Raw genomic sequence first — 72,089 nt, forward strand, 5'->3', positions numbered from 1 at the left:
CAGGAGATCATCGAACCCAAGCCCCCGCTCAAGGCCAGGCGTCTTCGGGCTCCCGGTGCTGCGGACAAGGTGAATCCCACACGTAACGTCATGTCAAGTCTCAAATACCGTGACAAGCCCGTGTGCCTCTTGCTGTCGTTTTGCTTTCCCATGTGTTAGGGATAGGCTTCTGGTACGTTGTTTCTGGCTCCTTGCACTCCTGCCTACCCCACCATCTCTCTCGCCTTCTTTGTTCAACAACATCTGCCCTCCCTCATGCCTCGGCCTCTCTACGTCCCCCATTCCCCTTCCCCTCCATGCTAAGCGTGTCCGTCCCCTTCTGATTTCTCCCATATCAGCTCCCGCACTTCCCTCCCAGGTAGGTGCAGTCCCCCTTGCCAAGTTTCTGCAGACCCTCCCCACCATGCCAGGGGTTGCATGCACGCTTCTTTTCTTCATACCTGCTATCTTCTGTTGGCCACTCGGTCTTGGAGAGAAGTGATTTGTATTCACTCCTATTGAGGCAGGGAGAGCAGAGATTAAATAGCTGCATTGATTATGGTAGAAAGTGTGGAGAGTTGCCATTATTTAGCTCTGTGTGCTGTAGAGCGCTGCAAAAGTACTTGACGTTGTGCGTTCATTGACCATATGGTAGGTGCTCTACATATCCCACGTTGTCGCACTTCCAGTTTTCTGGTTTTCTTCCAAATCCATCTTTTTTGTTTTCCCCTTGGGGATGCTAAGACATTCCCCAAAACTGCAGATTAAAGACACCGGGACACAGACAGGCAAATGCTGTCAGGTTGAGCGCAGGGTCTTGCAAACACAGTCAAGTCTTTATGATTGTGGTTCTTGTTGCTACAGTGCCCAGACCTAATTAGGGATCAAGGCCCATTGGATGGTCTCTGACCCAAAGAATTTACCAAGAGCAAAATTAACGGTTTAGCTTAACACTAGCAATGAGTTTCACTTAAATGAGGCTGTGCCTCATTGCTGAAGCTTTCACTTCAGTGAACTTCCCTGCACATGGACCCAACATCACTGCGTTTCAACCATGTTTAATGGTTTAAATCAAAACACTTAATCATGCAGCGGGCCTGGTGAATAGAATCGTAGATTAGGAAAATACAAACACTATGTTCTTTCAGGCTTCCTGGAATACTGCTTTTCCCATGCTCTTTAGTTTGCATAATTATGCCATATTTCCCTTCAGGATGATGCTAGATTTAAATACAGTTTTAGGGATTTTTTTTGTATTGTTTAATCATTAACTGAGTTCTTCCTTGAATGCTGGACTGCATCATTGCTTCAATCTGGCAAACTTCAGGTGCTCCTCAGTAAGCAGTACCTAGCTTTGGGAGAAGGGGTCTGGATTATGCAGCATGCATAAGTGTATTAGAGAACTAGACATCGTAACTGAATAGAAACATTAATAATAAAAGAAGCACAGCTGCCTGGGCAGTTTTTGCATTGGCACTGCTATATTAAACTTGTTTTATGTTAGATGCACATTTTCGTTTTTGATCTGATGCAGATTTGTCTATTTGTGAACAAGCACTACCATATAAGAGGTCAGTGATTGGTAGCAGCGTTTGCATGAATTATAATTTTAGCAACTGGTATTTTTAGAAAATGCACAGTGACAAAAAGAGCTGATTTAGGGGGTAGACTAAGCTAATTTACTTGATATTTCCATTATAGTGAAATACATAACAATGTTGACATTTGGAGTGTCAGCTCCTGCTTTTAGAGGTTAACCTGGGGTGATGATTTAGTTCACAAATCTCAGAGTCATTATTTGCACCTGCTACAGATGCAAGGGCCTTGTCTGTGCTTGGAAAATGCATTACATTAAGCTTCAGCTTGACCAGATCAGCACGTTAATGACAGTCTTACTCCACTGCACTGGACTTTCAAACCAGGTTAGCTTCTGCTGACATTACTCCTTCAAATCCTTATTCTAGGCAAGGGCACAATGTTAAACACGGTATTGCTTTATGGACCTGGATTATTGTGTTTAATAAAAAGATATTCATTAGCCCTGTCCTGGTTAGTCCTTTCCCCTGCTTGAGGCTGGAGGAAGTACAACCAGTGCAGCTTTCATCTGTCTTCATTCACCTTACAGTTTACCTCAGAAAAACTAGTCAGCAGTAGCTAAAATCAGGCCTAATCTCTGTCATCATCAGTAAGACCTTGGTTGATGTCTTCAAGGCAATATTTTGTGGCTCTGAGAGTGAACAGATCTTTTTATTTCTTAATAAAAACACAGATTGTGGAACACAGTTTTGTTGAAGGGGAGGCTCCTGTATCCGTAAAACACACAGCGTTGCTCCACCATGTCATACTTAATATTTAAGTGGTAGAAACGTCCTTATAATGGGACATTTTAATTAATGTTTGTGCACAGCTCTTAGATTAAGAACTTGAGGGGCTCTGCAGGTTATCCCAGTGAAAGGGATAGGGGTAACTGGGATAATTGTCTATGCTCAGCACCTTCCCAGTAGAAAGAAAAGCACCGCTGTTGTGATAGGACCAGTGGTAGGGTCACTCGCAAACATCCTGTCCAGTTCCAAGCAGAAGGTGCAGCAAAAGGGTCATGCATCAGATGTCACGTTGTTATTCTGAGCAGGTTGGTGGCCCTGGCCCTGCTCCTTTCCCTTTGAGAAGGAGTCAGTCAGGGCTGCAGTCAGGTGTGAATTGTAAGTGACAGAGCTGTGGTGGTGGCAAGAGCCCCTGGCGTACACAGTTATATCAGCAGAACTGCTTTTGCAAGCATGGCTCATTTCATTCCCCCAAGTGTTATACGCTAAATCAAAAAGCATGCTTCTTCTAGACTAACAGCCTCCATTGGGGAAGCTATATTGCTGGCACTATATTGGTGCCATTATACAGGTAATGTCCCATGTCCCCGTACAGACAAAACCTTACAGCCATAAAGCCGTTTTGTCTGATTGTTGTGTTGACAATGGTGTGAGCTAGCCCAAGTTTTCCAGAAGGGGCAGGTTGGGGTGGGTAATGGTTTTGCATTTAACCCATTTACGTGAATCGTGCACTGGGCAGTTCTCACTGTTCACAACCATTGTATCCAACCCCTTTCATCTCACAGAAGATAAGGTTGCTCTTTACCTTACGTGACCTCTGTGCTGAGAGCGGTCCACTGTTACAGCCAGAGTCTGCCTGCATGAAGAGCTGCAACCCCTTGGGCCAACAGAAGTGCTATTTTTTAAATTAAGTGCCCCTGTCTAGACACACAGGGCAGTGCTTCACGCAGAGGCAGGGAAGAGCAGCTGTACCATCCTTGGAAAGGGTGCAACATTGCCTCTCTTCCTCTTCTGTAAGGGGCAGCTATAACAAATCGTGAGGGAGCAGGGCAGGAGTATGGCCCTTGGGAGGTTAGCAGTAGCACAGAGCAGGGTTTGCATCTAGAACTGAGACTGTGCCCGGCTCTGCATTTATATTCTTCCTTCCTTACACATACTTATGAGCCTGGGCACAACCTCACCCTCAATTCCTCTAGTTCACGCTCAGCAGAAAGACCAGATCGATATGGAAGAGGGGAAAGAGAAGCTCTGACCGGCTCCTCAAATGCCTGACTGCGCTGGACAGTGGGTAGGGGATTCAGGTGCTGCTTGCTATGTGTACTGATGAAGCTTTCTTATTAATAGCTGATATTAGCAATGCTTATTAACAAATAACGTCAAATCCAGCCTTTGTCACCGCATGTGGCACTTGCTGCCAGTTCATGTGACATTTCTCCCGAGTGAATAGAAGCACTAAAGTTTTAGTCCACTGTTGCCCTTCTGGGTGAGTAATTTCTTTGTTCTTCCTGCCAAACAGCAGATTTCCAGATCCCAAGAGTTTCTGGTCCTGCTGGCACACGAATAGGGAGGAGAAGGCAGATTTACAACAGCAGACAGATTTGCTGACATTACAGGAAGTTGCTGAGCTGAGGATTTTTAGAGCTTTAGTGTGGAAATCACTGAGCATTTCAGATTGGGAGATGCACACAGATTCAGAGATACCTGGAAGCCAGTACACTGTCCTGCTGAAGCTTGCTTGTAAGTCTGAGAGACCCATAGCTCTGAGAAACATTGAATTTTAACATTGAATATGTTTAAAAAATATCTAAAAAACACATTTTGTGGCTGGGGACTTGTCTAATATCATATGTATTCCATCCACTGTTGCTGACCAGGGTGTAATCACCCTCTACACAGGCAACCAGACCCACCCAAATCTGAGACCAGGGCATCTTATTTTTTAACACACACCTCCGAAGGGGGACTGTAGAGAGGCCACATCTAATGTGTAGGGAGGGTGAAACTGTTTGAAGTCACTTGCAATACAGATGATTTATGATAGTTGATTTTTGATCACAGCCCATCCACTATCATTCAGGCCTCACCCAAATTTCCATTTCTATTTCTATTGTTGCTGACTGATGTGATAAAGATTAGCAATCCTAGAAATCTCTATTTTTTCCTGCATGTTTGCACATCTGAAAGAGGAGGAGAAAAGATGAGTGTTGCAACACAGCAATGGTGGAGGGGAGTGCAGCTCACTTTGGTCAGAAGTCTGGCAGCATATTCCTTATTAAGGAGAGAGTGGTAGTGGTGAGCAGTGGAGGATATAGGTCCTGAGATGGATACCAACCTTTGTACTCAAGAGGAAAACCAGTAGCTAAGGAACAACTCACAAAGCAGTGAATATGCTGCTGACCAAAACATGAAGTTATTAAGGGGGGGGCGCACACACGCACACACCCTAATATACATGCCCTCATGAGCCTAGACTTAGCCAAGGACTGTGGGAAGGCCTTGCCATGGAGGTGCAGCTCCTGGACCTGGGAGAGCCAAGTGCAATGCCTAGCAGTGCAGCTCTGACCTTTTGTGAGGTGTAAGCTTTTGCCTCAACCCTGATCCTAGGAAACTCTCTGAACTAGGAAACATCCCTGCCTCACAGGTGCACTGAGAAGCAAAATGGCTTTATGTCTAGGGGATGGTTAGATACAATGGTGAGAAAGCTGCATATATAGCTAGACACGTTCTTTGTGGACTTACTGGAGTGTACTCTAATGCACTTGCACCAAGAAGTCACTTTCTGGGCCTCATTCTGAATTCAGGATGAAAGAGCATGGGATCAGGCTCACTACTGTGCAGTACGGAAAGGATGGTGCTAGGTGCTGTGTGCATCCACTAAAGCAGACGCAGCCAGTGCCTGGAAGGGATTTATTTAATGCTGTGGCTCAACTAGGCAGCAGAGGTGAAAACAGGAATTAAAGGGAAGAAAACAGGTTCCTGACACAGCTGAGGGACATCCTCATGACACGCGTGTAGCATCAACATGAGCCGACAGACACTGGTGTAACCGTATGCTGCCAAGCCTGGAGCACACACCCAGCTAGGCTACCTACGTCACAGGGCCCCACACACCTGACGGGGAGGATGGTTACAACTCTGGGCCTGCTGTTGGCGGGTGGATCTACACTGGGTAGAGCTCTTCCCCAGGGGCCTCACAGTCTGGGCCTGTTCCAGGCTCACTTCCCAGCTGAAGGAACCGGCATCGGCGGGCAAGGCAGAGCTATGTGCAGATAGAGGTGTGCCCTGAATCGGAAGGGCTTGCCTGCAGGGCACCACGTTTGTCTGAACAAGCCCTGAGACTTAAGTGGAAACCTGATTCACTTGCGGGAAATGTGCTGTTCTCTTGGGCAACAGTAAGCCTGGACTTCCCACTGGACTCCACTCCAGCAGCCGGCAGGGCCATGCAGTGCCTCGGCCAAGGGCCAGGCCTGTTTGGGTCACTCCTTGCTTATCCCTGTTGTGCAGCTGAAAGAGGTGGCGGCAGGAGCTGGGTTAATGAGAAACAACTCTGGGCTGAGGCTGCTGCAGCACGAGCTCGTGGCTGCAAATCTGTATGGAAGCCTTGCCGAGATGGGAGTGGGAGGGCCAGCGAGCCCCACGTGGATGTGCAAACTGACACTTGAGAATAGAAAGCAAAGCCTGAGCTGGCTCCCTCCAGGGCCATGTGAGATGTCTCACTTCCTGCATTCAGCATTCCCCACCCAGGCAGCCCATGTGCTGCTGGGCCACCTTTAGCTGCTGACAACAAACACATGTAGGTGACAGAGGCATGGAGAGCTTGCCTGTGATCAGCCGTGAGGCTCTGAATATTTAGTCCTGTGTGTGCAGCAAAAATGAACCAGTACAAGATGCATCTCTTGGCAAAAAACAGAGAGGCTCCAAATTCCATGTCCTCCATCCTGGTGCCCGTCTGCTCCTCAGTAGCATCCGGGGAGCAGCAGAAGAGCTTCCACAGGCCTGCAGACATGGGGGCTCTTTCATGTGCCCTGTTTCATTGCAAAATATGCTGCAATGAAAAGGATGTAACAGAGCAGCTCTTCTCTGGGAATAACACGGGAGAGACAAACATTGCTGGAGCACTGTGTTGGGCTCTAAATATCTGGCTGAAGTAGTTTGGAGGCAAGAGAAAAACATAGCCAACATCTCTCCTCTGGGCTGCGCCAGCAGATATTAAAAATAGCCAAGTTATCGACTCCTCCCACCTCAGACAGGTCCAGCACCAGCTTACAAAGGCTAGTAGCACCTGCCCTGCCTGCCCAACACCTCACAGCTGTTCAAAACAGCCTGTGAAATGAACTGGTAAATTTGCTGCAAGTCCTCGGTAGATGAAGTATCAGCATCACCACATGCAAGTGCAGGAAGAGCAACCAGGGTTAAAGGCCCAGCCTGCACCTCCTGGAGAGTGACCATCCAAGGGGTGGGGAGCACGTAGTCATCATTTTGCAGTGCAGCCCCCTCCTAGCTTCTTCCTCATGCAGAAATGAAGGCAGAAGAGATGTGCACTGCATTGGAGAGGCCCAGGGGCTTGGGGTACAGCCAAAAGGGGGCTGCAGAGGAAACCCCCTTCCATACCCCCATGTTCCTGCTGGCCTTCCCCATCCACTCACTGTCTCTCCATACTGGCAAGGTCGTTAAGGGCTGGAAGGGATCTCAGGAGGTCACATCTAATTCAACCCCCTGCTCCAAGCAGGACCAGCCCCAGCTACATCATCCCAGCCAGGGCTTTGTCTAGTCAGGTCTTCAAAACCTCCAAGGATGGAGATCCCACCTGCTCTCTGATAGATATGATATAATTTCTGTGCATAGAAAGTTAAGTTACTCATTAAAGAACTGAAAAAACCCCAAACTCCAGCACTGACTGAAAATATTAGATCTATCATGAAACGTTTACTATGTTCCGAGGATGATAAAGTCTTGGGATCACTTAGGTGTTGTTGGAAATACTGAGCAAATATTTTTACTAGAATCAATAACACAGATAAGGTGAAGCTCGGCAGGTCTAAACTATGAACAAATGCTATCAAAGAGAACAAGATAAACATGCCCAATAAATTTAAATGTGAACATTAATTTTTACAGTTAAAATATACAGAGGGAGCGATGCGATTTCTAGTTGAAGAATTTCCTCCTAAACAAGGCAGTCACATTCTTTAAGCAAAAAATCAAACAAAACCTTAGAGAAGGTCAGGACAGGACAAGCCATCACAACAGACTACCCTACCCCCTGATGAAATCCTCAGCATCTGGGCCTGTTCTATTTAGGAGGATCTCCTGTGAGGAGCTGTTCATATTGTGCATTAGCACTTGACTGTATTTAGCTACTAGGAAGGTTGAAAGTTTGAAATCTCTGCCTGAGCAGGCTGCCAACCATCTTTGTTTATTCAACGTGATCCATCTGTAGTAGTTAATCTACGGGACAAGTCTCCGAGGGATTTCTGCTTTAAACATAGGGGCTGCTCCTTGCATAGGATGCCACAGATTTCTGAGCTCACGACACATTCCAGTTGTTGCTATGTTTCTAGTCCAAGCGCCAGCTTAAATCCTGAATGAGCTATTTGCACTCTGGCAACGGCCGACGCTGGTAGGGCACAGCAGCAGGCAGAAAGCACAAAAGCATCACTGCCTCCATTCAGTCCAAGCAGCTTGTTACTTGGAGCTACCTTAGCCTGAAGTTATAGCTCAGCTCCAGGGCTGCACTCCAAAAGGAAGCGAAGAGTAAAGTTATTTGGACAGTATCAGCCTATTTTTAGCTGCTGGCTCCAGAAACAGTTTACTTTGTGAGGTATGAGAGGGGTATGGTCCACAATATGCCTCTGTGGTTGGGTCAGCAGCCAGTGCATTTGAATTCAGATCCCTTAGCTGGTGGTATCCTCTAGGGCTGCATCTATGCCCCAAATAGTTTCTTCCAGTTGAGAGCATGAAGGGCAATGTGACCCTCAACACCCTTCAGTTCTTTCACCAGCACAAAACAGCAGGGTTATGCAATTCCCTGGCAATGGGGAAAGGAGGGTGAGTCATGAACTAGCCAAGGACCATCCATCACAAAAGAGCCAGAGTTACTGGAAATAGATGTTTCTCTCTCTCTGAAGGCCCCATATATATTCCACTGTTGGCAACTTGCAAGCAGTGATGCAGGCCACAGGAAAGGGGTGCTAGAGTCTGCTTAAAAATGGGTTGCAAGGCAGCCCTTCTAAAATACATCCAGGTCTTGATGCTCGTGTTATGGAGTAGCGTTGGGGTCCTGTATGAAGCCAAACCCCAAGAAGCTGCCCTACATCCTCTCTAATACTGAAACAGGTCTTAAAGAAGCTACAGAAGCCACTTGCACGAAATGAGCCGTTGCTCTCATGGGAGCATCCAAGTCAACTGTTTCACAATACAGCTTAAGTGGAAATCCTCCTAGAGAAGCCCAGTGTCAACATGGCCTGATCTTTCACCATATCCCTTTAAGTTAGGCAGAAAGGGCATGCTCCAGGGACTCTGAGCTGGAGGGTGCAAAGCAAACTTTACCTATATTCAAATGTGGGTTTAGGTGAAAACACTAGTAGGCAGAGGTCAGACTGTCATTGGCAAAGATTTCAGATGAGGCCTTAGGTTCATGCCGTCTTTGTGAACAAAGCATTTGACAGGGCTATGCAGAAAGCTTCCATCTCTCCTAATCTGGGGCAGATGCTACTGCTATAGCACAGAAAGGCTGAACAGAGAGGAACACTGAGCTGCTGATTCAAAGGGTGGGTACATTAGCCTTGTCCATACAATATTTACAGGCAGGGGGAAGGGGGTACCTTTTCGACTGGTGGTGATACCAGTGTATGGCCCAGGGAATGGAGATATCTTCTGCCACCTGGATCCTCACAGGGTCCATAAAATGTTGAGTTTTTAAATGAAGAAAATGGTTCTCCCATGGGGCTACATAGGGAAGCATCTGCACAGTACATGCAGGGGAGGGGGGGAAAATCACCATTCACTAGCTACTCTACGTGGTTGCACCGGGAATTTGTGCAAAGGCGCTCTTTGTGCAAGGCACTTCCTGAATTGAGTCAGCTACCTCAAACTACCATTACTCACTGTTCGTGCGGTGAGACACCACGAGCCTGCCCCTGAGATCGCATCTGGTTAGAAGGATGACTGGACTGGAGGACTGAATGAAGAGATGGCTTTAGGTGGAGCCATCCAAACTATCCTGGTTGAATCCTGCCTAAATAGTCTTGGGATTAATGGAATTAGAGGGCAAGCGTTATTAGACCTGAAGGCCAGAGGTTGAGAAATGCATCTGAAAGAAGCTGCTCACACTGTCCTCCCCTGGAGCAAGACTCCCAAAAGGTCACCCAGGAAAAGAGGAAGCATCAGAACTGAGAGGAGAGTTACACCTGCTTGGCATATGGCCTTTAACTCCGAGAGCTTTTACATGAAGAGTCTCTTCAGTTTGTCTCCAGGTGCGTATCAGTGGACCCCCTTGCTCAGTCTGATCCCATCTGGTGTCACCCTTTTTGACGGTGGTGGAGACAAGGGTCCTTCTCTGAGTTTGATGGCTGCTGGAACTGTAGGGCACACCAGTGTACCCCTGCAAGGCCTGCTTCACTGATACACAGACTTCATCCAGCATTTTGCACTGCAAAGGTAAAACCTGCATAGTGTATGGACAGCAGGAAATGCATCTGAGAAGTCAAAGAGACCATGGCTTGAAAACTTGCTTGGAACTGAAAGGCTACTGCCATCCTGGAGTCCAAACCCAGGACAGCAATAATCCAATCCAATCAACTCACCCTTTGAGGTGTAGCCAGCACTGGCTTTTCTTAGTTTACTTTTGGGCACAGGATGGTGAAAAGTTGAAGTCTGTTGTACCAAGTCAGTTGATTACTGCTTGTTGAGACTGCCTAGGAACAAGCCTATCAGCTCAGTACAGGTATACTGACTGGTCTCGTTTCCTGAGCTAAGATGCATCTCCCTGGAGACACTGTGGGAAGACCACTGGTGCTGCTGACAAGCTGAATGGCAGTATCCTATGGTCAGGAAGAACTGCCTGTCTAAAGCCTCAGGTATCTTCTGTGAAACAAGGGTCTTGGACGCTGAACTGCATACCAGTACTGTGGACCACAAGAGCTCAAGTGCCTGGGATGCACATGCCCCATGGACACATACACAAGCAGTAGGTTGTTTCACAAGCATCAAAGCCAGCTGCAGTATCAATCAAACTGAATTACGGTGCAGGGATTTTTGGGGGCCAACCTTCAAGTCTGTGGGAGCTATAGGTTCGACTTTCATTGATGTCCACGGGAGTTATCCCAGTTAGTTCTTTACAGTTCAGACTTTTTTCTTTTCATTTGGATTTTTTTCACTGCATATTTATTTAGGAGTTAGGACAAAATAAATTAAGTTTATTTTAGGAAAAAACTTACACCAATGCAACTAGCAAAGCACATTCCTGTGGGGCTTGCCTGAAGTATGACCTAGAAGAACATTAAAAGGTGTAGTCCTCTTACCTCCAGGGAAGTATACAGCTTAACAAACCCAGACATTTCAGAAATGTCCCCCACCCTCCTCCCATGACTACTTTATTTTGCACTTCTTCCTACAGCTCAAATGTGCACTTCCTCCTACACTTGATTAGCTGATAGTTTCTTCAGTGCAACTAAATTATGGTTAACAGCTGTCTAATCCCCTCACTATGAAACAATCAATTGTCAACAAGATACGCTGTAGTTATGCATTCACATGACATGCAATGGCATCCAGCTTTAACATGATGCTTTCATAAGAAGGACAGATAGGCAAACATGAAATTCGTAACTCATTTATTGAATATAGATGCAAGGATACCAACAAAAAGAAACTAATACTGCAAACTACAACTTTGGAAGTAAAGCCAATATAACAGGAACAAAATATACATAACAGAGTCGATAGGAATGTGTTTACCCTCTTGATACATTCCTTGTCTTTACATCTAGTGTAAATGTATGCCGAGAGCAAAAGCCAAACATGTGGGCCTGATCTGAGCGCTTTTCAACAAGCAACAGTCGTCCAGGATCCTTTAGGGTTGAGATGTCACCGCTGGCTAACGAGTGTGCGTACATATGCATACACAGAAACTGCTTCAACAAGTATATATATATATATGATCAAGAGCTGTGCTCTGGTTTTTAACCTCCATCATTAATACAGTGGGATCTGCTGATAGCGACATGGAAGGACTGGCTGTGACATACTTCCAGCCTTCTTATGAGTTAAACCTCACGGTGATGATAAGGAGGGTTAATTCAACCAGAATACTGGTTTGCCATGCAAATCTCCTTGGCAATTATTAAGTACCAAGGGTGGCATTTCAAGGGGATCATCATCCCCCTCTTCCCCAGCTCACCAGGAAGGTACTCCTTTCCACACAGAGCAGCAATAAGCAGCAAGCCCCAGCCTGTAGTCTCACCATGTCTTCTGTCAACAAATAAGTGAACCCAGGGGATAAATTCTGTATAATGCATGGAGTTGCGCTTGGACCCCCCCTCCCCCGACATAGCAACATGGCTCTTTGTACCTCGAGGGGGGGGTGGGGGGGCAGGATTTTTATCTTGTGGAGTGTGCGTGGTGCATCCGTGGCTGCCTTCTGAAGCTTGGCAAGTGGAGTTTCTAGCAGGGCCATGAGCACAGCATCTCCGGTTGGCATGTACCTGCTGAATAAGCAGACCCTTTAACCACCCTGCCACAGCCCCCTTCCAGCCAGTACCACATACACTGATACTGGGCTGGACCATTTCAGTCTCCTCGAACCAGAGTTGAGCCTCCTGCGGTGACTGGTCACCAAGTGGAACCTGTGCCAGTATGTTAGCATGAACCAGAGTCTTGGGTAATTTGTCCAAGAGCTTTCTAGGGCTCTTCCCACCCGCATTACTTTATGAATTCTGTGGGAAAGAGGAGCCCTGCCAGCAGTGGGATAGATCTTTTGAAAGGGCAGTTTCCTGTGAAACTACTCTGCGGCTTTTGTCAGGGGAGGTTGGGGGTGGGGGGGGGTAGTTTTCACAATTGGAGGAGTCTCTAACAGCACGTACTGCTCTTGTAAAGAAGAAATGGTCCCAAAAGCCGTAAAACTCAGTTCACGTCAATCATTTTCAGAAGACAAGTTTCTTAACTTTAGGACTGTTTTCCAATTGTGAGATGAAAGCAAAAAGGTCCCTATTAAAAAAACAGAACAAAAATCAACCCCCCCCCCACAAAAAAAGTAGGAACAAATTGATATTAATTTAACTAGTTAATTTAAACAGATCTATTTCACCTATAAAGCACTTTCATTTCACCTATAAAGCACTCCTAACATTTCCGGGAAGGCAGTAAATGCTCCAGAAGAATCTTCAATATATGCTCGCGAAGATTACATTGCTTTACAAAAAAAGACAGACCGTCCAAAATTCCAAGCTAAAATACGCATAAAAAGACAGCAATGGCAGTATTTTGTCTTTAAAAAATGATGCAAATGTTGTATACCTATCATACATTTTCATGCTTATTAAAACTACAGTTAAGGACATAGGAGATGTACAGTAAATACACTGCTGAGGTACATTTCTTCTAAATATTAACACCATCACAGATTTACTCCCCAGCAGGTGATGCTACTTGGGAACATATAAATACAATTTTTACATCGTAAGGCACTTTTACCCAGCATACATGACAAGATGAAGTAAATGACTACATGATTTTGAGGCTTGTAACAAAAAGAAGAAAAATTACTTCTGACTTTCAGTTACCATGAATTTGAATGAATGAGGGGTTAGCCAGCCCATCTCAACACAGTGAGATAACAGGTCACCAGCCACTTGCTCTTCTGCTACTCAAAGGTAAAGTGCTGTTATGGTTACTAGTGGCATGGAAGGGAATGATTTCACATCAAATGGATTATTAGATTATAAAATCCAACAGCTGATACAATATGAAATAGAACTGAGGCAAAAAAATGGAAAGATTATATTGGCATATCTACCCCAGGTACCTGTCATCCTTCATTAATCAAAAATACAGTAGTTGCAAACAATGAAAAGTGCCTTTATTCATGGAAGGGCCATGTCTGAGGCACACAATGTAGAACCGATCTAGAGACACGTTATTTTGCATTCTGAAACTGTTCTGTGTGGTTGAAAAATGTTCATCGTCTAGCAAAACAAACATCTTGGGAAACAATTTCATCAACCGATCTGTCATTGCAATTCAAGTCACACTTTTAATTCTGAAAGTTACAAATACAAAATAAAAATGGTCAATGGCATCATTAGAGCAGTAACTGAATCTTTCCTGTACACTGCAATTTTCCTACTAAAACTGCATTATTCCCCAAGAAAACAAACAAAATGGAGGGAGTCCCAACACAGTAACATGTTAGAAACTCTCATATACAACAATTGAGTCCCTTGAGACATTAAGGAAATGTGAAGAGACAACGACACGCTAAATCTTAAAAACACAAGTAAAAATGCTACGGAAATTTATGTTACAAATGAACTGCTTTTGTAATGTCAACTGCAGATGAACCTTTGCAGTTTCTAGCCAAATTCTCAGTGTATTTTGCTTGCAGCTTTACTTCAAATCTTGAGGTTTTACTGGGTTTCTAGAAACAGTCAGAACCCTATCTAAACAATGAGGTGGCATGGTAGTGTTAAAAAGACTTGCACGTTAGATTAAATTTTTGGTTTTATTTCAAATAAATCTGCTAATGTGCTTTAACAGACCAATGGAAGAAATTACTAGCAATTAAAAAATGCCAGTTTAATGACAAAAGTTAAGGAACTGAGCTGCTAGGTCTGATCGAACCTAATCTGGATTATTCTCAAATGGAACATCAAGCTCTAGCATGTGTCACTCCATGACAAAATTAACCAAATTCTACAAATCTTAAGAATCTTAAGCAGAGTTTCCTCATATAGTGGTCACAAGATTCAAAATAAATATTGATCTATGGGAAAGATCATATTCTCATTCTTCTTACAGCACGGGGGCAGCCTGTATATGTATTTTGGACAAAACATGAAATGTTCCACACAACACAGAACATCTGAGGTATGGATGTCAGATATGGTGGCTAAATTCCATAACGAGTTAAAAAGAGTAACTCTTCGAAATGTAAAGAGGTTGGGTTGCAGTGTCCAAAAACGAGTATAATAAAGGCTTCACTCACACTCAGTGAAAGGTTCTTGGTATACTAGGGAAGCAGAAGAGGTGGATCGTTGGGGAACAAGCTACAGCGCTTTGGCATGAGTGCTGCAGCTCACAGCTCATAACCAACACCTGCTCAAGAAAATTGCCAGCGAGGAATGCCAGGCCATATGAGCAATCACAGCAGGAACAAACTGCAAGGTTCAAGCGTGCTTCTGTGTACACCGACTTCTTTTTCTACTATGTGCTTTGCAAGCAAAACAGAGAGCAGCTTTTCCCCACAGACAGCCTCCATACTTGGTTTACGAAGAAAACGTGAAATGCACAAGTTACCAGCTTCTGGCCAACACGGACGTGTCCATGTTGTGAACTGAACTTGCTAAGACCTTCTCTGGTGCATGAATCCACTAAACAACTTACACATTCCAAATCTTAGATTTTTATTCAGTCCAGAAATATAGATCTTACTTCATTTCAATGTCTGCCTTAACTTTTGACACTGTACATATTACATCTCATTTATATAGTGTTTCAATTTTTTCCAGACACTGCAGACTACAAACTACATAATATTGACATGTAAAACTCTGCCACTTATTGAAGGCTCACAAACATGAACGTTTCAGGCAGTTCAATGAAATTTCTAGCAGATTTGGGCAGTAAAAAGTTACTAACCCTTTTCTGATCTTAGAAAAACAATTTAAAAGAATTAGTAGTTATGGATGTCTTATTCATTCCCAGTTCTCTAACTCTGTCCCTTGAACCTGTTTAAAAAATGATGAAAACAACAGTAAATTTAAAATCACACAGAACAAAGAGAAGAGCAACTAACAGAACTGATATTACATCTACAGTTAGTGACAAAAGTCAGGGCTTCCGTTCCTATATTTTTACAAAGCTGGCTGGATAAAAAAATAAAATAAAAAGAAAATCAAAAACAAAACCCTCTCCCCCAAATAAAAATGTTCCCCCACTCTTCTACGGCATACAAATAAAAAGCACTTATTTATATATGCTAGATTTAAATGTTTTACTGCAATAAAGTATGCCAAATGTACGTTGAGTGTCTCAGTCTCAGTAACAGATCTGTCAGGACCAACTTCCATACCTAGTTTCCATTGAGCTGTTGTTGAGGAATGTCACTATGGCCAGTGCCTGCTTTCCCACGGCTTTTGCTCTCTCTTTCTTCATCTTCTTCATCTCTTTCATCATTTCCACTGTGGTTTTTACAATAGAGTCTAACATAATAAAAGAAACAGTGGGGGAGTTACTAGTAAACAGGACAAGTTACTTTATGGGAGTACTTTTAGAACACGCTGGGGTTCCACCACTGCTGAAGATGCACATTTTAGAACTTTACTGGATAATTAATTATACAAGGCATCAGACAACATCTGCAACAGACATAATTATCAGCTACCTTGCTTGAATCATTAGCCAGAGACCAAAAGACCTGGTGTAAGGACAAGTACAAGATAATTCAGAAAGAAGAGAGGCAACAGCTCCCAACTGGCAGAAGATAATAAAGAGACGTTGAACATCTCTTGGGTAGAAGCCTGCCAAACTGTCATAGCTCCATGTGCCTGAACAGGCACTGCATTATGTGCTAAAGACCAGAGAAAAAATGCAGATCTCCTTCAGAAGCAATTTCCAAACCCAGTCACTCTGGACTGAGAAGGATCTACGTATACTAGACCGACATGACTAGCCCCACCCAACTGAAATGGCTGCGCAGACGCTCACAACTTGAACACGAAGGGTTCGATGTAGCAGTATGATTAGTATTCATGGATTCTACTTACAAAAAAAAATTGTAAGAGCAAGCATTATCTATTACAGAAATGAGCCTGCACCACTACAGATAAGGCAGCATTTTCATTACTCGGTATCCTATAACTGTACCGTGCAAACTGGTCTAATCCCCAAATAATTAGAAACTGCCAAAATGAACTGATTTTTACTTTTGATTAAAAAATGCTGCAAGAACTGTTGAGCTGATTAAAATAAGTGCATTACGTACAGCACTGCTCTTCTAAGAGAGTGAATACGGCTAGTACTTTCTAAATTCAAGTTACATGGTGTATTTCCTCCATGATATGATGGAGCTTAATGACAGAATGGAGCAGCAATTCTGTTTATATAAAAATAAATTGGAAACAACTGCAATCCCAGCGGGAACATGGGTTCTCAAGAGTTTTGCAATGTGTATGCTACAGGGGAACTATTTTCATGATTTTTAGCTGATTAATCAGTTTAAAACCATTAAATAGCACTGAAATAAGCAAAGAAAAGTAAGGCTTGAGTGCAGCTTGCACAAGCTAGTGCAGTTAGTAAAATACTGAAACTGATCCATCCCAGTGCTTGGGGATCACTGCTACATGCTCGGAGAGCACCCCCTTGCGGCTAGACCAAGGTGCAACACTAGCATCGGCTTCAACAGCAGCAGGGTCGTATTAATAAAAGGCGGAAGCAGCTGGAAAAGGAGATAGGGAGCAGTTTAGAAGGGTAAAGAAATAACAAAGTAGATAGGTCAGTTATCCCCCAAAAAACATAACACAGTAAAAATTTACTTCAGTCATCTGAATTTCAGCTCAATCAGGAGGAAATACATCTTTGTATACTTTCCTATAAAAACCCCACATTTGTTTGCAGCGATGCAGACATTCTGAGTGAAGTTAAAGGAGTCACTAAAATATTTTGTCTACGTATAGAAGTTATTTTGGAGTATGTTCACTGAAACAGTATTTTCCTATTTAGTAACACAGTGAACAGTTTTTCACAGAAAAAAGGAACTATTTTCACTTTTGCATATACATTTATCCTCATCTTGATTTGGTAAAACAAATCAGAAGAAAAGCATGAGTCTGGTGGGCTGAACATCAATCCTCTCCAATGCCATAAGCTGTGGGGTCAGCTGATCCTGGCTGATGAAGGGGCAGTGCTTCTTCAAAGGGGCCCAGAGTCCTCTCAGGTGGCTGGCTGGTGTGCTCTGCTCACATGCTCAAGGCCATACTTACCTGATACGGGCTGGAGAAGGATAGCCTTCCTCTATAGGCTAGGGACTGCTAATCAGCTCTCTGCCACTGACTTTGGGCAATCAAGACACCTTGGTCAGTTCTGCTCGCTCTCTGGCACACAGTTTAGTTTCTATGGACTGGAACAGTTGGACCTCTAGTTTTGGGGTTTAATGTAAAGGACTTGGGTGAATCCTGGTAGCCTGTAACATGCAGAAAGTCAGACCAGATGACTTTAACAGTCCCTCTGACCTTAATTTCTATGACACCACAGGATCCCTGGTGCGGTTCGGCTGCTTCCTAAGTGCTAGAAACTCTCTGAAAACAGTCTGACCACAAGCCCTTCATCTAATTTGGGGAGTGTTGCCTGCAGCACCCATCCAGTTCTTCTCATTTATTTGGCTAGGATGATGCAAGCGGAAGTGGAAGCTGAAGTGCAGAGAGTAAAGAAACATTTTTTGCGCTGCTCCATGCAGGGAAATTTATTTTTGACATTTTATGATTCAGGATTATTTACAAAAGAACTTGGGTTAGTTAATTTTGCTAAGGCACTTAAAACTGGCCTTTTACAAGCTTTTAGTAAACTAGACTACTGAATTGTACTAGTCACCTCATCCACATTTCTGAGCAATCGTTCAACAACCAAAGATGTGGGAAGACATGCACACCCTTGGTTTTGTCTTTAGAATATAAAAACTTGGTCTTTGTTTGAATACTGGCAAAGACAGGACAAGTACATTTCTTTGTTGCTTAATGCTTCCAGTGCAGCTGAATGACACAGAAATCACCCTTACTGCATACTTGGTATTCTGTTTCAAAAGAAAAGTGACTTTTAAAATTAAATACACCGAAGAGGAAAAAAATTACTTTATACAGGCTTAACAACTGCATAAATTCTTACTTGTAAATTCCTCGTGACATATTCTCAATATACTTTGCTTTGTCTTCTACTCCACAGTGGTAATGGTAAGTCTTGATACAGGCTTTAATTTCACACCCAATGGTGGCACCAGGTTGGCTGCAAAGCGTGCATTTCTGTTGAAATGAAGAAGGCAACACTCAAAGTTATGCTCTTAATCCCTTCCATATCTAGTCATTTAGCATTCAACTTATCCCTTACCATTCAACTAACATGTCATCATGAAGTGCCAAATTTTAACCCTAGCCCAATGAGAGCAGCAATTTACTTGGTATATTACCCTTGGGGTACAAACTTAATTAAATTTGTAATACACCAGAAACATAATATGGAAGTAATTAAAATAGGAATAAGAGTATAGTTTATCCATCTGCTAGATTAACAAGTTACTACAGGACTGAATACATCAATGTGGTTCTAGACTATATTTTGTTGCTCCTGAAGCTGAAGCTCAGGCTTTTTGCAATACTAGAAATGATATAATAATTTTAGGTAACGATCTAGCAAGAAATTGTTTTTTGGTGTAATCATAAAACGTCCCTGAGAACCTGTCTCCCGCTCTGGGGTTTTAACAATTTCAGTCATACTAACATGCCACCATGAAGTGCTGAACCCCTCCAAAAACAAGCATGTGCCAACACAGGCCACAGTATTTTCTCCAACCAGACACATCAACACAGTCTCTCCACACTTCAGATTATTGTGGCCCAAAGGCCTGGGAGAAGACAGGCCCTGCAGGTGCCCAGGTGATTAGCAACCCTGGATGTAGGAAGCCCTGCAGACAGCTCTTCCTCAAAGCTGAAGACTGGGGGCCCAAAAAAACAAGCAGTTTTTAAAGAGGAATTCATGAAAGATAAGCAAAGGATTCATTCATGCTGTCCCTTTACAGTATATGGGAGCAAACTATTAACGGTCATTTGCTAAAGGAGTTTATTTCCTTGGCCTTTTTGACGTTTTCAAAAAACATGCATTTTTGGTTCGGAAAACAAGCCATCAATCCCTTCTTTTCCAAGGGTCAACAAGCTTCCTTCGTCAGGTATACTGTAGTGAAACGTTACAGTAAATGTTACAAATAACCATAGGAATAAAGTGGTCAAAAGGGATAAGCAGGATCTCACACATACTCAATAGAACCAATAAAGTATTGATTACAAATCCAAAAGACACATACCATTCTTTTCCCTCTCTTGATCTCTTGAAGTACAGTTTTAATATCAAAATCTCCAAACTCTGCCCTTGATGTTGTTGTTAGCTGGACAGTGCCAGAAGAGAACAACTATAAAACAAATACATTTGAACAATGTCGGGTTAAACCACAAAAAGATTTAGGGACAGAGGTAAGAGAAGGGGACGTTCTGTACTCAGCTGCCTACAGGAAAGAGGTGCCTTGCCAGTAAACTTAGGAGAAAACTGTACACCAAGGATATTGGCAATCTGCATATACCTTCCAACACCCAGTCTATGCTTTAGTTTCATTTGGTGCATTTAGAAATTTATTATAGTAAAGCAACAGGTAAAGCAGCGGGGACCAACCTTTTTGACAGGCAAGCCATGACTTAGTCTTGCACCCTCCCCAAGTGTCACTCTAATCCTCTTCCCCTACCTGATCTGTTCTTTTTGCTCCCTGCCCGACCTGCCACTGTGCTGCCTGTCCCCTCCCCGATCTGCCACATGCCACCCCCGAGTAAAAGGAAGATTAAGATGGAAGAGACACAGCAATAAAAAAAGCACTGCAGTAGATGAAAATGCTGATCAGATCATGCATTTCATCTCCCTTGCTGAGCCATCTAACCCATTCCACTGACTCGTCTTGTCACTCAACCTCCTGGGAAAGGCGTAGAAGGGGAAAAGAGGACAATCCCAAGTCAGAAAAACATGTGTCCATTATAACTAACATTTATGGGCTGAGTGCATTTTGGGTTATAGGAACAGCAACACCATTCATATGTTACTTTGACTATACTGTATATACTATAAACAGCCGTTGGAAGATTTCAGCAAAGAATCTGAACTACTCTGGACTTTCCAATAGTATGGGGCCAAGTGAAAAATTCAGGTCAAATTCCAGGCTGGGTAATAATGCTCTACTGACATACATCTATTCTCTTGGTTGGACGTGTCACCTAGTGGCAGGAGAGAAACCAGCCCTGTGTCCAAGACAGCAGGCTAAGATGCAGTTAAGACTTCCATTCTAGCCTCTATCACATACTACTGTGCGCTGTTACTGCGCAGTCATTTAGTACTTGCATACCCAAGTACTAAAATGACTGCCCAGTAACAGGCGCTACTGCACAGTAGCTTCCCCGCATGGCTTCCTGGCGATGCTGACTGCACAGTAGCTTGTTAGCAGCGTGCAGTAGCGTCGCATCACGGTTCGTGTCCCACAGCGCTACTGCACTGTATGCATTTCATGTAGATGTGGCCGGAGAGTAACAAAGGCCATCTCTCAGGCTTTTACCTAAAGGCATGAGATTGGAAGGCAGTGGTGTGTTCCTTTAGGATGGAGTCTTTTAGTTCACACTTTTTTTTTTTTTGGTTAAACACAGCCTATGTATCTACAGAAAAGGGGAATATTTATAAGGAAGCTGTGCATCTCTAAGCATAGCCAACTTCTACTGTTGCCTGTGGTGAAAAATAAATGAGTTGTTCATTTGACAACACATTAGTATAGTACTAGCAGATTACTGGAAGCACAGGCTTTATTAACGCATAATTACATGCTAGGGCACAAATTTAAAATAAAGTAAGACATTTCAGAAAGAATGAGAATGCTGTGCTAATTAATAACAATAGCTTGACTTACCATGCACTTATAGTGTGCTGCTGCCTTTTTAGCATTAAATATATGAAGCTTTCCTCTAGCTTCATTTTCTTCTTCACCTGCATGACAGAATCCACATTTAGGTTTTGTATCACTGGGGCTGCTTCTGTGGGGAGACCTGTCTCTCTGAAAGAAAAACAATCGACTAAAATATACCGCTGGGTTAACAAGTGTGGTCATAATTTAAAAGACTACAGCCACCATCTGGAGGCTCAAACAAATGCAAATGTTAATCAAAATATTTAATTAAAAAAAAATGATATATGCAGCTTTTTTCTAAGTTTAGCATATTTACTGCTTACATAGGAACTGCTTTCTATTTCATCTGTGCCATGTGAGGATGTAGATCTAGTGTCTTCTGACTGCCCTTTTAAATTTGTTTTCCTTGGTTTTCCCTTCCGACCCCTCCTCTTTCCTTTTGGTGGTGAAGGCTCCAATTCGTGTTCGTTGATACCTTCTTCTAAATCTGCTTAGAAGCCAGAAAACAACATCAAGAAACTATCCTCACAAATGAGCACCGTTTAACAAAACTTTAGGTAAGACCATGATAAATGGCTTCCCGTTTCCTATAAATTATGATCAGATACAGAAATGGTAGCCCTGATTTCCAGTTCATTACAGAAACATAACCTTTAGTCTTCTACTATTATATAATATGACTGTATACCCCTATGAAAACAACCAAGTCAAGTGCAGTCACCTTACAACATGTAGTACATTTAAATCCCTTGTAGCAACATTCAGTTCAAGGCTAAAATCTGTCTTCAGATATACAAGTTCATCTCCCATTGAAAGTAATGGGAACTGAGCAAGCATCTGAGGTCAGAATGGACCACAAGCATGTGTAAACTGATTTATTCTATGTAACCCGTTGCCTTCTATTAAACAATTCAAGTACTATACTGAAATCAACAACGGCTGTTTTCCAGAATGATGACTCACAAGGGAGAGGGACAGAGAGACCTGGAAAGCCAGTGTCAATCATGTATTATCTTAAACCAGTGGTTTTCAACCTTTTTTCATTTGCAGACCCATAAAACATTTTGAATGGAGGTGCAGACCCCTTTCAAGCTAAGTGTGGGTATTCACATAGTTTTTGTTGATCAGTCATCTTTCATGGACCCTTTAGACATAGTCTGCGGACCCCCAGGGGTCTGTGGACAACAGGTTGAAAGCCAGTGTCTTAAACCAATCACTCTATAAAGATGCATTACTTTAAAGCTTGATATATTCATAACTTTAATATAAAAACTGCTCTCTTTTGGCCGCTGCAGTGAAACTAACTCTTAGGATGGTCAATATCAGTTATCTTTACAAATAAACTTGGAAACAAATCTACCTAATTACTTTCAGTGACTGTCCATTTTCAAGTCTACCGCTGGTGGTTGCAACTACGTTGCTGGGCAGCAGCCTCCACTCAGTACTGGAAATATCCCAGCCCAAAGACATACGTAGATGATGTTAACGCTAAGAATATTAACAGATCTTTTCAACACTAATATATTAAAGAAAATGGCAGCTGGTTAATGTCGCTGCATTTTCAATCTGTGTCGACTATTTAATCTATTCTCTTGATATACCAGTATTGCCTGTTCTCAGCACTTCAACAATCCTGTAAGTTTTAAGTGTACACCAACCTACAATAATAAAGTATTAAACTTTTAAGAACTTCATCTTATCACTATACTAAAACCTGATTTTGTTTTGATTTTTTAAGAGCTTATGACTCAGCCTTCTTAGATTCTTCTAAAAATGCCAGCAATTAAGAAATCATGATACAAAGAACTGTAATCAAACATTTTACTGAATCCCTTTGATCATTTAAACTATTTTACTGAATCCCTTTGATCATTTAAACTATGTAGTTAACACACACCTACTGCAAGTCGTGTTTATTTTTGCCGCATGAGTGGCTTATGTCTAATACCGAAATACTAGCTTTGCTGTACTTGGTTGCTAATCATTTTCCTTATAATCAGCCCTACTGATGACGTCTTTTTATAAGACCAGCATGCAAAGCTCCTGTAGCTGGATCTGTCATATGTGGACACTGCCTATTCCTCACTATTCATGAAACAAAGATGGAGATGCAGCCCCATACAGAACAGAATCACAAATCAGAAAGACTGGATCTCCTGATTTTTATATTAATGAGAATTTTAGTATTTTTTTCAAATTATTTAGGCATTACTAAGATGTATATCTCTATAGTATCATGGCCTCAGTATGGAAGCAGGATTAATAGTTTCAGGACTAAATACTGTAGCACAAATCAAAGGACACCAATTTACATTCCTCTGCTTCTTCCTTGATCTATTATGTCAAATAAAATCTAATTGCATATGATGCATTTCAGTCCCATGGCAAACACTGCACTTACAAAGGTCAATTTTGTAGCACTTCAGTATGCCCCACCAATACTAAATTTAGTACAGTAACTGAGCTGCTGGCCTGAGCCCAAGAATAAGATTGGTAAGAACAATTCTTAGTCTACCACAGCTGTTGTCAAACTGCAGGAGAGCTAGATACTCTTACATATTTTTAATGAAAGAGAAAAAAAATCCACCTTCAGCTAACAAATTATGCTCAGATATAATGCATAAAAACTAAGAAGCACTAACAAATTTCGGTACAGTCTGGAATAAACATGCCAGATTCATCAAATATACACATTTCCCCAGACTAAAACATGAGCATCAACCTACCTAACATTACCTTTAAGCAAGTCTAAATGTCACATTCCCCAGATTAAGATACAGAGCATCACAGCTTCCTTTTAAAAATAAAATATGGAAGGACTGATGGTGTAGTCAGGCGATACAATTCACAACTTCCTAGTTAAAAACAGTCTGTGTACTACAAAGAGATAACTGTTTTACTAGTCTAGTTTATTTTTTAATTTCACATGGCCTGTTCAGTTCCCACAATCAATACGGATGTCATCTCCAATATCCAAAGGAAACCTCTTTCTTCAGACTGGTTGCGACAAATTAAGTCTTAGAACTTTGTGCTCTTCTAGCAAGAAGAATCCTATTTTGTCTCCTCACATGCATGGGCCCTCCAATAGTAAAGAAATATTTCCAAACCTTGTCCTGTATCTTTCACTGATAAGAATCCTAGGTGTTTCTTGTAACCACAAGTAAAAACATTCAGTCAAAAGTATGGATGTTAAGTTAATGTCCCTTTAAACCTCAGTTAATGAGAAATTCATACTAGACTGAATTTCATCAATCACGTTGTCCATTTGCTAATATTTGTAAGGTTTTTCTAGAGTTCCTCATCAATAAATTGATCATCAACTAGTTTTTCCCTCCACTCAGTCCACCCTCTTTTCCCGGTAATCAATATTTTAAACACCCATCCTTAAGACACCACACTGCTAAACATTTACAATGCTAACAGGCCATTGGTGACTACAAAACAAGCAAACACACATGATGAAAATCAACTTTTTTTTTTAATATAAAGAACTGTCACAGCCTCCAGAAAGAATCTTTTCTCCAATACTCATTTTGTGTTTTTTTTTGACAGTTAGAAAACAAAAGATTTCAACAGTAAATAGACCATGCATTTTTTTTAGATAGCTTCATTATTCGGTAATATAATTCCATAAGAAAGAATTCATGGTTTTCCTCAAAGGATTTCTGTCCCCAAACAGTTGGGAATTCACTGAATTTTATGAAATTCATGAAAGCAGTCTAAATAAATGAACCCCCCCAAAACCCCAGATTAAGGCCCCAGTACTACAAACAGTGTGGATTTAAGAACTCATTTCAGTGGTATTCTACAGAGACACGGGGTTTTGTGCTGGCACATCTGTATCCTGGACTTATGCCTAGAAGATTACACTCTCTTTTATTAACAGCACTGTGAACTAGTGTAACAGTACAGAAAATAAAGAGGTTAAAACCAGACTTAACAACACTGCCTTGGACAGTCTTTACTATTCAACAGACAATATGGTTTTTGCCCTACCCCTCCCCTCAAGCCCACTGCCAAGCTTACCCTGTTTCCCTGGCATCTGATGGTTGGGTGTTTCCAACTTCTCATGTCAGCTTGAACTAAGGGAAACACAAAAAGTTGTTCAACACCTCCCTGACCATATGAAGTGTTATCATGGGTACAACCCATAGTGTGAACCCACTAGTCTCCCTAAATGTTCTTTGACTGCCCCCCAAGCCCCATTACCTTCATTGATTTTTGAAATGGCCACAATAGTCTCAATTTATCATTAGACAAAAGTTTTTAATGGGAAATTCTTATGTCTTATAAACTGCCCTCAAAATTACCTAATATACCATAACTGAAGAAGTGGGCCTTATATGCCTGATTCAACAATGTTTTCTCCACCAAAAAATGCCCAAGGAGCCAGTCTATATTTCAGTAGCCCTAAAAGTATGTTAAATCAAGAGATGCAATAACTTTAGAACAGAAAGGAGTGATAAAGAATCCTGTCATACTTATACTTCAGAATGCCACTAACAGAACCAAACAGTACAAAAAACTGATTTATGGAATTATCCATTCGTTGGGCTATCAACATGGAAATCAATCACCCTCATTATGATGGCTAGAAGTGAAGGTCCTGAATGTTTTTCCTGCTTCAGCATGGAAATATAGTATACATTGAGAACTATTCATCTATACTTTACCATAACAATTTTATTTATATAAGGAATCCTCCCTCATTAAAAGCTAGCATTAAAGCAAAATATAGTGATAGCAAAGTAATTAAGATTGCAACACAAACCAGTAAGAGAAGGACATGCAAAGCAGAGGCTAACAGTAAGCTACCTATTTCAATACCTCACACAAAACATCTAGTGCAAAAAAACCCCTAAGTCTGATAAATGCAGATGATACTGAGCAAAATTAACTAGCAACATTTATTATCAAGAGGTGCTGTAGCTATAAGGTGCCAAAAGACACTGTGAAGGTAGTAGTATGTAAATCTAAAAGCACCCATCTGCTTTAGTTTGTACAATCCAGTAGGTCACAACAAGTAATAGAGAAGCTCTAAAAATTATCCAGAGCAAAATTGGCAATGTTCGAATTTTAAGAAAGAGGTCAGATTTAAGGAGTAGCCTCAAAAAAGAAAAAAACCACAGAAGCAGAGAGGTAGCTAAGGATATTTAGGTCAGATAACCTTTAAGATAGTAGAGGAGGGAAAAATAAATTAACAACATGGCAATATAATTATTTTTACAGAAAATGAAATGCCAGAAAAGGTAAACAGTTTCTTTTCACATGCATTTGACAATGAGAATGTGAATGCATCCATAACGGCAAATGAGGATACATTAGTCATTGGCATATAAGAGTGGAAAACAAACACCTGAATGAGGCAAATGCACAACTCATGAGGCAGCAGTAGTGATATATAATTACATATCAAACTACCCAAGTTACTTTTAAGAAATGTTTGATAATGGAGAAAGTCTGAGTTACAGGAATACTACAGATATTTCCCACGTATAAAGAGAGATTTAAGGGCAAAGGGTTACATTGACATACTACTGAGTTGAGCTACTATCTTTTTAAATGTAGAGCACCTACAGTAGGAAGCATCTGGACTTTTTCTATGGCTGCAGTAATGATACATTTAGAAAGCAAACGGACACACAGGAACACAGGACTGGAAGGGGCCTCCTGAGCCATCAAGTCCATGTCCCTGAGCTCGCAAGCAACCGTTTGTTAAGGATTCCAGAAAATCACTTCAAACCCTCGTGCACAACTATGAAGCACAATACCTGAAATGTCAAGGAAACCATATAACATGCCACAAACAAAAACAGGCACACAAGTCATACAGAAAAACTAAATGCTGCTGGATAAATCTGAGTACTTTTTCAAATGAATTATTGGTCTAGATTAAGAAGACAAACAGATCTAGGCTATCTGATATTCAAAATATAATGGAAGAACTTATATAATAACTAGTTGTATAAATCCTCTACACACAAGTAAGACAATGGGGTCATTGTCTTACTTGTGTGTAGAGGATTTATACAACTAGTTATTATATATTTCTATAGATAAGATATTGTTTAGGTAGGAAGCAGATTAGAATTTAAGCATTGTGGAACACACTCAACTACCATAAACTATCATAGGTTCAAATGGGGAGAACTGGACAACATCCTCTAGGAACACAATAAAAGATTCGAACTTCAAACTAAGACATGCCTTTCCCCACCCCTCGGTTACCTAAAAGACCTTTTCCATAAGGAATTTTTTTTTTTTTTTTAAATAAAACTTCTAGCCCATTAACGGGTTAAATCAAAGGGTCCCAACCCCCAGGCTGTGGCCTGGAACTGGGCTGCAAAGGGCTGGCTGCCGGTCCAGAAGTGACCGGCATACTGCGGACCAGCAGCCCACCCTTTTTCATACTGAGTACTTTTTTATACTGAGTATAAAAAAAGGGCAGGCTGCTGGTCCGCAGGATGCCGGTCACCTCCAATCTGCAGTATGCCGGTCCGCAGTTTGCCGGTCCACGGTCACTTCCGGTCCATGGTTTGCCGGTCCACAGTCTAAAAAGGTTGGAAACCACTGGGTTAAACAACTATTTTGAAGATGTTTGTTTCTATTTCTAGATTGGGGTGACTCTACAGTCACAAAACTAAGACATATGGAGGAATGTTTACAGCAGTGGTTTCCAAGCAGGGTGCCATAGGCCCCTGAGGTCCTCTGACATCCCCTCAAGGATGCTGAAGGGTGCCATGCAGTGTTAGCATTGCCAGGTGTGCGCAAACATGATTCACAAGATAAACCAAGAGATTTTAAATAGGAATCCACAAGATCCAAAACATTCTGACCTGTTGTGGTCTTTCTGAATTTTCTGAAACAGAAGTATTGCTCTATTCTTTTTTCTGTTGTCAAAAAAACAGATGAAAACTAAGAACCGGCACTGAGGGGGACCTCAAGTCTAAAAAGGTTGAGGACGCTGGTTTATAGTTATATTATCCTGAATATTAAAAAAATCAAGAACACTCTAAGACATCTCATAGGAATTTGCAACTTTTCTCCAATAAAACCTGAAAGGCACGAGACTTGACTTAGAGTTAGGTTGATACGCTGGCTTCTAATTGCAGCAGCATAGAAGACACAGTGATGGTGTGAAAGGTGTACTCCGTGCCTAATGTAACAGAAAAAATGGCTGTAGCAAGAAATTCCTCTAAGGCAAAAATTCCACCCCAAGACTAACCAGAACATCATCTGAATCAGATGCCAATATGTTTTGGATGTTGTTCCTGCTAGCATCTGGTTTGTGCAGAGCTTGGAATGAAGTAATTGCTTTGGTACATAGTGTGCTGCCTCTGAATGGTTTTCTGGAGAAATATTACCCTTGCTCAACCCACTGAATAACACAAGATTATGGATTTCATGTTTGATTTGAAGAAGATAAAAACCACAATGAATAAGGGAATACTCTGATTTCCATTTGTGGAAAGATCACTTCCACAAAATTCCCTGCGAGCTTTAAATACAACTACAGTGGTATTGTCATACACTTCATTTTCTGACCCCATAACTTCCAGGCATCTGTTCCAAATGTTAACAATGTATATAGTCTGCCTCCACCTTCATTACTGTCCATTTTATTACTATGTAGCAGATGTAACAGAAGACTAAAATGCAAAAGTACCACATTCCTGACCTAGATTACCTTGAACTCTCTCTTATCAGCTATATGAAAGGTCTACAGAAGCTCTGACAACCCTTTATGCAGAACTTAATGATAAAAGTCATCTTTTGGCCATCAATTATTTTCAATAAATGAACATGTAAAAAATCATAGCTTACCACCCTTTCAAAGGCAGAACATCAGATTTTTGAAAGAGCTCAATTCCATTTAGGCACAGTAACAAAGATTTTCTGTAGTGCTTAGCATGCAGAGGCTATGGTTTTGACTTGGGTCCTAAAAACTCTTAAAATCTGAACTATGCTAGGGAATGTCTGGGTGCAAAATTACCATGTACACAATGAGTCTACCAATCCAACAGGGTGGCAAGAAATTCTAGTCCGAAAGCCCTGGTGTTGGTATAGAAAGGAAAATGAAATCACTAGCTCTTATTCTGGAGGATACTCACAACCAGGCACTTAAATCCTGACTTTCACTGAGCTTTGGGCTGGAAGGGTTTATAATACAGAACCTGTGTGCGCTGGAGCAGTCTTGTTAAAATTTCTTGCAAGACCAGGTATTTTTTTGGAAGAGTGGGTGGCAACAATGCCTGTGAATCTACTGCATCAGTAAACACAATGAGAGTCAAATACAAAGAGCTGATGCTCTGAATACCACTGAAGCTAACTGCTCTGAAACTTTTAATTGGCTCTAGAAGCAGGCTGCCACAATGGCGGAGGACATCAGGCAAGGGGCACCCTTGTCAGTCTCCATTGGCGCAAAGGTCAGACTGCTGGTTCACACTGAACTGTGGAGAAGCATAATATTGGTAACAACTCATCTGTTAGGACAATAAAGGTCCGAGGCTTGAAGACCCCCAAACTGCCCAATGGGAAAAGCGCATATTGGTAACTGCAATTTTGTTTCTGTTCCTGGCCTGGATACCGAATTACTGAGTGACCTCAACAAGTCACCAACTCTGGTTCCTTAGTTTCTCCAATTGTAGAATGTGCGTGTTACCCAGCTGGCATGAATGTTGAGAGTTCTGATTTGCCAATATTTGTAAAACACTTTGGGAGCCTCAAACAGAAGACACTAAAATGGTAAATAACTCTTTTAACAATACCATACAAAAAACTGCACCTAAGAGGTACATGATGAAAACATGGCCACACACTTCCCAGAATGTAAATGAGAGTCTGTCAGGAAAATAGCCATTCAAGTAATGAAATGCCCTGATCAAACAAAGTCGCACACACAGTGAAAGTAACAGCAACTTCTAGATTATGGTGGGTGATGACAACTCAAAGAGTTCACAGATTTCCAGGGGGAAAGGCTGTTTTGAGGACCTTTCAATTCACTTCTCTGAACAGTCATCTACCAAATTAATTGAAAACTGCAACATAGACCAAATCATAAGTGCCTCATCTTTCACTATTTCTAGGCTCTCCAAGAAAGAGAACATGACTCCAGCTTAGTCTGTATGCCTATGCTTTAACTAATTAACCCTCCGGTTTGTTATATTACCAGAGGCACATGTTATGTACACCACTTAGGTTTGATTAGGATTACTCAATGAAACCAAAAGACTATCGACTACTCTAAGACTCCCATGTTTATGAAAGCTAGACTACAAAGAAATATGAAAGGCAGCCAATGATCAATTGAAACAGAGAATTAACAAGTGTGGTTTCTTGTGCTCCAACTGAAACATATTACATTCAACAATAAACAGACAAAACTTCAGCAACTTCTTCCAGCCATTAAAGAAATGAGAAAATGAATTACTCAGGTATTTGTCTTAGTGAATAAGGAAGCATGAAGTCTAACGAATTCTTGCCTGTCTTGGCCTTCCAGAGAGCTTTGGTTAAGAGAGAAGATTGTAAAAGTCCTCTTGGGTAGAAATGAAAGTTCATATTTCATAGGATTTCACAAGAGGAGTCAAAAGATGGAAAACTCACTCCTCTGGGCAGACAGTTCTTAGCTGATAGGTGTGTCTCAGATCTCTCGTGAGGCTTTGTGGTGATGCAAATTACCTTGAACGAAGGCAGGTTACAGGTGGTCAAAACTGCTTCCTGCTTGGGAAATGATGAAGTTTTCATTTTAAAAAAATCAGCTAAAATTTTTTTGTGAAAATCTTGTTGGTCTAATAAAATATAATCATCTTTACTACAAGCCCCAATTGCTTTTCCCTCTAGACCAATACAGCTACAACCTGGATATCTGACACACAGAAGATATTGAATTTTAGCTGCTTTTTAAATGAAATCTTCATCATGTCTCCCAGAGGAGTAAGTTTTCCATCTTTTGACTCCTCTGTGAGATCCTATGAAATATGAACTTTCATTTCTACCCAAGAGGACTTTTACAATTTTTTCTCCAGTGCCTGATGAGGGGTGTTTGTGCCCAAAAGCTTGCAATTAAAGAATTCTTTTTGCAAAAATCTTGTTGGTCTAATAAAAGATATCACCCTCTACTATGAGCCCCGATTGGTTAAGGGATGCATTTTCACTAGGTTAAACAGAATTTTAGCTCTGCAATTTTATCATTAATTTAAGTCCTTGAGCAGCATCCTTCTCTTAATAAAAAGTAGAATTAACCTTTCCTTTAGGCCTGTACCAGAATTCCTAGATCAGAATTACAGACACATATTTTAACAAGAAATTCAGAAACTACCCATTTTCTAGAGAATGAAGGAAGAATAAATAAATACGGGTCTTGGACATTGTGACAGCTTTGTTCAGAAACTTTAGATCCCTACGATTATGGCTATGACATGATCAAAACAAATGAGAAACTATTAATTCTGAAAAAAATAATTTTCAGCCAGACACAATCAAAGCACTAAAACAAAAATATGTGAGCTATTGCACTTAGAGTAGGGTAGAGAGAATTGTGTACAAGACCATACTGCTCCAAACTGGTCAGAGATAAACAGCAATCCAGAGCAGGTTGGTCTACTTTCTTCACACAGGACTGACAGCTTAAGTACCACTGTGCATAATGGCTGAGGCATGTGACCACAGATTAGCCTTCACTATTCTAGTATGCAAACAACAGAGAGTGGGGATTCATGAAAATAAAATAATAAAGAAAAAGCAATTGAAGTAGCATCTGGTAGTTCAGTCTAATTTGTTTATTCTTCTCCACATGTCTTGTCTAGTGTGCCAAACCACCACCCTTCTCCACACTCATGTCCCTCTTGGATACTCATTTTTTCCACCAGAAACAAGCCAATAAAATATACAAAAACACCCTCTTCCAAGCTCCTCATTGTGCTTTGCTTTTTGGTAACAGGCTCAAGCTTACGCCTGTTTTAGTCCTGAGCACATTTCCCATATTTAAATAGTAATTAACAACAGGAGATGTTCTAAGCCTCCTCTTAGAGCCCCTGATGTCTACCTGACATTTTTCTGCTTTAAAGATACGGCACATTTCCCAAGATGTAAGGATCTTGTAGCATTTTCAAATGTTGCCGCTTCAACATAGGCATTTCTCCAGAGACTAAGTGCATGTGGTTATAGCTGTTGAAGTCCTACCGCAATGGGACCCTCACTACCACACAAATGTTAAACAGTAATACTACTCTGTCAATATAGCACAAGGTCCCCAGAGGCCTGAGTCTTCTGGTATCTAAGCTTGTGCCCCTGGTAGAAAGAGAACATGTTATGGCAAGAGTATTGGCGCAAGCCCTCAGCAAAAGGCTATTACAAACAAAACTAATATTTTAAACTGAATGGAGTGGAAAATTAAACTGCCAACTAGGTACTGTAGGGCTTTTTGCCCTATACAACTCAGGTAGCTGTGCCATTTAGATGCATTTTTTCAGTCTATTAGTCTCGCCAGCTGACACAACTTCAGTGTTTTAAAATGTAGTCATTATTAATACTTAAAAGAAGCGCTGCTGCACATTTGCAGTAATTTCTCCATGGCCGCTCCAACAGATACAGCCCTACTAAAACTAACAGCCCCTCATGCTAGAGGTTAGGCCATGACATAATAGGCAGTAACAGCTCTTTCACGCTCTCAAATAAAAAAAAAAAAGGCCCTGATCCTGCAATGAACTCCAGGAAGGAGCAAAGGTCCAGATGCATTAAGCCTCTTACAGAATCAGAAACATTATTTTCCAGTGGATGTCAATGACTAAGCCCATGGTGAATACAAGTAATGTATTGTCTAATATAACTATTTACTTAGGAGACTCTCTTAGACCTCACTATCCTTCTATGAGACACTGCAGCCACGTTTCATTACTGTTATATATATATATAAGGTCAAACTACATTAAAGGATCTGGGCCCAGTCTATATTAAATACGGGCAGCATAAATGCAAACTCTGTGCTGTTTTCTAGTGCCCTTTTACAAGGACTTACTAACTGCAGGAGTCAGAGAGGTACATGCAGTATGCAGAATGATATACAGGTATAACTGGACAAGCTAAGAATCCAGTTTTAGCATGGAGTTTGATTTAAACATAAAAAGATTTAGAAGATTTAAAATATAATCTGTATCATTAATGTAATTTTTATTAGACGTAGCACAAATAATATGGATTGGTTAGATGAACAAAATGCATTTGGCAGAAACTGCATTATGAATTATTATAATCAATCTCAGTCTTCACTAAAAGACATCATCCATTTCTTCACTGTTTCACTTAAACAGATTCAAAGTTAAACTCATTTCTTCTTACTTACCAAATTCAAATACAACCAAAAAATGGAAACAAATCCTGAAGTGCCGCATAACTGATTTTTCAGTATTACGAGACCAAATAACATGCTATTATTAACACGCTGCCCAACAACTCACGTTTCAATACTCTTCCCCCACTTATGGAAGCTTGTCTGAGTGAATGCCCATGACTACTTTTTTTTTTTTTTTTAAATCAACTTGGTCAGAAAAAAACACACAAAGTAAATCTGAGGTTAATCTACCATAACCGTTTACAGGTAATACTAAATTTCTCTTCTAACGTATGACAAGACTATTTGGAGTATTTATCATAACAAGAAAATTACCTTTGTGTACAACATGTCAAAAGAGACATTCTTTCTACAGGATTTCATTACAAATGAAAGATTATGGAGCTACTGCTTGATGGAATTAACAAATTTAAGATGTTGAACACTTAACTGCACACACAAATTAGCTTCCTCCTAGAAATAAATGTCTTTTGCTAAAGCAGGAACATTACTTCCACATACCCTTTGTTTTCATGGAAAATCAGAACTCAAAAATATCCCAGAAAATTTTTTTTCCTGTTGGCTCTCTTTCAGGGACTTTATGCAATACCCAAATATTCTATGTATTTAGCTTCTAAATTCCCTGTTTCAGAAAACACCTCTAAACCTAGTTCTAATTTAGTGAAAACATTTATACTTTCCAGAAAAAGTTACAGTTTAACCAAAATGCCTATCTAGAGTGGGAACAGTTTATAGTGAATAGCTTTACCTTCAGAGTTGTGTGTAGCTTTCTTGTGTTTTCGGCATAGTATCCTATAAACAAAACAGTTGAAAATTGTCAAATAAGCCATGATTCATAACTCATTTGCTCATCTTTAAATTAAATAGTGGCACATTTCATTGTATTTGAAGATACCACCCCCACCCCCAATAATTCTGCAGTTAAAAGGTTCACTCAGCTAACGCTGTGATAAATTAAACACCCTAGGCACCCTTAAAATATTTTTTGTAATACTCATAATGTTTAGATTCTAATGGCATTTTTACAAAGAGGGTGAAATGTAACTATAGAAGACACATGATAAATAAGTGGTAGTTACATGTAAATGCCTTGTGAGGGTTTCTCTCTTATCTGAGCTCTATCATGCAATGCACAGTAGTAGTGATATGTCTTCTGACATGTTTTCACATCACAACCAATGGTTGCTCCTGGACAATGGCATAAAGAACACATCTATGGTAGAGAGAGAGAGGGGGGAAAAGAATTCATGTTAGCATTTGCTTAAAACTTTTGGCTCTGAAAACAGTCAGCTGGCATACAACAACTCCCCTTCCTATAAAACAGATGGAGTTACTGAATGCAAAGCATTTAGTCATACCCAATTCTTGCCATGAAGTGTCATTTTGATTAATTTTAAGAGGAACAAAAATGTGACACGATTATAAAATACAACAGCATGATAATCATTTGATACCATCACATTTATTAATCAAGTTGAGAAAATAATTCAATAACCTTTAGCTGAATAAGAAGTGGCATAGTGGGAAAGACTTAATTGTTCACTTAAATGTCGGGCCTCCAAAATGGTCAAAAAGCAGCAAAATCTCAGACTGCACCTGGTCAGGTGTGGGCTACACCATGGAAACAAGAGGGAAAAGAAACTACTTCCTTCCTGACTTTGGCTGGCAATCAGCTTATTGCCTGAAGCAGAATGACTGAGTGCTTGCAATTATACCTTAGTTAAACGCAGCTGCTTTTCTTTTCTCCCCACCCTCCTTCCCCCTATAACTAATTCTTTTTATAGTAAGTTACCTCTATCGGATTTCATTAATTTAATGAACTGCATGCTACATAAAGGGAACACATCTCGTTATTTGTATCGATACCTCTTCTTGTTTGTTTTTATATTACAGAAAGGGCTAAACAGAAAACTACTGATTTATTTTTCCTCTTCCAAAAACAGGCATGCTAGACTTCATAAGCATTTCTCGTTTGGAAGATATTACCTATCATCTTTTTAAACTTTTAATTGTCCTTTTCCACGCTGTATGTTAGAGAGAGGAAATAATTTGATAAAATGGCATTAATATTTTCCATATTATTTTCCAGCCTCTTCATACTGTCCAAAAGCTTAACTAGCTTTCTGACAATTTCTAATGAGTCTCTTTTTTGAGTTGAGTGTTTGTATCTATTTTTTCTCTGCAAGGTTATAATTAATTCAAAACCCATCAGTATGTAGGAGAGGCTGCAATTATTCCCCACATATGTCTATACTGAATAAAGTTACCAATCTATCCTGCTACATAACTCTTGAGAGCTTAGTAAGATTCTCAGAATTCATTTTAGTCTCAACTAACTTAAATCAATTCCAAACAGATTTTTGTAAACCGTTTTCCCTGAAATTTACTTTGCTCTTCACAACTTAGCAGAATTAACTGAATAACAAAAGGACTGAGCCTCCTTTCATCCATTAGCCACTTCTCTAAAAACTGAGAACTCGTGTTGTTTCCTTACTCCTAATTAGTTTTTAAATCTACTGTAGGTGTTTACCCAACCCTGTGTAGATCAAGTTTCCAAAACATCTTGAAAGTGATTTTGCCAAGTTTATTTTAAGGTTAAATGATATCCATCAGTTTCCTTTTATCCTCTATTTTAATTCTTTAAATATTTTGGTAGGTTAGAAGCACAATTTACTTCTGTATAAACTGTGAAGTCTCTAGTGAAATAGCTGACTGGAAAAATCTTTATATGGACTTAATTATATAGTGTGTTCTATTTTAACATCAAATCTGAGATTCAGTGGAGTGACTTCTACTATTCAATAGGCCCATGTCATCTGATTGATTTTCTAGACCAGAAATGCTCAGCCCCCCAACCCTGCAGATCAGATCTGACCCACAGGGCTCCTGAAGAACACAGAAATTTGGTGGGCGACAATGAAGGAGAGCAGTACCAATTAAATGTTGCCACCACTTTATTCATGACTTATAAAAGCACCAATACTCTCACTACAATTCATTTCCTGGGACTGTAGAACAAGCTGGCATTACTGGACTGTTGTCATGGTTCAACTCATCAACTCTTCTCAGCTAGACATCTGTCACCAAAAACACTCTGCATTTTGACCATTGTTGCTTTAATTTGCAGATCTAGTTCTCAATACATATTCACTAAATAATATCCACCAACAGAAAATGACTATATACAACACGACTGTCAACAGACAGGCTATAACCACTATCAATACAACTACTAGATTTGAAACACCATACCGATCTTAAAAAAGCTTTAAAAAGATACAAGCTAGACTGGAAAGCATATACTAAGTGCAAAATATATGAAAACAGTAGCCATCCAAACCTATCAGGAAAAAATATTTAAAATGTTCGTATAAAACCTGTGCCTAGTTGAAAAGCCTGATATCTATAGCTAGTGAACTTTAATAATCTACCCTCTAACACAAAAAGATTCAAAAGCACATATTCTCCCAAATCCCACACACACAAATCTCCTAAGAGCATTTAAAGACATGTGACTATCAAAAAAGTTTCTTGCTGGTCTATCTGTATGTTAGTGTTTCGTTTACAAGTAGCTAATCTCCAAGCACACACAGTCTCCAGTTGTTGCATCTCAGTAGATTCATCGTATCAGATAAAACAAAAGCCCCCCATACAGGATAAGATGTCCAGGTGAAATAGTAGAGTGCTTAGTAATGATGCAAGTGCAAAAAGATGTCAGGATGTGCCAGTTTGGCCTCCAAATGAGGCTACTGTGTAGATAACCTTTTCCACCAAGCTAAATTGAAAGAATTCAATGCATGAACTGTATTATTTATGCTGTATCATTTGTTAGTAATTATTTGCAAATTCAATCTCCCAAATAGGAAAGAAAAAAATTATAACCAGCACTTAAACTAAAACTACGGAAAGCCTCAAACTAATTATTACCTTGCAAAATAAACCAAAAAACCAAAACCAAAACAGCCCAACAATTCTTATTGTGCAATCCCATGGAGTTTGGCAAATATGACACTAGTTCTGTATATGTGCATCTCATAATGAATCTGCATCCACAAAGCTCTATTAAATCATTAAAAATGGAAGCACTAGAGCGTTTTGGCAGTTAAGTCAGATTTTGGCAGTGAAACCAAATGCTGGTAAAGGAGCAGCGTTACACTTGCACAGCTCCCTGGAATGTGGCTTTCATTGTGAAATCTGTCAGAAAATGTTAAGTAGAAACTACTGGATTAGAAAATATAATTTTGAAAAATGCTGATTTTTCATTGCTTGCTGCCCGTTAAAAGGAACAAGAAGCTTAGTTTGTCTAGGAGATTTTAACTTGCTTAGAAAAACTATGCTAAATACTCATGATAAAAGAAAAGTGATAGTAAAAACAGTAACATCTGCATTTGACTAATTCCAAAATTAACCTAGCATCCCCCAAATAATCTGTTTAGTGTGGGAATAGATAAATTGAAAGTAAAATCAACTGACTGATTACTATGTTTATATAGACTTTAAACAGTTTCCCCACTATTAGTTATTTGACATTTTGGATTTGATTTCATTTCAACAGAAGCACGATCATGCTTCCATTGAGCATAATTAATATTTAAAAAAAACAAAACAAAAAACTATGTGACCAGTTTTATCTAATACAGTAATTCCTTCCATATGGTAGATAATTACCTACTCACTATCTTTGTGCTAACAGAAAAAGGGAAAAGTTTATTTATTTAATTTTTTTAAAAGCTGATGGTATCGTTACTTCCTGATGAGCATCGTTGATATTTAAAAAACCCCACTTTCCCACTTCGAAGATGCAAAGGTATAGACTTACCAGCTTCATGCCTCTTTTTATTTCCTTTTGAACATCTTCAATAGAAAAGCCACCAAGACTCTCATTATCAGAGTGTGAAGATACCAATGCAGATGAAAACAGCTACAAGTTATATAAAAACAAAACTTAATTGTTAAGGTTTACAATAATATAAAATACCATTACATGGGTAAAAGGCACGATATTACAATAAAAGTCAACAGTGATACTGATTTACACTGACACTAAAGTAAGCTGACATAAGTTAGCTATTGGGTTAAATCTATACGACTTACACTAACCGAAGACTGCCAAGTTGCTTTTTTCCTATGGGGTACTTACCATACATTTATGATGTGCTGCCACCTTCTGGTTTTCTGACATCAATAATTGTCCACATTCATTATCTTTATTAGACTTACAAAAACCACACTTGCGTTGTCTTGAAGACACTTTTTTCTGTCCCACTGAGCTTGTCATGATTTTAAAATGGCCTATGCCAATTCAATCCTCACAAATGCTACGGAAAAGAAAAGGTGCAACAGTGATATAAATTTCAAGTGTAAAACAATTGAAGCTGTACTTGTTTAAGTTACTTTGCATAAAACACCAGAAAAACTTAACCGCATACACAGAACTAGAATATCTAAGCAAGCATGCATTCTGCAGATGCAGTAGTGCTCTAAGTGTTTATGAGAAACATGACAGCAAGCCATGTAATAGTCCTGAAAGCAAGAAGTTAGAAAAATCAAACTAATTTAAAGGCTTGGAGAGGAAAGGGAAGAGAATAAATGAAAAATATACATAGTACAACAGTCATTAGAGCTCTGGGGGAAATACTCATGCAATATTGTCTCACTGCATCTCCCAGCCCATTTTTTCTTTTTATTTATTCCAGAAGCATAGTGTTGAGCGCCCTAACTTGCCATACAATAAAATCCAATCTACAAACTCCTCTGGAGGTAACAAAAAGAGAAAGGGGAAGAAACACCCACATATACCCCACAGGGCTAGCATCTGTAATAGCTAACAGGTTTTGAATTTAAAATGTTCATATTTGTAATGCTGAAGATGAGTAAATGTCCTTCTGAGATGAGAAGATAAAATATTACCACATTAGGCATTACACAGATAAACTGGCTAGTCGAACAGTTATGAATAAAATTTTAGAACTGAATCTTTATGACTAATATACTATAAAGGAAACTTTTGAAACCCATGGTCGTTCTCGGCAATCTTATACTAGTTCTTAATATCTGCATGAAAGCAGCTTTTCTTATCCCAAGGAAAGCAACTTAATTCATACCATAATTCATGCACTTTTTATGCTTTACAGATAACATTTTAAATATAATACCACAAAGGTTCTAATCTAGGAATTAGATTCACATGAATGGATCAAATTCAGTAAGGTTTTGCAAAGGAATCGTCCCATTTGCATCGCTTTGCAAGGTCAAGGTTGAAAATACCAAACACGCATGGGTGCATGCTTTTTGGGCCCCATGTTAAGTTTAGCGGGGCCATTTATGTTTACGCCTCCTACAAACGCAACGTAATACAAACATGGTGCTCAGTCTCTAAATAGCATACTTGTTTATTGCCTTTCAACTCCTAAAATCTGGATCTCAGAATTATTTTGGTCACAAGTGCAACAAATACGGCCTTCTCAGCCTCCTTCTCTCCCAGACTGTTTTTATATTAGGAAGACTACCATACTGTACAGAACTTCTGCTCACTGCAGTCCACAGCTAGAAGGACAAGAGATGCAAAACAGCTGGACTGAGCTGCAATGGCTGCAACTTCTTGGTGAAATCTGCATAGCCCAACTCATGCTTATGAGCGTCCTAAGCCTTCTGCTTCCCAACACCCCTCCATATTTTAACACCAAATTGAAGAATAGTGCCGACTTTGTACACATCTGCCTGAAAAAACAATATTGCCAACAAAGATGCATTGTAGTTCTCATTTTAGTATTATCAACACAAATTTTCTTTGTTGCAACTTAAAAAGCCTGCATGTATTTGGCATGTCATATTTCACATAAGATCAATGGAAAGGAGAACACAAATCCTGTACCTATTACTTGTTCTTTTCAACAGTTTCATTTAATTCTGTTTCCAACTATATAGTTCACTAAGTTAGTGACGCATACTCACAATAAGAGTAACAGGATTCTAGATCTTGCCGATTTGCACAAAAAAAATGTACCAATCTGGATAAATGAGTCACACCCTTTTGCAGTGGCAATAAAGAGTCCTTAATGCATTAAATTAAAAAAAACCAACTTGTCATATTCTTCTAAAGAGAAACCAAAATAAGATAACTTCATTCCAAAAGAGCAAAAAGGGCTGGCTTGTGAGGGAGGAAAAGACAAATGTTAGAAAATGTTAGAATTCTTTAATTCTTTAAATACCTTCCTACTTGCCAGATCTCATTTAGAAGGACAGCAGAAGAATGGTGGGAAATTATATCACAAAAAGATTTTTTTTTTGGGCCACTTTCAAAAACATGTGATAATGAGTTGGCAATAGTGTAGCAAAATGAAAAATGAAAAAAAAACAAACCCTTTTGTTTTGACAGAAAAAATATTACATCAAATATATACCTACGTATAAAGCTACATGTTTTTATTTTGGATTCGCTCACATTTCACATTTGTGCTTTTCTTTTCTTTTTCTCATTCAGTAATTAATTCCTTTGTAGCAAAAATGACCCCCTTCAACTCAGAAATTCAAAATCAAATTCTGCCCATTAATGTGCCTGTACAAAACCTGCTGGTTTAAATAAGATTCTTACACCCATAACTACAGAGAAAAAAATTTTTTAAGTGTGCCAAACAGGCTTAGCTTTTCTAGCAAAAGAATTTCCTTTAAGATTAGTCTGACTGACAAACTAAAATTTTGAAAAAAATTGAATAATTCATAACAACCATGGGAGTTTAAAATGGCTGCTTATTTTATTTTAAAATTATTAAATGATATGTGCAATAACTTCCAGGAAACAAGATTACAAAAGATTTACCTTTTTCCTAGGTGACTGGAGGCAGTTGGCCTTCAGCTGGACAGGGCATTTGTTGTATCAGGATGAGTACGTAACATATATAACAGAGGGCATAGTTGTATCAGGATGAGTACCACTGTGTATATGGTCTCATACCCTGAAGTAACTGTATACCACTAGTTTAAAAATAAAAAAACCCCTAAAGCTAAAATGAAAAATTGTGGATAACATTCTTATTTATCCAGGCCTCTGTTGACATAACAATAAAGAGATTCAAGTCACTGGCAAAAAATGCATTTTGCCATGATTATTCAATTAAGAACAATTTGACACTTTTGAATATTTTTAACTTGCAAGCACAGCAAAAAAGCAAAAGTATACATCAGAAAAGTAACATGCATTTTTATCAGTGTGAGACTTATTCCTGCAGCCTTTTTAAAGGAAACCCAAAAGTGCTATTTATAGATCTGAGCTCTTTGTTTTTGTGTCTTCAGTTTACCTACGTGTTAACGTTATTTCATTTCTTTTGCAAGCTGTAAAGTATTTGTTTCAGAAACCACTACACAACCATTTTATCTGTAATACTGGTATTAACTTAAACCTGCTCATCCCTTATGTGTAATAGTACATTTTTCATAGTATAAACTCTTTTGGGCTATAAATTCACAGCACAACCCATCCTGGGTTTCAAATTTCTAATAAAAACTTACACAAAAGAGGTATTTCTAATTGCTTTGCCAGAAACCTGTTTCTGTGTTAATTTACATTTTTTTAAACAATCACTTTTCTATCCATATTTCAGATACAGAATCCTGAAGGCAAAATGTTGCCATTTATATTTTTTGTTGAAAATAGTTTAAGAGCAGCTAATCAAATTACTACCTCAGCATCAACCCAGTCTTCATGTGAACACACAAAACAGGCTCAATTCAAAACCAGTTAAATATTCTTTCCACCCCTTTTAGAGCTATTAAACAGATTTTTAAAAGGGCGGGGGGGCGTTACACATTCTTGAATTGCTACCTTACTTTCCAAATTTTAAAGAAACAAGTCTTATTGCTAGGTAATAAACTCTAAAAACAAAGGTATATCACAGAAACCTTGATGGCAGCAGACATTATGCATTATCTTTACTTGTGCAAGCAACCTAGATTATAAGACACAGATGCATTTTACCCAGATGTACTGATAATGCTCCATCAAGATATAAGGTCCTATCTAAAGGAGTGCCTAACTCCACACTAAAAATCTCACAAAGTGAAACAGGTCATAAAAGATTCTCAATTACAGAAGAAAATTCCTTTTATAATTATCACCATTGTGTTGTTCATATGAAGAGTTTCCTTAATGCATGTTAAGATATTCAAGATGATGCTTGCCTTCTCAACGTCTTGATTTTAACAAGAGTTGCATGCAGCACAGTGCTCGAGGGCAGATTCGAACTGCAAGGGGAATGTGCGAGCTCAATCTCTCACAGGCAAAGGGGAAGGAAGGCTCTTCACAGACATTATTCAGCACTAAAGAAGGGAAAGTAACCAGGATGCCACTTATACCACTGCTAAGAGAAGCTCAAGAGCTTCCCCTTATACCTCATTTGCTTACCAGCCTCAGGCCTCGGCTCGCCATTTCTTATACAGAATACGGGCTTACCATTTATTTGCTAAACTTTCCAAAATCAAGTTTACTGTAAACCCACTTTGCATGTGTAGCAGCACCCTTGTAAATAAAGGATTATTCGGAACGTTTATTTTTTAACACTTATGTTAATGTCAAAGGAAAGGTCCCAGGCAACGTAACACGCATGTTATGTTGAGATGTCTGGGAAAAGCCAAAGGAAACATGGGCGCAGAAGTTTTTATTATAGGAGACTTGTTAGCAAAGTGCTTTTTGGATACTCTGACACAAAAAGCAGTATGAAATATTTAGGCAAATACACATGCATGCATACATATGCATGTGTAGGCACACACACATACATATGCACCTTTATGTAAGTGTGTGTGTGTGTCCATTTGCATGCGTATTTGTATCTCTATCTATCCATATGCATGTGTATATGTGCTTATACAGGCTTCCCTCACCTTATGCAGGTTCTGTATGTGCAAATTCGCTCATATCTGATGACTCTTTTTATACCAAAAATACATTATACGCGAGGTAAATTCACTCTGATGCGATCGGTGTGCTGGGAGCCGCAGTCACCTGCTTTCTGCGGTGCATTGTGGGAGTGATATACACCAAAACAGAGTCTCCGGTGTGGATCTGTGCTCCTCGCTCGTTGTCTGCGACGCGTGTTTCTGCAGTTGCCATCCCCATTATGGCTTCTAAACATCCCACTCCCTCATCTCCTACCCCGCTCCCTGGTCCATCACCACCCTCTCTTCACACCAACTAAACACTCACCCCCACCCCGTGCGTGAGCGTACCGTCTACTGCCGGCAAGTACCAAAACCGTCTTGTAAAAGTGGTAGAAATGAGTCTGGGGGTCCGGACAGTCGAGGTCTTGGAACGTATCCCTGTTTGTTACACTGTAAAGTGGGTTCCCTTTATGCGCATTCAAGCTATGTGCCGTTTTCTAGGAATCTGTGTACAGCATAAAGCAAGGGGGTGTGGGTGTGTGTACACGTACAGGACAAGGCGCAATGGGCTCCAGCTGCAGCGAAGGAAGTTGAGGTTGGATATTAGACAAAGCTGTCTCATGAAGAGGCTAGTAAAGCACTGGAACAAGTAACCCAGGGAAGTGGTGGGATCTCCATCCTCGGAGGTATTGAAAACCCAGACAGACAAAGCCTTGGATGTCGTTGAGGCTGGTCCTGCTTTGAGCAGGGGGGGCGGGTCGCACTAGACGGGACCTCCTGGGGGCCCTTCCCACCCGAATGTGACTTCTTGAACGTGTGTGTATCCATACGCGTGTCTCTCTACGTATATAGCTATAGATGTATTTATTTACCTATATAGATACATAGGTATAGGTAGATAGATATAGCATCTATACCTCTATGCACGTACCCGCGTCTACATCTGTCATTAACCTGCGCACACTTACAGACCGGTTCCCAGAACGACGACCCGTCTGGGGTACTCGCGTGCGGGCATGCAGACACGTCCCTGTATTTTCGGCACCGGCTGACCCCACGTTTGACCCGAGACTCTCGGTGGGTGCCCAGGCGCGGGGGCGGGTTACGACCCCGCACCCCACCGAGGAACACCCCATCGCACAGGGGGGTGTATGCACCCCGCCCCCTCGGCCGAAAGGCCCCCACCACCCGCGACCAGACGAGGCGGGGGGGTCGCTGCGAGGGGCCCGGCCGGGCAGGGCGCCCCGCGCACTCACCCGGGGTGAAGCCGCTGCCGCTCACCGCCGCTCGCTGCCCGGGACCTTCCCTTTCATTCGGGGCAGGGGACGCTGCGCCGCCGCCGCCGAGCGCACGCACGCACGCACAGACGCACGCACGCACGTCGCGACGTCACGGGCGGCGCCTGATTGGCTGAGGCCGACGCTTCTGCACACGCGCACACGTGCCGGCCGGGCCGCTGGGCGCAGGGGTGGGAGGGGGAAGCACTTGCGCATGCGCGGCTGGCTGGCGCATGCGTCCAAGGATGAATTGGGGAAGTAGGCGAGGCGCTGGCGCATGCGCAGTTTCCCGCCTTTTTTTGGCGCTCGCAACTGGCGCATGCGCAGAAGTGAGGTGGCCCTGAGGAGATGGTGGTGGGCCAAGACAAGACTTGTCATTAGTTTAGTCAGGGTGTTGACCTGACTGGTGTCCCCTCGGCTCCTTTCAGCAGCCCTCCTGCGCGCTGGGCAGTGTCGCCTTTGGTCAGTTGCCCGTGTCTGGTGCCGAGTGGCCCTGCTCCATTGCACACCCTCTTGCACGTGGTGACCACTGGGACCCCCACGCTGCCAGGCAGCAGGAGGCGGCGGCGTCCCGTTGTGCCGCATGCAGTTGCGTCCCTGCGGCATCCCGAAACACAGCTCAAATCACGCCTTGGAAAAGAGCCGGGGCTGGGGTTCGATCCTGCTCACGCTTGTGACAGTCACGCCGAGCCAAAGGATCCCAACTGGCTGGAGTCTCTGCATCGTTACGCCCTGCCGGGTTTTTTTCCTCGGGCCACCCGGCAGCACCCCAGTCCTAGATTTCCCCCATGGCGGGGTCCCTTCGGCGCCGTTTTGGGTCCGTGAAGATGCTGTGGGCCCTGCCTGAACTCCTTTTTATTTTACCGCCTCGCTGTCCCCTGGTTTCCAGTGAAGGGAGCTTCCCAGATTATTCTCTCCGATGCCACGCCAGCTGCATGGCATCCACCGGCGTCATTAAAGAAAACAGCCGGTCGTTATGAACGGCCACAGGGTGAACGACACCAACAACAAGGTGGATAAAACAATTTAAAAAAAATTGCTTTCTTATTTAAATCAGATTTTTTTTTATTCTTTTTTTTGTTATGCTTTTTTAAAAACAAATCTGTATAAAGATCGTTTTAATTTAAGATACGTTAAAGCTCAAAGATATCATCATGGGGCAGGGATTATAACTTCTAATTATATACTATTTCATACAATATATTCATGTCATGTTTTGAGAAGTTTTATAAATGGGTCACAACAGGCCATGGACTATATTTTGGGCCCAATCTTATGCAGTTCCCAGAGGCTCCTCCAAAAGCCGTAGTGACTTAGTCTGTCTGTCCATAACGCTTTATTCGCACACTGATTGGCTGAATGGGGGGGCGGTGCAGGCAGTAGTGACAGAGTGAATGGGTGGGGGTGGGGCTAGCAGACGGTGAGGGGTGGCCCGGCCTGGCCCCAAAGTGGCAGTGAGGGAGAGGGGAAGCAGGCCTGGCCCCAAAGGTGGAGGGGGCCAGAGCTGGACGCAGACCTCTATCCCCAGCCACCACCCCGCACCAGTCATTCTTGACAGGCAATTGGCTAGTAGATTAATAAAGATTAAAGGAAACCACACTACCCAATGGGAATCAGCACTCAGTCTCAAAGATCTCACTAAGAACCTCTGTGATGCTTAGTTTTAGTTCTCAAACTGTGGATGTGTGTATCCAGAGATAATATCCTTGTTAACAGCAGTGTATGGGGATGAGAGAGAACAGACCTGCTTACCCACCCATCAGCCCTCTTGTCTCTCTGTAAGTTTGTGTCCACAGTCAAGCCCTTACCTTTCTCTAAAAGTGCAAAGTTTCAATAAGTTAAATTAATAAAGGATATCAAATAACAAGAATGCACTTTTTTGTAGAAAACAACAATTAAATTGAGGCTTCCTGATCAGTGATTTAAATCAAAGCCACCCTGACCAACAATGATAACTGTGTTGGCATATTTAGGAATGGTAACTGGCTATGGCTTTGCCATTGACAGGCAAACCTCCATCCATCAGGAGTCTGAAGAGGTGTGATTTGTGACAGACAAAACTGCACTAGCTACAGACTTATAGTGACAAAACTCCACTTTTATGGCATGGCTTTTTCCATTTGTGAGACCCATTCCATTATATCGGAACAAAACAGCTGTGCCAGGACAGCTGCACCCATACTTAGAGTGCTTTGCCAGTCTAGAATATTGGTGTTCCTATACCAGCAAAGCATCCCTCATGGAGCCATGGCCTTCTAGGTGGTATATGCTGTTAACCATTTTTACCTTAATTAGTAAATGAAAAGTAATGTGTGAGATAGATCCCAGGAGGGCATACATTTCTGCAAGAAAAGAGTGAGACAAAAGAGTGAGGCTCACCTGGAGTTCTGTGTCCAGTTTTGGACCCCACACTTCAGGAAGGATGTGGACAGTTTGGAAAGGGTCCAGTGGGGGACAACAAAAATGATTAGGGACCTGGGAGGCAAGATGTCTGAGGAAAGGCTGAAAGAGTAAGGGTTATTTAGTCTGAAGAAGAGAAGACTGAGGGAGCATTTATATTAGCGGTCTTCAAATACCTGAAGGGAAATTACAGGGAGGACGGAGATGGACTTTTCTCTGTGGTCATAGGGAACAGAACTAGCAGTAATGGCCTCAAGCTTCAACAGAGGAAATTTAGGTGAGAGATTAGGAAGAACTTTCTGACTCTGAGGTTGGTTCAGCACTGGGACAGGCTACTTAGAGAAGCTGTGACATCTCCATCCCTGGAAATTTTCAAGAACAGGTTGGACAGACACTTGGCTGAGATGGTTTACTCCGGGATAAATCCTGCTTTGAGCAGGGGGCTGGACAAACTCATCTCTAGGGCTAGGGACAGACATTCAAAAAGCCTGAGCCTGAATTGATTCAGTTTTTCCAGGTTAGTCTAACCTGCAAAACTTGAACCGATATGGAGGTGGATAGACATTCCCCTTTCATTCCAGAAATCCAGGTACATGCCTGCAGTGGCTTAGGCTAGAAGCTGAGGGGTGCTAGAGCAGCCCTCCCTTCCCTTCTACATTGCTGAGCTGGGAGGAGGGGGTGTGTGGCCAGGCCCGGGCAGGAGGCTCTGATTAAGGTGGGGTTTAAACCCCAACGCTGTCTGCACCGTCTCAGGCTTTTCCCCCTGCTCGCTGCTCAAGGGTTGGGAGTGTTGCCAGACCCCAGATCCGGGCTAGCACTCTTTGGCAAGGCAGGGGTGTGCAGTGCATGCATCTGTTGATGATACGGAGCTTTTCAATCTCCCTCTCCCTGTCTGCAAACATGACAGGGCTGCAAATCAGCAGGGGAGCTGGTAAAACCACAGTGTTTATCAGCCCATCAGCAAAACAAAAGCCTCTCTCATTAGTTCAAGCTCTTCTTAAACAGCTTTTTCCAAGGAGGGATATTACCAGCTGACCTGTTGATTAGCTCCAAAAAGCCCTAAACCAACACTGTTCTGTCTGCCTGTCCCAGTGAAATTGGAGACATACACACATACACCTCTCAGCATTAGCTAGCATACCACATGCCCAGGGTCCATGGGGCTGAGGTCCATGCTATGGGAGATGGGAGGGAGGGAGGAATCCCTGCTTGAGCAGCAAGCAGCGAGGAAAGCCAGGCAGACCCTGCTCTGCCTGCAGGCTCCCCCAGAGCTCTAGCTAGGGAGGAGAGGTATGGGGCCAGCCTGGTCTTTGGAGCAGACGGTACAGCCTAGCCCAGTTCAACCCAGGGCTGCAAAGCATCTGGGATGCTAGAGGACCCTGATTTAACTTAAACCAGGAAGTGATCTGGGACAGACATTGCATAAACCGGTTTGACCCAAATCAGTTAAGTCTGATACTACATTCAACCAGGTTTATCTCAAACCAGTTTCACACATTTTGAAACTGGTTTATGTGAACTGAACATATGTTCTGTTACAGATTTAAACCAGCTTCTGATCACTTAAACCGGTTTGTGTGTAATGTCTGTCCCTAGCCCAGAGGACGCTGCCACCCCTACTTTCCTATGATCCTGTGACAACCCCTTCAAAATGTGAAGGGTAGTCCTTTCAGTATCTTATTATTGTGTGCACATCAAACCAATATGAAAAATTAACTGTGCAGATTTCATGACTGGTTCATCTACTGCTATTGTTACAGCATGTCAAGCAGAAGTTTAACACTCCTGTTGAAATAAATGTACTGGTGCAATCTTAGCACTTCAGCCTGTGTATCCATAAGTATTCCCTTTGTAGCAAAGGCACAGCAGAATGGCACTTCGGACTAGCTTGTTCAAAAAGGCATAAGCCAGTGATTCTCAACCAGGAGGCCACTGCACCCTGGAGTGCCTTGAAATCCTTGTAGGGGTGCCGTAGGTTGCCACACCATGTTAGCACTGTTAGGTTTCACATGATAACATGCTTTGCAAGATAAACCCAGAGTTTTCAAACAGCTGTGGCCTGAATTCTTTGCATCAGAAGAGATACTCTGTTATTTTTCTGTAGTCAAAAGGAATAGAAGCTAAGAGCTGGCATTATCTGAGGGGGACCTTGAGTCTATCCCGTGGTTCCTCAAGTGTAAAAATGTTGAGAGCCACTGGCATAAGCTTTTGTAGCCGACAGCATACTTCTGCAGATGCTATGAATAATCCTGGCTTCAGACTAACACAGCTACTTACCTACCTCTCTCTCTACCCAGTAACGTGAGATACTACGCATATCGAAATTCTCCCTTTCAAGGGCTCCGTACACCACTCAAATTGTATTTTCAGAGTAGTGAGTTTTCCTTTGCTCGTGACATTGTTTTGCTGATCTTCAATGTCTCTTTGTTCAGCTCATTGGTTGAGTATCGACTATTGAACAACACAAAACTAATGACATTTTGTGGCTGGGAAAGGGAATTGTTCATTGATTGCGCTTTCCTCACAGACTGGCCTCAGCATAGTTTTTAGTTGGGATTATTTTTGTCATCTCCTGGCACATTCTGGAAGGTTTGAAGAAAGTTTTAAAGGGTAAAAGTTTAAAAATGCATAAAACAGACGTGCTTGTTGTTATAATGTGCATCAGGTCCTGCACAAATCCACGCCATGTTATATAACCCAGGCAGCCTTGGGCTAAGTAGAAAAGTGGTGCTGTGTGGAGCTTACTGAATTTTTTGCTGCAGTACAAAAGCAAGACACAAAGATAGAAAGGACATTTTTCATGCAAATCTACAACTGATATTTGGTCCCATATTATTTTTATTTTCCAAATGCCCATGTTGTTTTCTCTCTAAAAGAACATGGAATTAACACACTCACTAGCTTTACTTTCTTATTGTTCACCATTTAAGAGCCCTCTTGGGACACTCAGACCTTACCTGAGTATTGAATTCTGTCTTTCATGGAGAAGCTCAGTAAGGAAGATGAATTAATGATTTTAGGAAATAACACATCCAGCTGGTTTAATATTTTGTCATTTGAATTTTTGCAGCCAGAGATGTTGGGAGCAGTGGTTATGTGAAGAAATGTTTATAAGTGCCTTTTTTTTATAAATGCAAAGCCTGTCAGACTGGCTAGCTAACTGATTGCAATGACTACATGACAACACAAGGAGATTCTAACTTTATGTTAAAATATTGTGACGATTGGCAGGAAGCCCAGTGAGCATTATCAACTACAGGGGCTTATAGAACTTTTCTCACTGCCTGCTATTTGGCAAGCTCATCACCCACAAACTCAATTATTTACTTTCTCCCATTTCAGCAGAAGAACAAATGTCATAATCAAGAATCTAAAAGAACTTAAATTACAAAGTAGAGCTTGTCATTTGCTCAGAGGCATAGAATTAATCCAGTTGCTTTACAGACCATAGACTTAGATAAACAACATTCATCTTCCATCAAAGACATGATCAGTTTTTTTTGGATTTTCTAAAGCCCAGCTGTAGAAGAGTACATGTTACAGTGAATCCAGTGTGCACTAGTAATTTTTTGTTAAAATGATGGAAAAGAAAACCTCATTTATTTTCCTTAGCGCAATGGTTGATTAAAGATAAGCCTGTTACACAAATTCTGTATGAATATACTAAAGAGTGCTATTAAACGATATTCTTAAAGAAGCGGAATGACCCTGAAACAGTGACAATGATAGATCTTACTTAATTGGAATAAAACTTTATCAGCAATTGTATTCTTTCAACTTGTTTCAAACACTGACCACAAAAGTTGTAGTGGGTCAACTCTACTCCTTTTCTGGTCTTTGGCTTTATTCACAAGGGGAAATCAAAATTAAAAAAAAACAAAACAAATCCATTAAATCTGCCAAATTGTCTCCTCCATGCTGGGAGCTGCCAACGTTGCACCCCATAACCAGCGTCCTTGGTCCTCACTAAATCCCCTCTTACATCCTTTGTTTTTGGATGGTATATCCAAGCCATCTTCAACAGTGGTCAAGACTTGGCCTGTCATTTAACTTGATCAGAATTGAGGTATGATTAAGAATGGCACTGAACCAAATAATGTAGACTAAAGAATCCGTTTTTTAACAAATTTGGACACCAAAAACCTTGTCCAATGCTCAACGGGGGGATTCCAATGAGCCTTGGATCTAACTTAAAATGGGAGAGATGTTTTAATAGCACTTCTTTAATGAAGCTTAATGTACAAAGGCAGTTCACACTGGAGTTTTAAAATAGTTTTCCACCAAGATGTAAGAAATAATCCAATTTTTGCAGTATAAAAGTTACAAAGGATTTTTTTTTAATTACAGACGCAAAAGTTCCCACATTTTGTTTTAGGCAGGCAATACATATTTAAAAAAATAGACTCTAAAATCTAAAATTAAAACTGCATCTGAACAGGACAAACACCGACAGTAGAGTTTCAGGCCTCATCCTCATTACAAAAAAAAAGGTAAATCTTTTACTTTGAGTTTGCTATTTCCAGGTAACTATGTAGAGGGCAAGTCCCAAGACAGATATTTTCATGTTTTCCTGAGTCGGGAGGTTGGGGCAAGATTTAAGTTTGCCTAGAAACTTTAGTTTACCAGCTAACTTGTGTGAAAAGTACACACTGCGTTGTCCTGCCGCTAGTTAGAACATAGCTTCTTCTTTGTGAAGGCAATGCCCGAGTTCTTTTTATTCTACTCAGAAACCGGTTCCATGTTGATGTCTGAAAGTCTGTTCTGGCAGGTCTCTTCTATGCCATTCTGAAATTTGTCAACATCCTTTTAAAAATGGAGACACCAGAACTATATGCAGTGTTCTAGTAGTGTCATCAGTACTACTCATGTAGAGGTAAAATCACTACCTCCCTTTGCATTATTCTGCTGTTTAAACATCCATGGATCTCATTAGCTCTTTCTGCACAGCATTGTGGTAGGTCCTTGTTTGGAGTTGTTTGTTCATTTTCATCCCTTCATCCTTTTCAGAGCTGATACTTTGAAGAGAACATTTTTTTTCCTAGTGAGGACAGCCATAGACAACACTCTGATACAGCAGTGCTTTAGTATTAAAGGCGCTACAGTACATAAATGTGTGTGTTATATGCTAGTACATATAGCAAGACACTATTTCAATGCACTATCAATTCAGTATAAGAGGACAACAATATATATTTTTGCATGCCATTTTACACAATGTGTCAAATACAAACACATACAGCTCCGTTGACTCCAGTGTCATTTTCTCTATTCAGTAGAATTTGGCTTAGCAGTAGCAAGATTTTATGACTTGATCCTGTGACTGCAGTTCAGGCTGCGTGGTCCAGAGTGCTGCTGCTCCTCAATGGTCTGGCACCCGCACCGGGCAGCCCAGGGCTCTCTCTCTCTCACAGGAGCCAAACCCTTGCAGGCTGTGGTTCCCTGGTCTCACACCGGGGGTCCTCCCTTTCCCGGGCCCTGCTTTGGGCACCAGGGCTCTTTTAGTTAAAGGCAGAGCTGCACTGCGCCGATTCGCACGCTGCTGAAGCTCATGCGGGACTGCACTCTCTGGAGCTCCTCTCTCCTCACCGTCCCTCGTTGCCTCTCCCCAGCGTGCCAAGCACGCTCCCCTTTTATACTCTTCAGGGGCACCACCCCCCCAAGTTTCCCAGACCTGGCCAGCGCAGTTCCGATTCAGGTCCAGCTGCTTCTTGCTCCCTCCCTTCATAAAAGGGCGGGGCATTGCGTCCCTTGTGCTGCCTCCAGATTGGTGGGCGGGCTCTACCAATCAAACAGCAGACCCTCGATCCTGGGACTCAACCCAAGCTCTGAATAGGTAATCCTGCTACACACCCACTTTCAAAATACACTGAAGCAGGACTAGGAAAAACTAAAATACAGGGAGACCTTCAGAGTCTGTTCATTTATGGGCAACAAGTAGTGGTTATCAACAGGAGCTACTGTCTGGCAAGCAGTCAACTCTCTGATGAAAGTGCTGCTAAAATTACTTCAGTTTGTCTCAGACAAATGCCCATAACAAAAGAAGCAGGGATTTGAGACTTGAGGAAGAATGTCTTGCATTTGAGAGCTTGTCTAATTTTATCCCAACTACATAGTTAGTCCAATAAAAGATATCACGCTCAGAAATCCTTGCCACTTGTATAATTTCTGGACCATCACAGCTACAGCATCGCTCTTACACTACCATAACAAAAGACAAAACTGTGTGTGGGCTAAAGCTGCCTAGTATTTACATTGGGTATCAAACACTTCATGCCAAAGTGTTTTCAGTTCAATGAAGTCTCTAACACTTTATAAGAACACTATAGTTTCAGGCAGCCCAATTGATAAAAGTTTAAAGAATAAAAAGCACTTCTTAGAGCAAATAAACTGTGAAAAACAATGTACCAGTTACAATTGACATTTATGAGCCTACTTCTGGCGGTAACCATCGTGCTAAAAAAAAAAGGACACCCAGGACTCTGGGAATATTCAGGCTCAAGATACTTCAGCCTACGGATTGCAAGTAAATTTAGTAAGACTGTAAAGGAAGGTCTTCAGGAGTGCAACATTTAATATTTATACTCAATGATTAAACTGATACTAATAATGGGCTGATGCTGGCAACAATCCAGGGCCGAGCTTCAGCTGCTATACATTGTCACAGCTCCATCCGTTTCAGAGGAATTGTCCCTGCAAGTTTCCAGCAGGGCCAGGAAAACTCTCATCTTGTTAAGCTAAGCAAAAAATTTGCCCTCCTGACCTCAGTTACAGGAAGAGCATGATTGTAACTTGTTACCTGGCAGGCTTTTATCCTACCTCCTCTATTGAGACTGGTTTGATATGACACCCTCTCCATTAACACCGTAGGTGGAAACAAAGCTCTGAAAAGAGCCCAAACAGCTTGGTTTTCAGGGAAGCCGGGTTATATTCTTGTTCCCTCCCTCGAGGCTGAGTTTGATGGAGGAATGTAAAACATGCATTTAGCCATCTTGCCCATAGTAAAATACTATTACTTCTGACCTGAGTTAAAAATTAAAACTGGCCTCCCATATCAATTTCCTTCAAAACCAGGGAAGGTGAGCTGTGATCTCTACTGCACCTTTGAGAACATATTTGTACTCGGTGTTCTTTCTGTGGCATTGTATACAGTGCACTGCCAAATAAAATCAGAGCATTAATTTTGGAAAGGGCCAACTAGATGTGTGAATTCTGTTGCTCAAGGGTGCTTTCCTTACAAGGAAAGTGAGGCAGGAGACTAATTTCAATGCTGAAACTGAAGCTGGATGTATTCAGGTTTCTCCAGATTTAATGCATTTCACCAGTCTGCCTAGCAGACGGTCAGAAAGGAAAGAGAAAGGTGGTAAGGAAGACTTTTGGGGAACAGGTACAGTTTCACTTCAGAGATGATACACAGGACAGGGTTTCGAGGGAGAAAATTTGAACGCAGGGCAGGTGAGAAAGGCCAAAGCACTGGACTGAAGTCACCTCCACTGAGCGTACCCACAGCCACTGGGCCATCTCCCTCCCTCTCTGAACATTAGGGTTTACCAGCTCCTGATTGGGGTGCTTAGGACAGCCGATATGGGAGAACAGTTGAGCCTACACAATTTAAAGATCAATTTCCCGAGGCCAAGTTTTTGGTTCAGTGCTTGGTTTCTCTTAATCTGATTTTCCCCAGCTTGCTTTGGAAGCTTAAAAATGCCCGGAGAGACCCATTTAGAAAGACACAGGCTCTAACGAGTTGGTCAGATGGGTTGGTCCTACATCTCTACAAGGGTATTTGGTGTTTTTTTAAAGTTAGTTGCTGTTTAATTGCTACTCTGGAGTCAGTTTAGCAAAGCCATTCCCTAGTTTAAGGTGACTCACTGCATTCCCACCAAATTATTCAGCACAAGGCATTCATCTAAGATACTAAACTGAAGCTTTAGGAGCTGAATGGGTCACTCCAATAGAGATTTAATTTCCATGAAATTCCTCCATGAAAATCCACTAACTCCTCTTGGCTCTGACAGAGAGGCAAAAACTGGCCAGTACCTTTTTGAACTGACTACTTCTTAAATGCATCCCACCCCTTGTGTAAATATGAATCCAGGGTGCCTTTGAAGTAATCAGGCTTCTGCACTGTGTGAGGAAAAAAAGGCAGAATCTGTCTTTTAATCAATGAACATGAATCCTATAAGCTGAATATATAGGTTTAGGGCTTATTTCTGCAGCAAATCAGGAGTCTTGCCATTAGCTTCCCCTTGAATAAAGGTTGGCGGAACAGAGCCTTCTCAACAGCATGCAGAATGATTTGGTTCCTGAATCAAATTCTGGCTCTAACAACAACAGAGAAGAAAAATGTTTGGCTTTCTGCAGTCCTAGCAAACAGTCCCATTTTCCAATAGGCAAAAATTGTCTTATGACAGAATAAGTGTCAGAAGTGCACAAAGTTAAGTACCTAGCACTTCATTATATATTAGCATGCATTCAAAAGGCAACTGTCTTGAGTTGTAGATATATTTGAGAGACCTACTGTAAGAATCTGGATTTTCTTGGCATAACATACATACCAGTTTTCATGTATAAAACGACATACCGTTCTCTGACTCGATTATTCTAACATCCCTAGCCAAAGCAGGAGGCTTTTCAGAGAGAATACATAGAGTATTAAGAATGTCTGCTATATGCAGGTAAAAAGTTGTAGAAACTCCTGGCCAAAATAGACAAGCTGCTATAATAAATTGGATTTTGGGATGTAGCAGTGCCTGTTGTTTGATGGATTTAAAAAACACCAAAGGAAACATTTCTTTAATGGAGTAATTTCACTAGCTGAAGTAAATAGCACAGCTTGATTTCTTTAATGCCCTAATGAAACTTCCAGTAAAATGTTATCATGCAGAAGCAGCAAACTCCAGGAATCATCCTGCACAGTTTTAGATGCTCATTTTCAGGATAATGTGTCTGAAATTTAGTTTTTCTTGTTGCAGTTGTTCAGAGGACTCCTCTTAAGTGGAGGTTTAAAAATTAAAGATAAGAATTCGAGATGACTGAAGGAATGCCGTACGTATCAATAATCAAAATTCTCAAATAAGTAAAACAAACAGTGTAACTATCTACTACACATAGTCTATTTAGATCTGCCTGCAAGCCCAGAAGGATTTCCTTTCAGTAACTGGAGGTAGACTTTTAAACAATGAAGTATTTGGCGGTAATATCTGTTTCGAGCTGACATAGATTTACGACAGTCTCTAAAACCCTACACATAATTGTATCATCACATTCCAAGATATTTTAGAGAAACCTCTCTTATGGCAGCTACAGGCAGCAATTTAAGCTCCAAACCAAAGGTTGTAGTAATAGCAGCAGCAAACTAAAAGTTAAATGTTGGTACAGCAGTGATTCAAAGTCGAATTGTGCTGGCCGACCTGTGTGGATAGTACCCCCTGCCGGGTCAGCAAAGGAAATGCATGTGACACTGGCAATCGATGCCAATTCTGAGATGAAGTATCACATGCAGGCCAAAAAGGGAAATCAGAGCTCTAATCATGGCCATAACATTAAAAAAGTAACTGAAAGTCATTATCAGGCTTTTTAGTTATAACTTAAGCAGGCCTGCCAAATTTCACCCAGCACGTAAAACACATTGGAACGTGTTAAAATCAGTTTATTATTCAGCATTTGTCAATTAAAATATCTAAATAGTGAAGGATAGAGAACCTTACATTCCAAATGAGCAAAGGTCATGATTTCTCTCAATACCAGCTAGCATCCCTTCCCCACAAGGCTGTTCCCCAGAGGAAAAGAGGGTATTATGCATGTCAGCGGCGGTAGAACTCGCAAGGATGCTCTGCCACCAAACTGAGAAACAATCTTGAACAAAATCCTGTGAACAAAGCTGTTTTCAACCAGGTACCATTTTATTCTCATGCATGACTGCATTAAAAATGAACGTTCAACATTATACTAAGTGGTCTTTTAAACATACAAAGGCAAGTCAAACTGAAAAGATGGTTGCTTGATATTGCTTATTGTCACTATCAAGGATTCTCCTTTCTCACTCTTTTGTTTTAAAGGAATCTACACTCAGATTGTCAAATGTATCAGATAATGGTTGGACTGAAAAATGTTTTCTAAGTCTCTCTAAAGTCTTACAACTCCTAGCATGCGAGACCTTTTCAGCACTGAGTTCAATTTTAACAGATTCCAATTCCCTTTTTATTTTCCTTATTTCTACACCGTACTGCATTTTCACCTTTTCTATGGTGGTCTTATTTCCAAGCTCCTGTTGCTGTTTTAACTTCGTAAATTCTTGCTGTAAATCTTTGTTCTTTAGCTCTAAATTCTGAATTTCTTCTCTTGCCTGAAGCAGCTCTTCATTTAAGCTTCTTATGTGTGCTGATTTTTCATGTAAATCTTGTTTTAAAGCTTGAAGCTCCAAATCTTTTTTTAAGCTGTCCCTTTCAATCTGCTCTAACTGGAAAGTTTTGCAGCGAACCTCTTTTTTCAAATTTAGAAGTTCTTGTTCAGCATTTTCAAAGTCCATTTCTATTTTTTTGTATTTAGCTGTAAGTTCCCCTAACTCTGCATTCAAGGAGGACAGCTGAAGTTTCAGAGAAACTCCTTCCAAATGGTTCTTGTGCATTTCTTGTCGCAAAGCTGCTAATTCCTTTGCATTCCAGATACAATGACCCTCTGTTTCCTTTAAGCTTTCTTCAGTTCCAACATCTAAATTACCAGCTCCACAGCAGGCAGAATCCCCTTCTGTTTCCTCCTTTGAAATGTTTATCTTTGCACCTACTAAGTTTGGCTCGGCTTCTCGAACAATGAGTTTGGAAAGACATTCTTTTCTTTTGAGCCCTTTTTCTTCCTGAAATTTTATAATTGCCATATTGTAGATTTCTTCCACTCTCTTAGCTCTCTCGAAAGCCAGTTTTTCAGACATCAGTGATTCAAGCTGGTAGGCTCGACTAAAAAAGTCCTGTGCAGTGAAATGAGGAGAAAACAACTTCTCCACCCAGTGCTTGCTCTCCTTTTCTAAAGTTTCCATTACCTGGTAGTACAAAAACAAAAGATTGCATTTAAACATTGACAAGAATTTTAATTTTAAATTACATTGTAAAAAAAGCAAAGGGTTAGCTTCAGGAGCCTCTGCTCATATTGAGTCGTGCCTGACTCAAGACCTCGTTGGGAGTACTCATTCAGTAACATGCTTTCATTCATGAATAAGCATATTAGAAGCCACTGCAAAGTGTCTGGCATCATACACATACCAACCACAATTATACAGGAACCCAATTGTGTTTTAGCTGCCTATATGAGATTAAGCTAAACTGATCTCAGGAAACTGTGTGGTGACTGATTCTGTTTAAACACACACACCTATACACATGCCTGCACAAACACACACACACACTATTATTCACATACAACATGTGCACACACATGCACTTATTCACATACAGGGCACATCCTATTTGTAACCAGGAAGGGTTTTTTTATCCCCTGAAATTGGAGATAAGTATGGACTGCAGCTATTGAACTGTACTTGCTTGTTTAGTATTTTTTTATTTGCTTATATCATTACTCTCAAATTCTTTACATGCATTTACTCAGTCAACATTTCTATGAGGATCTGAACATGTGAAACTACAACGTTTTAATGACGATTCCTATTTAAAAGGCATGGAAATGTCAGAGCTTATTATAGTGATTTACTAAAAAGCTGCACATACTATGGGCAGACAATATATAGATTTCCTCCAGCAACCCTGACAACTGCCCTTTATTCCTGACCTACAAAATTCCTGATATTCCAGTCCTGGTCCTCTCTCTGAGCACAGACTTGCAATTGTGCAGAAATGGGTTAGTTTTACTGTGGGAACCAAAATTCATCAGGGACAGCAGCGAGATCTCAAAACACATTCCACTAGAAACTGAATCAAAAATTTGAAGCAAGATCTCCAGAAGTGAAAGCTCTGTGGCTTAATCCGCGGTGCTATTTACCCACAAACTTGTTTGTTCAAATGCATTTCCCTGGACTAAGACTGTTATTCCTGAACGAAGACAATGGAATCTAGAGACGTGCCCGGTGCTAAGAATACTTCAGTTACAATTTTTATTTGGATTTACAATGAAATCCACAGCAGGAGGCAAAATATACTAAAAAAGGATTATGATCATTTAGCTACTCTAATGATTTGATAATCTAACATCACAAAGAGTTTTAAAAGTAGAAATGCAAACTAAATATGCATAAGCTATGCCTCAAGGTTATGCCTCTGGAGTAGAAGCGATTATTGCAACAGAATAATAAAAGCAGGAATGTTTCACTGGTTCAAATTGAGACCGAATTCAGAGGTGTCTCAAGGATGCTCAAAGATTCTGGTGCTGGATTCCCACCAGTATTAGATGATTCAGTATATGTTGAAAGGAGTGTACCTTGGCCTGTGCACCTTGCTGACACTCAGAGCCCAGCTTTCTCTGAACGAGCCTGACACTCCTAATCTAATGACTGTGTGAAATGAGCTTGCTGGCCTCAGTCCCTAAAGCCCACAACTATTATCGGTGACAGCGACTAAATAAACCAGGAAAGGCAGGCCAGAGCCTGAATCAAAGGGGCCAAGTACTTCATCATGAAGACAACTATAATCACATTTAATACTGTGGGATTTTTAACAGCACTGCACATTGCTCCAATGCCTTCAACAAGAGCAGATAGGCTATCACTGAGCACTTCTGAAAATCCCATCCATATCAAATGAAGCAATGAAACATCTGATGTCTTAACCAACATACAGTGGTTTTGTTACCTACATAAAAGCACCCCAGATACTATATAGTGATGGGTTTGTTGTTATACTAGATATGAAGTACTGATTGCTGATCTCAGTAAACTTCCTTACAGTTTGCCATGAGTCACTTATGCACTTATGGATCACTCCTATATGTTCCTATCCTGTTCAGTCTGGTATGCACAGGTCTCATAGCAATATAATATTTTTTTGTTAAAAAAATGACAGCCCTAACCAAACCTGTTAAACTCATATCAACTTTAGTGCAGACACAGTTACTTTTCTCATCTGTGGGAATAAGCTACAGTAGTAAAGCACTTTTATCACGGTATGTACTCAGGGCAGGAGAGTCTTTATTGCTTTCACTCTACCAATAAAAGTAAAGCAGTACAACTTCCTAAAAGTCAAGTCCTCCGACTACCCACCACTGCCAGCACATGACAGAGGGAGGTTTCCAAAATATGATGAAAAGGTGAATTTCTCTTTTCCTCCACTAGACTCAATCTATGTTATTGATATGGCCTCCAGTACTGCAGGATCTGAACATGTCACCACCTTTGAGATAGGGAACGGGTATACCCCATTTTGCAGATGGGAATCCAAGGCACAGAGAAGATAAAGTGACGTGACCAAGTCCGGCAAGGGTCTATGGCAGAGCAAGCAGATGAAGCTAGATCTCTGGCCGTGGCTATAGCTATCAGGCCCTCCTTTCCCTCAGATCCCAGGCTCAGTCTATACCACAAAGTTTTGCCTATAAATTAGCAGTAGGTTACCATCCTTGCACGCACCTATTCTCAATGTTGAGTACTGCTAGCAAAACCCTGATTTTCCACCAGTCACATTAAACTGCCTCCCCAAGCATAGCTGTAGCAGAACAACCAGTCGTCTAGCTACAATACCACAATGCTCATAGGCAAGGACTACTCCTTTCACGATAATGAACTTTGCTGCTCTGTCCTCCCTTTAAAATTTCAAGTGTGTTTTAAAAATACTTCCACCTTGCCAGCCCATTTTTGTGAGCATATCGTCACCACCTTAGCACACAGGTCCATGTCATCTGTAGACTGGTCTCAGAAAGAAGCTCTCCTAGATATCCTCAGCCTAGGGAGAGAAGGGAGCAATGCAAGTCAACTCTGGAATTGCCGCAGAAATAAAGATGTTCAGATGTTGCAAAGGAGAAGCAAAACCTGGGGCATTAACAGCTGGACAAAGGGGAAAATAGCCTCTGATGCTGCCACTCAGGTTTCCTGGTCCTACGCAGAGCCGGGTGTCATAGTGAGCAGAGCCCCATAACGCGCACAGGAAGGAATCCCAGAAATGCACAGCGATGATGAGCTCACAAAGGAGCGGGAGGCAGGGAATCCAAGACCCCACGCACAGCCAGAAGCTCTCATGGCCTAGCTGAACATGACCCAGTCAAGCCCAAAGATGAAGAAAAAGGAAACAGAGCTCAAGACTCTCTTTAAAAACTTTTTTCATGGCCCTTGAAACTCCTTCCCCTCCAGACCACTGTTTGCCCCTCTTAAAATAGTGGCTGCTGGATGTGCCCGGTCAGGAAACAACCCTGCTTTCTGAAGTAGCTGGTTTATTTTAAAATCATGCACTTGTCATAAAAAAAGAAAAGAGAATACACAATGAAAGAACTCCTTACACCACAGAACAATCTTTCCAAAATAAATGCTTTTAGCAAGTAGCTAAAAGTTTCCACCAGCATAAAAGGGTGAGCAGAAAAGAAAATAGAAATCAATACCTGATCGTGCAAAGAATCGTACAGAACAGACCAGCAGAATCCGCAGTTCCCCAAAGAGAAGTCGGGCATCAACCAATATGTTGCAAATTGTTCTCACAAGGTAATGTGCTGGATCATAGCAAAAGGCACATCTAGATGCTCCCCACAGTACCACAAATCCTGTGCTAAGACAAGCTTTCATTGAAGATGCATTGCAAAGACAGCCAGGTGTGGATACTATAGTGAAGCTACAATGCTGGTGGCTGTAGGCTGGCAGAAATGCTACTGGCAAAACTTTCTAGTTATGCATGATGTGTCCCGGGCAACCGTGCTACAGTCGTTGGCGTTATCCTACATTGACAGCAGTGTCAACAAAGCACAGAAGCTAAACCTACTAGGAAACAGGATAACTGTCAACTAGAAGATGACCTCATGAAGTCCCTTCCAGCCCTACTTTCCATTGATTTTATGACATCCCCACAAGTCCCCATCCCCCCCCGTAGTGGTCTACTTGCTTTCTATTTGTCCATCATCTACTTGCCTTCATAACTGCTACTCCTGCTGTTTTCAGGCTTCAGCTGGGGACTGGTAGGAGAAGGAAGGAGGCCTGCTTTTCTCTTCTTTTTGGTTATGAGTCTGTTTTCCCCTTAGAAATCCTGTCATCTGGGATCATGGGCCAACCAAAATCCCAGTCCAGGCAAGGAGCATTTCAATATAAAAATCTGCAGTACTTCAGCTGCTCAGCCTGACTTACATGAAGCTGGAAGACAAAAAAAAAACAGCCTTCAAACTCTGCTGCCTTGTCTCGTTACGCTTTGCTGCAGCTGCCTCTGGGGTAAGTTCTCAGGCAATCAACTTTCACGCTTTCCAGTTTAGTTGCTGTTGGGCTGAGACCTGGGCCTATCACACCACCAGTGTCATCTCACTGGTTCCCCACATCTTCCTACCTGATGGCTGTATCCACCTGCTGTCATGCACTTGGACTGTAAAAGAGACTACCTTTTTACTCTGCCTCTGTTCAGTGCTCAGCCCCATTCATGGCAAAGGCTCCTGAGTGCTCAAATAAAACAAAGAATAACGTTATACTTCAAAGAAAGCTATAGCTACCTTTCTAATTGGAGCATGGGCTACAAGCGACCGTGTGGAACAAGAGGAAAATTTTAGCCAAGAGATGACCTGAGGAAGAGGATCGTGGGCATCAGATCATAAGGCAGGAATGCAGTTTTTGTCCCCAGTCAGAAAGCACCAGCCCAGAGACCCAGGATTTGAGAGTGCAGCTTTGCGAGTGCACATACAGCTTTGTGGGGTTGCGTACATAAGGTACATTACTTTTAGAATAAAACCGATAATTCCACGTTAATCAAATCTGAGACAGAGGCCGTTCTTGAACCTATCATCTCAAACAAACAAAGAAATAACGTGTCTAAGCAAGGTGGGAGTGGTGTAGCCAGGATAGTCCAGGAAATGTCCAGGGTTTTTTGTGATGTGTTTTATTGGAATAACTGTATAGTTGGGAGAGCTGCTGGATAAGGTTTTGGACACCTTCAAGTGCCGTTCTTCAGACCCTAATTAAAGTGCCCTTGCTTAGGTCCAAATAAAATGTCCTAACCCATTGATCAAACAACACTTGGGACCCTGAACCAGATATGTGTTGCTGGAAACATGAGCATTCAGAGAGCATTCTGTCATTTTCTGTGTGTAATACCTAGATTTTGTCCAGTGAAGCCAAGACACTAATATGCATTACTTTGCTTTTGCATCAAGAGATAACGCTTCCAAAACAGTATTGGACATCACTATTGGTGTGGAGAAGCTTTGACTGCTACTGCCCAGATTGTACCTGCATCCGCTCCGAGGACAACGAAACCTAACAACCTGGCAACTTCCATGAGACACAAATTCACTTTCAAACCTCAAAATATAGGCCTCTATCTTATTTAGCTTCTGATCACATCGTTTGGAGGCAACTGCATTTCTGAGTCAACAGTGCTCTGATTAAGATTGTATGCTCTTAAACAATGCCACTGGAAACAAATGAAAATACAAAAGAGAAACAAGAAAACATACAGTAGGAGGGGGCAGAGGGAAAGGAAGCCCAGAGTGAGGAGACAAGGGAAAGAAAAGCTTGCAAATGTTTCAGTGTTTCCCTTATCGACACTTCCTTGCTGTGCACTTCTTATTTGCATCATGGACTCTACACCATGTATATTAGTCACTCTACATAATGCAGTACTGGAAGATGCTCAGATTTGTCAAGGGATGAAATCTGATTAGCATGGAAGATTTACCAGCCGACCAGTCTTCTTACCAAGAAAATTTCCTATTGAGAAATTAGCTCCACTCATTTTAATATTTCCAAGTGACTGGTTGGATTATGTTTAACTTTGAACACTCAGCAAGATCCTTTTCAGATTTGCAGCCTGAAATATGATATATTTAGAGCTACTGCCAAACCCAAGAGTAACAAAATAAAACTTTCCAGTATATCTAATAAAAGTTGGTTAATCCCAACTAATTTCACCTGTATTTTGGATAGCAATTTATTGACTCTGATATGTTTGATGATGATGATGCACGTTCATCTCAGCAACAGTCTGAGGTATTCTGATCTCTCAAGTCCTACATATTTGCAATTCAGTTCTAAGCGTGCTTAAAGTTATAATGCAGCTGGTTTATCTGAAGTTCACATGGGATAAAGTATACAATTGAACAATAAAGGCTGCAGGCAATTTCCATGTAAAAAATAAATGCCAGGAATGAAGAACTGTTCTGGATGACTGGGAATTTCTGGCAGAGTTTCTCATGCCTGATGCAGGTGAGACATTTTTAGTAGTGTTAGAGTGATGGTGCAGCTGTATGCAAGAGGCAAGGATTTCTTCTTAGAGTGATATCTTTTATTGCACTGACTGCATAGTTGGGCTATTCTATGTCTTTTTGTGAAATCCTAGGCTTAAAACATTCGAAATCTCACCTTTTCTGTTAAACTCTTGGGTTTAAATCCTTGGACCTTGAGCACTCTCTAGAATGGTTCTCATTTTATATTCAAGGCACCCCTGAATAAACTCAAGGCACCCCTTGGAAAACAACAGCTCTTAGTTTTCACCTGTTTTTTTTACTACAAAAAAATAATAAGTGTAGTTCTTCTATTGCAACGAATTCACGAAGACCACAGCTATGGGTTTCTTTTTTAAATCTCCGGGTTTATTTTATGAATCATATTTGCATGCCTAAAAGGCCTGACGCAGCGTAGGACCCCATGGCACTCTCGAAAGGATCTCGAGATCGCTCTTAAAGGATCTCAAGACACCCTTGAAAGGATCTCGAGGTTCCCCTGAAACAATTCACCTTGGCAAAGAACTGCTGCTCTCCAATCAGACCCTGCGCATGGCTGAAGCAGGACTGATGATTTCCAAAGGGAAAGGTCCTGTGAGACAAGACGAGGGGAAGGTAGGACACAAGCAAGCGCTACGCTGGCTGCAAGCGTGGGAGGATGCACAGGGCAAGGAAGGGGGTTTCCTTCTCTAGCAGCACAGGAAGCACAGCCTGCACTCCCAGGTGCCCACAACTTCCCCCCAGGCCCAGAGCCACCAGGCTAGGGTGGCCGCAACCCCTCCGTGGCAGGATGCCCCAGCACCGGAGGCTGCAAGGAGCAGAGCCCCGGCAGCAAGGGGATGTTGTCTGCCCCACTCCCACCCCACCCCACCCCATAGCCAGGCAGGGCTTGGGGCCTCCCACCTCCTGGCCCTACCTGTTGCTGATAAAGCCAAGCACCAATGGTCAACGCAGTCTAGCTCAGCACAGCACCTGAGGGACCCCCAGGGCCTTGGGGGCTGGTGCTGCAAGCTGTGGAGGGCCCAGTCTAGCCCCCATGAGGGGAGTGGGCTCCTGGAGTCACGTGAAGGCTGGGGCCTTGCTGCTTCCTTCCCACCCAGCCTCTGGACCCTGGGGCTGCAGGGGAAGGTCTATAGGTTGCCCTGGGTTTCTCTAAGGCACCTCTTTAGACTCAAGCCCCACCCTGGACAGACTCAGGTCCCCTCAGGAAAGGCCAGCTCTGATTTTTCACCTGTTTTCAAGCTCCAGAAAAAATACTGGAGCTGTTCTTCGGTGGCAAAGAATTTGGACCACAGCAGGGCAGTTTTGGACACTACGGATTCCTGCTTGGAAACTTTGTGGGTTTCTTTTGTGCATCTTGGTGGTGCTAATGTGTTGCATCCCACAGCATGCTGGAAAGGATCTCAGGGCATATGTACAATGCATTCAGAACATAAGAATCGCCATGTACTGCATCAGACCACAGGTCCGTCTTGCCCAGTGCCACACTGCCGCGGAGAGCAGATGCCGAAAGGACAAGTGAACTGGGTGTGACCAGGGATTTCCCCCGTTCCTCTCTGACTTGCAGCCTCCAACATTTAAGGTCAAGGAAGTTCGGATGCAGAGGCTGTATCCCTAACTTCCCTGCTCAATAGCTACCAACACCCCTTTCCTCCAAGAATTTGTCCAACCCCTTTTTGAATCTGATGAAACGCTCAGCTTCCACAACATCTGTGGTGGCAAAGGGTTCAACACTTTAATGACAGGCTGCACTGCAAAATAACTTCTTTTTATTAGTTTTAAACTTACTACCTACTAGGTGTCATTTTGTGACCCCCTAGTTCTCCTATCTCTTCGCCACTTCTATTTTGTAAACTCTCATGACATCCCCCCTCCAGCATCTCTTTTCTAAACTGAACAGGCCTGGCCTCTTTAGTTTCTCGTCATGTGGAAGTCCCTCCACACCACTGCTCTGATTGAACAGTACTGTGCTGTACTGGCTTCTGCTGATCAGACCTGTTGAAGCATTGCATTGGAAAGATGGTCTAGTGCTATTCTGACCATGCAATTGGTGCAGTTAAAGATATCACCGTAAGAAATCCTTGCCTCTCACTTAATTCCTGGACCATCATGGCTATCACGTTGCTCTAACAATACCATAAAGGAGGAGATCACTCCAATGATGTCTACCTTTCAGATACTGCTGCATCTTCTCTTCCAGTTGTTTGTCTTTTGTTTCTCTCTCCTTTTCTCTTCCCGGGTCTCCCAATTTGCTTCCTCCTCACACTGTTTCTCCTGTATCCCAGATTCAATTTCTCCCATTTGACTCCAGTTCCACCTGCCTGCATTACACCTCTCCTCAAGTGGCTGCTTGGGGAGATTAAGAAGACCAAGCTGGGACTTTCTCCATCAGAGCAATCCCCAGAGAGCTTGGTGCTGGATGTGGCGAGAAGAATTTTGCTCAGTTTAGACAGAGCAGTCATCAGTCCTCTGTTGGCCAGTCTGACCATGCAAATGGAGCTGCAGTAATTGAATTCCCAGCAGCTTGACCATTTCTTGGACGACTTGGCATGGGCAACTAAGACAGCTTGATTGTTGCTCCAGCACGAGGGCTCCAAAATGGTTCCCAGGTCAGTTTATGAATTTTAACCATAGCTACACAAAGTACTCAAGCTGCCATGCCATGGAGGGACTACGATGCTAAGAATTCATATTTAGGGCGACCGACTAAAGAGACAACTCAGAAAGGAGACCATGAAAGGCAACACCGAGCCCTCTTGGGAATTCCCTTCTGTGCATTCTCTTCCAAAAGGGCTTCCAAACCCTTGTTGCATCTAGCTCCCAATAATGTGATTTCCTGCACCCAGGAGCTATGGGATAGCTCCAGGGATAGGAAGGTTGGTCAATGCAAGCCTTTGAGGCTGCTAATGGAGAAGTAAAAATTAAAATATTGGAAGTCACAGGACTTCTGTACAGGTGTGAATAGTTTCATTTTACTTCTACCACCAGTAGCATAACTAAGGCTGGGTGCCGACCTTTCTGGGGGTTGCCCCCACATCTCCTTTACTGCTGTGGGTCAGCTCTCCTTGGTTTGTCCCCTGTGCTGTGTGCGTTCCTCTACCCCAAACTGCCTCCCTGCAGCACCCAAGCCACCTGCGCTCTCTCACTCACCCCGACTGTAGCTTCTCGTGATGCCCAATTCATCATGTACAGAGTTGGTAGCAACAAGAATCGGTGAGGAGGGTAAAGGGTGATGGCTGCAGGAGGGGGGAGTGACAGCGATAGAGAAGTGCTCAGCACAGCGCAGGGAGGGCTGGTGCAGCTGCAGCAGGAGGTTTGAGTGCTACAGCGACGCAGTCCAGGGGCAAAGGAGCAGGCTGAAGAAGGAGGGCAAAATTTAGTAGTTATGTCTCTGTGCCACTGGCTTGAAACTCATTTAAATTACCAGGATAATATAAAATATATGTTTTATGCATAAAAATATGGAAATGTATGTCTTATGTAATATTTTTATATACACATATAAACCAAAATATATAACTAAATGCTATGTTATCAAATGTTAATGTCTTCTAATGCATCTTATATATATGTATTCTTCTCTTTTATGGAATTATGATGTTATGGCTATATAATATATGGTGTTTCTTTATGTTTCAATGTTTATGCAGCCAAGGATACAGTTTTTAGCTTGTTAAAAGGAAATGTCTTCAGTTTGCATCTAAACAGTAAGTGACATGTTTGTCTTGCAGACAATAAAGGCCAGAGCTTAGAAAGAAACATTACAATAAAGGCCTGAGAAGGTCTCACTCACTTCTGTGATAGGCTCTTTTATAAGCCAAGAGCTGCAATGAAAATAATGTATACAGGTTTGCTGAGAAGCTTGTAGTTGTTTTAATGTCCACATACTTTGATATGCCACTCCCACATTTCCAGTATACTTCAGATTGTTGTGGATTTTTGTTGGTTTCTGAATGAAAGGAGCACAAAATCAAGCCAGGTTAGGATTACCAGGGTATGATATGATTTGCAAGGGTGTGAGAGAAATGAGGTGGCAATCATTCAACCTTTATAAAAGTTAAATTCTCCTTTAGTTTCTCAAAGCTCATAATCCCCCATTACAGAGAAATGATCTTGTCATATCAAAAAGGGATGCGATCAATACATTTTAACAGAGAGGATGCATCTGCTTTTAAGTATCAATTTCCCTGGAATCACAGGGTAGCAACACTTAAATTTCTGCCCTTAGGTACCACTCAAGGGTAGGTTAATTGGTTTAATTTTAGCCCTCCAGCTACAGTAAAAAGAGATTCCCTTCCTTTACAGGGTAACACGAAGCTTGAACAGAACAAAACAAGCAAACAAAAAGGCCTTTGAATGCAAACAGCTTTCTAGGGTTCATTCAATCTTCACTGGAGGGATACCCCCTGATTCTGGGGAACCAGCACGGTGCCCCAAGGTGGGACTAATACATAGGAACGGTTGAAAAAAATGGGGGGGGTCCATAGACTCTTTTAATTAAAAACAAATAAAGTTGGCTGATCTGAATTTCCCATGGAAAATGTTATTGTTTTTGACAAATTTAAATGTCAGAAGCTTTTTTTCCTTTTTACTATGGAAATGCAGCTGCAGAGCCTCCTGAAAGCTGCAGTTGGGGCACTCTATGCTCCCGCTGTCCTCACTAGGCCATCCTGCCTGGCTGTGGCACACGTCCCAGGACACAGAATAGCCTTTTCTCTTGCAGAAGAGAGATGGTGCGTATTTCATAATACAACACACGCTGGCTGAGAGGGCCGTCCAAGGAAAGGAAAACACAGATGCGAAGCAAACTCCAGCTGCCACGAGGCGCTGCAGCAGCTTTCCCAAATCTGCATATTTCCAGATCCACACGTTCATCTGTTACACGAACAAAATTTTAAAGAGTTTCTACAGAAATCATGCCCTTCTCATACCATTGCTAAGTTTGTCAACTGCCTGGTTTCCCATCGAACACAGGTTCGATTTTGACGAGCCCTACTCAGGGAGCATAAAGGGGCCCACACTTCCCCCTACCACAAACGCCAGCCTGAGACCTTAATCAATGAAGCAGCTGTCCACGCCAGCCTCAAACATTCTTGACTTCCTCCCTCCCCCTGTGCTAGTCCCTGTTTGTTTGCTTCCCTGCCTCTGAACTTTTTTTCAGACCCCCTCCAAACTGCTCTCCCCGAGCCTCCACAGATTCTCCAGGCCTCTTGCAAAAGCTTGTCAGCAACTGTTGTTCTCCAGTTCTTTTTTCAAGCCTCTTTAAAAAGCGTTTCAGGGTGTTTTAGCTGGAGAAACCCAAGGGCCAGTGCACACTTGCATTTTTTCTATGGGATTGAGCGAGGGGAAAGGGTCTTTATTAGGCTTGATCCTATCCCAGGATGCATTTCCAGCGTAGGTACAGACATTCACAAAATCCCAAGGTAGAATTGATCTAAGTTGTGCAGTTTTCTGTAGGTGTGTTTACACCAGCTTAAATTTACTGCACAGTAAATTACTGCACAGTAAGCAGGAATAGGCCAGCGTCCACACACACAGGTGTTAAAGCGCATTAACTCTGTGCGTGGACTGACTTGGGACTAAAGTGAGTCCCAAGTCAGTCCACACACACAGTGTTACTGCACAGTAAGGTGTCTACATATGCATTTTTGTGCAATAACTAATTGGGTGTAAATAACTTGATACCTGCATCATGCAGGTATCAAATTCACGCTTAATTTGGTGTAAGTTGCCCTATGTACTGCATAGTACAGGCATGCACATGTAGATGTGTGCCTGTACTGCACAGTAATTTTGGTTACTGTGCAGTAAATGCACACATGTAGGCGCGTCCTGTACGCAGTGTAGTTTAGATCAGTAATGAACAGGACACACATTCGCTCTTTGATGTGGGGGCGAGTGTGAGACCAGGTTCAGCCATTTTTAAACCAGTCCATGTGGGCCGAACTTCTATTCTGTTACGGGTATAAACTAGTTTTGCGTGGCAAACTCCTGTTCTCTTACAGGTATAAACCCATTTTGTGTGCCAAACTCCTGTTATCTTACAGGTGTAATCCAGTTTGCAGTCACTTATACTGATAGACATGTAACATCTATACCTGGCCCCAGTGGCTGAGGACTACATGCTCTAGAAATGATTTGGGGCTGAAAATAGGAGCAGGATCTCTTTGCTAGAGGGACAGGTAGTGTCAGGCACTTAAAAATTTAGTCAGTATGAGTAACTTTATATCAGTCCTTTATATCAAACCCAGCTAATTAAGAAAGGCGGCGAAAGCTTTTTAGAAAAGCTACATAAAGGACTTCCTTCCTTTACAAACTGCCATTTTCAATCATCTCTTCGAAACAACAGACAGACTTTTAAGAGATGCCACCTTAACTTGCTCTGGATGCAATTTCTCAGCAGCGTAACACATCTCAGCGGCATTTGAAATGCAACATAAAAAGAATCCCAGGAAATCCAATGAGGACAAAGTCAGTGTGGCCTGTGTGGGCAGTAACAAATGGTGTTAATGGACTGTGCTGCATGATACAAGCGCTAAGCTTTATTTCAGGATTATTCCTATAACCTTGCCTTGTGATTTTTTTTTTTTTTTAATGTTGGGGTGCTTTAACAGATACGTTTTATTGATTTGCACCCTTCGCTGTAATTTAGGCAGTGCTTTGTTATGCATACAACTTAAACCAGGCATATATTAAAATTGAAACCATGCAAATACTTGCTTTTAAGGCAGGCCAGATATTTAGAAGTGCTCCAAAGAATCACGTGTAAAGAATCTTCCACCCATAGTTGCGTGATTGGAAAATGGTGGTTTTACATTTAATTGCCTGGAATTCTTTGAGCAGCACTTCATCTGAAGTTCTGCAATACAAAATACTTTCCATCTCAACCAACTTTAGGGTCCTTTGACTGCCTTTTTATGCAGAATTTTAGGTTGGGAGGAACAAAAGGATGCACTTTTCACGACCCTGGAACCCTGTGACCATTGGGAAATCAAAAGGGTGGTGACACTAAGGAAAACTATTGTCCAGAAAAATAAGCTCTTCAAGGGGCACCAGAAATGCACAATAAAATCCCAGCTTCCTTTGTGCAGCTGTTTATGCCTATGTCTTGGATCATCAGAAAGCTCAATAAAAGCTCGAAACTGAAAAAGAGTCCTCGTTTCCAAGAAAATTCAGGGTTTCCTCAAAAAGCAAAACAAAGGAAACCCTACATTAAATAATGCTGTAAGAAACCACTCTCTTAACGAATTATGTGTGTAAATCCAAGGTAAATAAAGTCCTTATGGCTACTCGGTGGGAATTGCAGAGGTAGATTAAATAAGCAATTCTAGCAAATAGAAGCAGATGGAAAAGTAACCTGGTTTGTCAAGAAGAAAGTATTTACTGAATCTGTTGCCTTGTAACCTCTATTCTTACTAGAATCTTACTAGCATGTAGGAGCATAATTACTGAATCAACTCTCCTTTGATCTGAAAACATTTCAAATACAAAAAAAAGAGGGCCAGCCCTTCTTCAAGTAAAACTGTCATTGAAGCCAATGACATTTTTTCTTTGCAGAGGTCTGCAAAATTAAACATTGAGAAGTAGGAGCTTGGACCAACACACAGACTTTGCACCCCAAAAATATTCTGAATGATTCC

General features: G+C 41.5%; 2 protein-coding genes across 2 annotated transcripts; both read right to left on the reverse strand.

Moving 5' to 3' along the window:
- Window positions 1-11,117: 11,117 nt before the first annotated feature.
- Window positions 11,118-44,829, reverse strand: PHF6 (PHD finger protein 6). The gene is made up of 11 exons (XM_006268196.4): window positions 44,695-44,829; window positions 38,703-38,880; window positions 38,382-38,483; window positions 34,642-34,775; window positions 34,311-34,354; window positions 21,537-21,700; window positions 21,217-21,360; window positions 19,585-19,689; window positions 18,396-18,529; window positions 15,589-15,718; window positions 11,118-15,244 (listed from the first exon to the last, which is right to left on the reverse strand). Exons 2-10 carry the CDS (start codon window positions 38,838-38,840, stop codon window positions 15,589-15,591), a joined length of 1,095 nt encoding a protein of 364 aa, XP_006268258.1. The 5' UTR covers window positions 38,841-38,880; window positions 44,695-44,829; the 3' UTR covers window positions 11,118-15,244.
- Window positions 44,830-56,993: 12,164 nt separating this feature from the next.
- Window positions 56,994-58,138, reverse strand: CCDC160 (coiled-coil domain containing 160). The gene has a single exon (XM_014600921.3). The coding sequence runs from the start codon at window positions 58,037-58,039 to the stop codon at window positions 57,152-57,154; it is 888 nt and encodes a 295-aa protein (XP_014456407.3). The 5' UTR covers window positions 58,040-58,138; the 3' UTR covers window positions 56,994-57,151.
- Window positions 58,139-72,089: the final 13,951 nt, after the last annotated feature.

This window comes from Alligator mississippiensis, chromosome 8 (genome assembly GCF_030867095.1).
Source record: "Alligator mississippiensis isolate rAllMis1 chromosome 8, rAllMis1, whole genome shotgun sequence".
Taxonomy (NCBI): Eukaryota; Metazoa; Chordata; order Crocodylia; family Alligatoridae; genus Alligator; species Alligator mississippiensis.

Excerpts from the sequence above, each read along its gene's own strand:
- PHF6 (XM_006268196.4), bottom strand. The coding sequence starts at position 38,840 with ATGACAAGCTCAGTGGGACAGAAAAAAGTGTCTTCAAGACAACGCAAG. Across the intron at positions 21,361-21,536 it reads AAATAGAAAGCAGTTCCTAT|AGAGACAGGTCTCCCCACAG; the intron begins GTAAGCAGTAAA and ends TTTTTCTTTCAG. Across the intron at positions 18,530-19,584 it reads TCAAGAGAGGGAAAAGAATG|AAATGCACGCTTTGCAGCCA; the intron begins GTATGTGTCTTT and ends TCATTTCAACAG.
- CCDC160 (XM_014600921.3), bottom strand. The coding sequence starts at position 58,039 with ATGTCTGAAAAACTGGCTTTCGAGAGAGCTAAGAGAGTGGAAGAAATC.